This window comes from Neolamprologus multifasciatus, chromosome 18 (assembly GCF_963576455.1).
Source record: "Neolamprologus multifasciatus chromosome 18, fNeoMul1.2, whole genome shotgun sequence".
Taxonomy (NCBI): Eukaryota; Metazoa; Chordata; class Actinopteri; order Cichliformes; family Cichlidae; genus Neolamprologus; species Neolamprologus multifasciatus.
In genome coordinates, this window is record NC_140456.1 from 16,337,860 (window position 1) to 16,399,024 (window position 61,165).

Consider the following 61,165-nt stretch of genomic DNA (forward strand, 5'->3'; position numbering starts at 1 on the left):
TATATTTCTAACAGTAACCTAGTCAGTGTTAAAGATTAACAATGACTAACATTAGCAGTGTTGTTTTTCTAACACTGAAACATTACTAGCATTTTTAGTTATTTTCCAGTGATAGAAAATCAAAACTGCTCAGTGTTAGTCATTGTTAATCTTTAACACTGTCTAGGTTACTGTTAGAAATATAACACTGTCAAAAGTGTTAATTTAACACTCAAAAGTGTTAATTTCACACTCAAAAGAGTGGACACATATAGACACTTTCTAGTGGCAATTTAACACTGGAGATTTTGCAGTGTTGAGTTAGGTGCCTTTTTTATGCTTGAATGACTCATGGGTCAGCGTTAAGTGGTTTAACAAGCAAAAAGAAAGCAAAAAGAAATTCCTTTGAAAATAGTCAGTTACAAGAACATGACTAAAAATGAGTGTAACAGCCAATGTCCAAAGACCTTCTAAATGCCTGGGGAACTATTGCTCAAGACTGCTTACAACAAAGCCTGGTTCCTTGGAAGCAAAACATAAAGTAATGAGTGGTGGTGCAAGACTTTTGCACAGTACTCTATATTTTCCTGCACGATTCCTTATAACTGCTTTTACCCATAAATTAAATCTTCTAAGATTTGATAGACTGCATTTTAGCTGCACTGTAAAACCGTCCACTGCATTCACTCAAAACATAGTAATGTGTAATTTAATACAATATATTTCATTGATATAATTTTAAAGACGAACACCTCATCTTTCAACAGTAATTTAGAACTCTTCAGGTTCATGTTACATGGCTTGAGCAAACAAACAACTTTGCTTTTGTCACACAACAGTCTAGAAAGAAAAATCAACTGGCTGGAGTAAATTAAACTTTTGTCTTTGGCCATCCAAAAAAAAACTTTTGTAAATCGATCAATTATTCGTGTCAGCAGGTGGATAGCCATGTGGGGGTCTGACCCACAAATGAAAGCGCATGAGATCTCCCTTTGTCAATAGATTTAAAGCAGCCCGAGGCTTCTGCTTACATGGATTTCTTGCACATTTCCTACATTGTTTAAAACTTTAAAATGAGTATCCACCACTGGTTCCCGGGTCTGCCGTCCAACAAGATTCATACAAATATTTGTAACCCCTACCTACATAAAGAGTCTGCTACTTTCTGCATTAAATGTTGGTGTTGGAATTATATCATAGGTGCCAAATTACAAAAAGATACGTGGGCATGTTTCTTGTGTCATTCAGCTGGTCAGGAGGAGAGGGGTGAACGATAAAGACTTGGGGTCAATGTGATTTGAGACTGCAAGGTGCAACCTTCTACCCTTGCTAGCTGCAGCCAAGTAATGGAGCACACACTGACAGCTGCAGCACAGTGTTGAATAAAGTGTATGCAAGGAAACACAGAGAGAAGGAGACAGTTGCTCAACCTGTCGACAGCTTCTCCATAATTCAATAAGTCAAGGTGGAGGACCATTCCTGAGAGGCTACAGCAGCTCCAGAAATAGCTGTCTAGTATGATGGGTGCTTTTTTTTCCATGGTAATCTTGCTTGTCTCTCTCAACAAGACTGCTAAGATAATTGAAAACACACATGTGAAAAAAACACAAGTATCACTGACACCAGGAATGTTTCTTTGTCCTGAATGGTTGTGCTTTGACTGTCCTGTTTTAACATGTTCCAAGAATCTCTGAATCTGTCTACAGGTCAATATATTTGACAATGCAGCCCTTGTTCCATTATCTTTAAAATGAAATTATTCATCACTATTGTCATGCATGATGACAATGTGTCTCATGTTTGCATTGCCAACGAAATACTGGCCTGTCAGTGCGATATAAAGCAAAACATTTGTGTAAGATTTTTGGCGTTGATTGTGAAGTTTTTGCAATTTGTCTTTTCAATAAGTCTGCCTAAAAAATGTACATATACTTCCAAATGGGGCTGGCTGTTTTGTATTTCTGTTGTGAAATATCAAAATATTACTAAAAGCAAATTACAAAGTTTAGTTTAGAAAAATAGTAAATGACTTTTCAAGAAACCTACCACAGACTGTTGCTTCAATTTCCTCTTCAAATTCCCTTTTTTTGTCAAAGAAAAGCAGTATTTCAACTTTCCCACCATCTCCTCTCAATATATCTGCCCCGCTCCAATTGTGACTTAAGTCTCTGTTGGACCCCGGCCAGCATGTTAACTCCAGCTAAATCAGTGGATTAACAGTTTAGTCCAACCTCATCACACACACACACACACACACCTACACACACACACACACACACACACACACACACACACACACACACATACACGCACCTTCAGCACCACCAATACTAATCTTAAGGAGCTGACCTCAGCCAACAAATGACCAAATTCACACAAAATGAAGACCCGCCCCCGTCACCAATGTGGTCTTTCCTTTCTTCTGTCCTTATGAGAGGCTCCTATTGAAGCAGCCAACCACACTTGTTGAGATTGTGGTGACAGATCCTCAAGTGCCTCTCTCTTAAACGAAACCCCACTATCCTTTGGGATTCAATTTAGTTGGCAAATGCTTGTCACAAAAACAGCAAGGGTGGGAATCCAACTAAAGCAAACTATCTTGCATTTATAGACGGGATTACTATCTCCTTTGCTCATATTCCCACACCAAATTTGTCATTTGTGGCATAACAGTTGAGGCTATGACTGAATGAATGAGCGGCCTTTCAATATGCCTCGCGCTTTTACCCTATTTGTGCTACTCCGTCTTAATTTGTATCCAATAGCAGTGGTTCCTCCTGTTAGCAGGCTACGCTGATTGTGACCCATGAGGTCAGCGTTACTGTTGAACCCGTGCCACAGGGTCTGGTACAGTCAAGCGGGCAATGTGCAGCTGTGTAGGACTCTGGGCTGGAGAGCCACTCACACACACCATGCTGTCACACTGTTTGTCATTCCACATGTCTGTCATACTGAGGTCTCTGAAGCCAACAGGAACACATTTTAGCAAGATGATGCAAAAGGAGAAGCACTGAGTCTTCCTGTGTCTGCATCAGTGTTTCCCATAGGCAAATACTCCAAGACCTACCCTAATGACACAAAATACATGCAGTTGGTTAGGCTTTTTAATAAATAAACAAATAAGCAATTATAGCACACGTAAAATGCATGCTATAGCACACAGTCACTGATCACTTTATTAGGTACACTTAGGTGATAGAAAAGCAACAGTAGCTCAAATAAAGAATTATTACAACTGAGGTCTGCTATAATTAACCTGAAGTAGTGCTGTAATTGGTACACATTAGTAGCAATTAAGCTACTAATGGCTTGAACAACCAATTGCTTGAACATGTAGGCTTGAACTCCACAGCCTACCTGAGTATTATATACCTAAGTCTGTTTATAACCAAAGCGTACCCATCTTCTTATGGCTGCTTCCAACAGGACAACATACCATGTGGCAAAGGTAAAATCAACTCAAAGTTGTTTCTTTAACATGACAGTAAGTACACTGCACTCATGTGACTAGGGATGGGTACCGGTATCCGGTGCCATTATGGCACCTGTTCTGACATAAACAGTAGTAGCCAGACCAAAAAGCAGCGCACATTTCGGTGCTTTATTTCGGTGCTTTTTTTTTTCTGAGATGTGATACACTTTGGATTCTAGCCAATCATTTTACCTTTGCAGGGATAGTAGGCGGGCCCAGGTAGGTACGTTCTTTTAGAGCAGAGCTACAGATTAAAAATGCCCAAGGCGAAGCGGTCAGAAGTCTGGCTGTACTTCACAGCAAAAGATGCAAACTCAGCAGCCTGCAACAAGTGCTTTAAGGTGATACTGTGCAAAGGAGGTAACACCTCGAATCTGACGACGAACCTGGCGACGTATATCGTTTTGTTAAAAGCCAAGAAATGCAACGTATTTGATAGCTTGCTGTGAGACCTCACACCGGCACATCTACTGCAGGTGTGGTGCCTGTTATTGGACCCGGAGTTAGCAACATCCCCCAAGAACCTGAAGAGTCCTGGCCCCTAGCCCTGCCAGTGTAGCAGAAATGATGACAGATGATGATGGCGGCAGCAGCCGTTCTTCTCTGGGCGAGTAGCTTAATGTTGTTCGTGTGTAATTTACATTGAGTACGCTAACCACGTTATTAAATTTACGCATGTAAGGTGAACTAGCAAACACCGTCGTAGTTACATGCGGCTGTCTTCTTGTTTGATGGCAGATACTCCCTTCACCCTGGCCAAAAGTGCTAAAATGACCAAAGAAAAAGTGGAAAACAGTTAAACATGAGAGGTTTTTGGACAAAGTTTGTGTTCTCCATTCTTTAAGCACCGGTTCGAGCACCGTTTAAGCACCAGCACCGTTTCAAAAGTACCGGTTTGGCACCGGTATCGGATAAAACCTAAACGATACCCATCCCTACATATGACCTCCAGTCATCTGATTTCAATCCAATGGGATGTGGTGGAACAGGAGAGTCTTATCATGGATGTGCAGCTGACAAATCAGTAGCAACTGTGTGACACTATCATGTAATTATGGAACAAAATCTCTGAGGGATGTTTCCAACACCTTGTTGAAACTGTGCCTTAAAGAATTAAGGCAGTTCTGCAGCCAAAAGGGGGTCCAACCCATTATAGCAAGGTGCTTTAAATCCTTTAAGCCCTACAATATCACAGAGAAACCCCCAACAATCAGTCGATCGCCTATGAGGTAGCACCTGGCAACAGTGGGAATCAAGAACTCTCTTTTAACAGGAAGAGACTTGAAATTAAATGAAAGCAAACACTGAGTGCTAAAACCTTAAGTCATGTTTGTTTTGCCATCACCACTATGCCTCCTGGGTTGGTTGTTTTCTGTCTTTTGAAGTGGAAACCTTTCCATAAGTCATTTCAGGAATACTATTATTACTGGTTATTTAAGACGACAGGTACATATGACCCGAAAAAATGGAGGCCTGATTGTGTTTTGGAAGTAAGCAAGTAAAATGAAGAAAGATGGGGGCAGCATGCAATGTAAGTCATCAGAATCCAACTGCTGACTTTGCAGTTATCCAGGATCAGCATTATGCACTGGGTTATCAGGAAACCTTTGTTTTTATCATCATCACTCAATCCTTCTGGTAATTTAGCACATGTTCGTGTTGTGTTGCAATGGTGCAATATCTAAGCCTTTAATACCTAAAGGTAGCAACAAACCCATGTTTTACGTTGGATGTTTTTGGCCTCCACAGCATCACCCGTCCATCCTTTTTCCTCCCATCTCATCTCATTCTGCATTCTCCGGGTCAGAGGCGCCTGGTCTAGCCACGGTGCCATGTATCCTAATCACATAAGCGCACAGGCTAATCCTTAGGACAGCTGGGGAATCTTTACTGCACAATTGAAGCATGAGCTGGACAGCAGCTTCATGGCCCATCTCTGTAAACCCCCACGCTTTCATCGACCTGCCATTTTAACCCTCCATCCACCAACACACACATAGTCACCGCAACTACACCTAATTTCCCTAACATCGCCCCACACACACACGCACAAATGAGTGTTTCGAAGGTCAGCACAGCTGCTGATAGAAACTTCCAGGTCTTTTTCAAATTGCAGTTGTACAACTTTCCCTTATGTGCTTATATAACATCAACATTTTTTGGGGAAAAACTAAACAGAATTTGTCCCAGTTGTTAATATTTCATACATCCCTGATGCAAAAAACAGGTGGTGACCTGGTTAAAGGAAATTTCTCCTTCACAATTGTAAATGACTGTTCTATTCTGACATTTAATGTTATGTAGTTATGGTATTGAATATCCATTCACTGATCTCCAAAGTACTTACTGTCTAGGTGAATTGATGGACTGAGGAGTATATATCCATCGCATACATCCTACTGGTAATACATCAGAACACTGTCCTGTCTAGGATATCTACTTTGATGAACTGTTTTCCTGAAAACAGTCTCTGTTAGAGCAGTTAGCGCATCCATCTCCTCCGAGATTATGATGAATAATGGAGTAATAGGAGGAATTTCCTCAAGAATAAAATGTTTCTAACCCTGCACCTCTCCTGGCTAGCAAAACAATTCTCCTGGTGCAACCTCAAGCAAGAAAGATGGCCAACCCCCCCCCCCCCCCCCCCCTCCCAAAAAAAAAAAAAAAAACCAGGCATCTCAACAGATCTATGTTTATCCCATCCCCCTAGAAACCCTGCTATGGGGTCTCTGGGGCTTTCCCTGGTCTTCAAGTATGTTTGCCAATGTAAGAAACATATGTTCGATTATTATTTATAGAACTATTTGTTTGTTTAGTATTCTATTTTTTCCAGAAGGTGAATGTCAACTCAGGTCTGCTCACTTTTTCTTTTTTCTTTTTTTTTTATTATTTACAATTTATGTGCCATATTGAATTCTTCATTTGTGCAGAGGTAGGAGTGGAGCATGTTATAACAGAAGGAGTGTTTTTTGACAAATGAGCTTAGTCATGTGAAGCTGACATTTTTATGATTGTGAGCAAGTGTTGAAAACCTCCCGAGCCAGTTATCATCATTATCCATCGCAGTTTGTGGAGAGGCCTCAGTCATGGTCTATGAGCTTTCCCCCTACTCAGAGGTTTGAAAAAAAAAAAGCATGGGGACCTCCAGTACAGAGTGATTCATTCCAGTGAAAAAAACAACACTGATAGTTTTTACAGCAAATAGTATCACAAGACATATTAAAGATATATTACATGTCAGCGGTCATGATGGTGCTTAGTCATTTGTGCAGCCGGTTCATTTTCAGTGGGTTTTTTTTTTAAATGTTTATCTGAATCTGAGTCACAGCTGCTTCCGGAGGGGATACTGAGGTGGTCCCAGGCCAGCAGAGCGATATCTGCAGCGTGTCTGTCCGGGGTCTATTCCGGTTGGTCCTGCCCTAAAAACCATACGATGAAGCTTCACAGACAGATACCCAAACTATCTCACCTGGCTCCTGGATGCGGAAAGGCAGGAGCACTACTTTTGGTTCCTCCCAAATACCTAATCCCAAATCCTCACCCTGTCTCCAAGGTTTAGGCCAGACACCCTTCAGAGAAAACTAATTTCTGCAGCTTGTATCCACAGTCCTACTCTTTCAGTGTTTCAGCTTACGGCCACAGGTGAAGGTAGGAACATAAATCCATGGGTAAAATAAAAGCTTCACCTTCAAGGTCACGTCTGCACCACAACAGAGCAGTGTTGCACTCTCGTGCAGGATTTGAATTCCTCCACTTCAGGCAAGAACTCATCCCTTACTCCGGTAGCAAATCCACAGTTTCATGACTTGACAACCTCATAGTTTAGATTGATTTTAAAACTAATTTGGCTACAGTTTTTACTGTAGAGCTCAGATCTGTGTTTTTTTTTTTAAACCTTTTGTATGACTGACCTCAACTTCCAGTGAAGAAAATTTTCCTGTGCAACTGTTAACTGTTTGTTAAATGTACTGCTGATTGTAAAGGCTGAGGTGAAATCTTTTATCAGACTTGGTTCATTTTATATGGAGTGTTAATCTTTATGTAAGCTGCCTTGCTTGAGGACACAGCCTCTCTAAACCTTTTCACTTGTCTCAACTGAAATTCTTCAAGCAATTCAACCAAAATCATCCTTGTACAAACAACAGATCTACACCACAAGATGTTCAGTACACATTATACTGAGTATTTTTCCATATTATGGTGCTTTTTTAAAAAAAAAAAGAAAAAAAGCCCATGTTTTGAGAGATTCTGAGCTCACATGTTTTTCCAGCATGAGGAACAAGCAGGAGCTTTGACAGGTACTTAACAACAATCAAAAACAGTTATAAACAGGGTATGCTATTGGGCAGGGTGCAGGAAGAAGGCAAGAGGCACAAACTCTTTCGACCCCTATCACACTTTCCAGAGAGGAACTCGCTTTTTCCCAACTTACTGAAAAAAAAAAAAACAGAAATCTGTGAGTTGCTCAGACCGGAGCTATGAGCTAAGGTGTTTTCACAGTGCTCAGCACATATGTTAAAGCAATGTTTTGATGTTTATAAAGCTAATACTTGAAGATTAATTAATTATAGTAAATCTCATATTCCTTTATGCACTGATTTCGAGTGCCTTTACCTTTTAAAGTACAATGAAACTGTTCAGAGTATGACTTTGTAGCCAATGCAGTTGACCCTTGTCTAAGGGTCAAACACTTTAATAATATTTTAACGTCAACTTAAAATTAACTATTAAAAAAATTAAAAAATTTTAAAAATTAATGTACTTGGTGTTGCAAATTAGTTGCATATGGATACAACTTTGTGGAGAACGGGCTCTTAATATTGTGACTAAGGGTCACTATTGATGTCAATACTATTTACATCCAAATCTCAACAGTATTGATGTCAACGCTGTTATTGGTATTGGATTGATACATCACTATAGGATTGTTACTTTGTTTCTATCCTGAAGTTCAGTATGTAGCCTACTGAATTTGTTTTAAATGGGGGGATTAGAATATATACCTCAAACATCCACTATAAAAAATGTCTGAAACCTTTTTTTTTTTATTTATAGCCTATATCACATTTAAACAACAGAGGTTGACCCAAAGTACTTTAGAGGCAGGCGTATTTATATTTAAGGTCTCTAAAAACCCAGTTTTAAAATACATAAAGAGCTGAAAGGTGTTTTTTGTTGCATTAACTAATTATTGTGGAAAGTAAAATGGAAAGTGGAAAGTAGAATTTGCAAACTGATGAAGAGAAGTGTTCTCTCCCTTATAAAAGTTGCCCTTATAGATTGTTGGCAATACTGGCTCTGTACTTATTTGGTATTGGATCAATACCAAAATTTGCATTATCACACATCACTTATTTGTGACGTTCGTATTTATTTATCCTATTTCTTTATCCATTAAAACCACTCCACAATCAACACCTTTTAGTTAAGCCCCTTCAAGGCAGCATAAATGCACCGTGTGCAGAGAGGTGATGCTGGAAAAACAACTCATCTGCCACTTTCAGCAGGTCAAAAATAGTCTCTGCCTTTCTGCTAGACAGCCACAACCAGAGCAGGCTAGGAGGATGACAGTGGGAATGGTAGGTTGTCAGGAGGAGGTGGAGAATGACGCTCTTTTCTACTTTTTTTTCCACCTTGTGCTTTAGTTGCACCCTCTTCCTTCATGCTAACAGCTGTCAAAACGTTTTTTTATTACAGCAGACCGCAGAGTTGCAGTTCATATTAGAGGCTGGTACAGGGCAGGAAGTTTGGAGGAGTCCAGCAAGCGGGGCACATTAAAGCTTCCTAGTTTCTCAAAGCAAAGCAGCTAGGACCCAGGGGACAAATTGCTAACACCAAGAAGGTGCTGCTCCCACGCAGCTAATTTAGGTACACATGTCAGACATGTCAAAGGCTTTTGCGCTGATGTTTTAGGTGTTAGAGCAGATACTCTGGTAATTGTGTTTTGTTTTCACTACTGTATGTGAAGCTTCTATTAGCCTAAGATCACAGAACCACTTTCCTCTTGGATTAATTGAGCTTTAAGACTTACATGATGAGGCCTCCACATATTTGAAAGATTGTTGAAAGAGAAAACTCTGAAATCTCCACTCTGCTCGGGGGATAGAGCCTGTTGAAATAATATGAGTTCGACACGGTGATTCCCCAGCTCATAGCAAATGTCCGAACACGGTAAATCCAAAACAGAAATGTTTATGTCTTGCATTCAATAGTTTTAATGGTTACATTGTTTGGAGTTGATGTAAAAACATCAGTGTTACGGTAATATACAGTGTAATATGTCAGAGGCTTTTATAATCAGTTTACACTAAATCAATATAAATTGTCATAGCAAAGGGGGAGCGGGGGATACAGCATGAAACAGTGACGATCCGGCAAGGTTTGTATCAGGTTCCCCAAAACACCTAACCTCAACCGTGACGTCTTATTACGTAGCAAATGCACTTTTCCTATTTAAAAGGTTGGTCTCAGGGATTTTATTTTCCCAACAGTTCCCAGATGGAGACCTTCTGGGTCTCACATGTTATTTGCTGTTGTAGAACAGAGGAAAAGCTCTCAATACCGGCTTGATTTTGACTACTCACAGATAATAATTATACCAAAAAAAAGGGAAACAATTTATTGAATCTTTATTTCTTTTTTCTGTTTTTTCTCCATTTTTGGAAATTTAAGCCAATACCATTCATTTAAAGAAATCTTTATTGAAATTGCTACAATTTAATGCCCGAGAAAAGCCACCCACTCAAATGTAACTGAACATTTAAAATTAAAAATTGCACCCACCTTCCTAGGCAATGAGAACTGCCTTAATTCTTTGCGTCATAACATCAGTGAGGTACTAGAAACATTGCGCAGAGATATTAAATGTGTGTGTAAAATATATACCATACCATTACACCATCAGCAGCAGCCTGAAAGGAGACAGAAGGCAGGATAGATCCATGTGTTCACTTTATTTATGCCATATCTTAACACTACCATCTAAATGGCATAGAAGGAATTGAGGCTTATCAGAAAAAGCAATGTTTTTTCAATCTTCTATTGTTAAATGTTGGTGATTGTGTGCAAATTGTAGCTTAAGTTTCCTGTCCCTAGCTTACAAGAGTAGCACCCAGTGTGGTCTTCTGCTGCTGTAGACAGGCTTCAAAGTTCGACATGTTTTGACATGCATTCACAGGTGCTGTTCTGTAATAAGTGGTTATTTGGGTTAGTACTGGCTTTCTACTGCCATTCTCCTTTGACCTCTGGAGGACTGCTGATCATGATCAACTACAGGAAGTTTTCTCTATTTTGAATTATCCATCCTTATCAAGGTCGTGCAGGGCTGGAGCCTGACCCGGCTACCATAAAGCAAGAGGTGGGTTACACCCTGGACAGCCAACGCAGAGAGACAGACAACCATGTAGGCAATTTAGAATAACCAATTAACTTAACCCCACTAACTGCATGTCTTTGAACTGCGCGAGGAAGTGGGGTACCTGAAGAGAACCCACACAGACAAGGGGAGAACATGCAAACTCTACTGCTAGATGGTGGATTTGAACCCAGGTCTATTTTGGGCCATTCTCTGTAAACCCTAGAGATGGTTGTGTGGGTAAATCCCAGTTAATCAGCAGTTTATGAAATAGTCAGACCAGCCGGTCTGGCACCATGTCACAACCATGTCACACTCAAAGTCACCTTTCTTCCCCAGGTTTCAACTTCAGCACATTGTCTTGACTTGTTACATGCCTAAATGCATTGAGCTGCTGCCATGTGATTGGCTGGTTACATATTTGCATTCATGAGCAGTTGAACAGGTGTACCTAAGAAAGGAGCCAGGAGTGAACATATTAATTTCATATTTTCAGAGGCTGAATCCAGCAAATATATATTTGTGTATATGTATAATAATATATGTATAAATATGCATGTGACAAATAAAGAACCATGAACCTTGAAATATGTGCCATCAATAATGGAAGAACTTTAAATTCAAGGTATGATATACTAATTAAACTTCAATGCTACCAAATAATGCAAATACATATTAAATAATTTAAAAATCCATTTATTATTTCAGATTTTTTCCGCCTTTGTTATACAAAGATGTTAAATAACTTAAATACATTCTTACCAGTCATTTGTGATCTGTTTAAACCTACAAGCTATACACATGAGGTAGAGGAAAATAATTTAGAGTTCCCATAAGACATGAATAAGTGAACATGGACAAAGCTTTGTTGGTGTAATATTATCACAAAGGACAATACATAGCTGGTGTATTTTATCTTTGTTTTACAAGCACAGCACAAATCCTAACAAAAAGTACATGTACATGTAAAGTGACCCAAAGGTGAACAAGTCCATACTGATCATCAGTCCTTTCACAACACCGCTGATTATACAAGATTAAGTTCTATAAAATATTCTTGATAACTGTGATTTTCTTTGCATGCTTTCAGAAACTGCATTACCGCGAGTGAATTAAACCAACTAAAAGTGAGCTGATTTGAATTTTGTTAGGATTTGTTAGTGCTTAGATAACAATCTTGAGATATAAAATGAAATATGTTGATAGTATACACTGCTTCTCGAAGCCTCCACCCCAAAAGGAACAAACACCCAAAAAGAAAACAGAGTAAAAAATACAGGATATAAAATCAATTTAGACTTTGAAGTTATTTACACTAAACACATGCTCATAATATATTTAAAAAATAATTTATCTTTCTTTTCTCTACAACATAGAATTTTGTACATGATCCACTGATGACTAAACAGTGCAGAGTTTTGGATTTGAGAGCGTGGATGACTGTGACATCTAAAAACCCAGCGGACTGCTGCATCATGCTCCTCTTTTCTGGAATAAATTTCTACGCCTATGTACAATCTATAAACAAACAAAAATGCAATCTGTTTGCATTTCCTGTCGTGTCTGTTTTGAATCCGTTCAATAGTAGAGAACCTCACCGTGTTTGGGCCGAGGCAGAGTGTGTGGCGCAAACACACACCAGAAGCTGTGGCGAGCAGGCATTTGTGCTTTGCGTCTCTGCATAGCTATTATGGTTTCCATGTAGCGTGCAAAGTTCTATGTATATGTTTTGACCAGTCTTTATTTGGCATGCCATCTCATATCAAAATGCTTGGAATTCATCTCCTTTAGACAAACAAGCCATGCACGGTTCTCTTCTTATCAGAGGGAGCTTTGATTTAAAACACTGTGAAACTCCTTTTTTAAAAATGCACTGTGCAGCATTGATGATTGAAATCTGTAACCATCTCGTTTCAGCAGCTGTATGCCGTTTCAGCAAATGCTTCACCATTTATTTAATTTCAATTTGTGTTTCAGATGCTTGTGAGAGTTGAACATGTGCCTCACTTTTGTCTCTATACCACAGGAGAAGAAACCTTTGCTATTTACATTTTTTAATAAAAAACAAGAAGAAAAAAAGATTCTGCACTGCACTGTATCCATAAATACAGATCTTTAAATACTTTAAAGGGCTTTTGGGCTTCAGTGCGTGAATGGTGCTATAATACAAAGCTGGGTCCCTCACTCAGTAGTTAATTCACACCAATCTAAAATATGGCCTATAAGGTCCTGTGTTTGATAAAATATAATGTTTCTAAGCACTAAGTGCTGAGAATATGACAAAAGTTTGTCTGCATTGTTTGTGTGCACAGAGGCATTTCTCATAAAACTGTAATGGAAACAATTTGCATGTTCTTCTTGGTCACGAGAAGAGAAACTAAAGTTATCAGTCAGCTAGTTAGCTTTGCATAAACGCCGCAAACTTGGACACAGCGAGACTGAAATGTGCCTGAAGGTATCAAAAGCCACCTTTCAGTACCTTTAAGGTTCACTGATTAACAAGTTACATCCTGTCTGTTTAATATGTACAAAAAAGCGTAACAAAGACGAGGCGTGGTTTAACTTCCTGGATTAAACAAACAAGATATAGGAGGCCAAACAGTGAGTTTAGAGGTGCTGATGGGCTAATTTTGTTAAAAGTAGCAGTTTCCTCTGTTTCTTTATGATAGGCTAAGAAAAAGCCAGACTGAAGTTTATTATTTCATACCACGCAGTACTTCCTGCAGTGTCAAACCGTCACTCTTGTATGGTGGGGTCAGCATGCTGCGTTGTGTTAACTGTGTCAAAAGGTGCTCAGCAACAAGATGAAAAGGTAAAGTTAACTTATAAAAACAACTTCACTGACTTCAGAAAGAAGACAGCCGATTAGTAAAACGTAGACATAAATTTGCGGAACAATTACACAAATATTAGTTTTATAATAGATCTTTATATTAGCTAAGAGGCTTATGCTTTCATCTTCACTTGAACAAAAAGTCAGTCGCCCCATACTGTTTGAACTTCCACTGTACACACTGCGTGTCAATGTATTTCATATGGCTCAATCAAATTTGAGGAAGCAGAAGAGGAAGGAAGAATACGAAATGACAGGGAGTTAAATTCCTCCAGTTCTCCACAGTTTTCTTTTGAACTTCAAAGTAGATTTAAGCTTCACAAAGCTCTACAATTTTTGATCCGAGTCTCACGTGGGCCTTCTGCTGATCGAGAGATCACCTGTTGCTATGCTTTTGACTGTAATAACAAGGCCGCTGTCATCGCCACCTTGGATTCGGATGTTCTTTCTGGTTTAGTCAAACACATATAGTGGTTTAAGTTATTCCCTGAACACTGGCCGAGAATAGCCTAAACTGACTGGTTTAGTTATCTTCTGTTAATGTATGTACTAACAGCTTCATAAAACAATATTACAAAAAAAGAAAAAAATTAAAGATATTTTTGTTCCTCCTCATGAAGGAGTAGTCCCAAAGGATCTATAAATTATCCACAGAAAGATGTCAGACACAAGTGTGCTGCTTTCCAAAGGGCCTTGTCAACATGAATCAAAAAGAAAACTGAGCAAGAGCACACAAACAACAAAACATTTGTGTGGTTAGTGGTTTGTTTTAACATAGTTAGATAAGTGGCTTATATAATATCATTACAATATAACTGAATTTATGTACATATATATGCAAACACACAATGTGTGTGAGTGTAAATATGTGCGTGTAGAGCAATTCTTACACCCTGTCTTTTTCCTTTTTTTTTCAGTTTCCGTATATGGTTTTGAATCGCCATAAAAAGTCGTCACTTAATTTTTCTGCTCCCCCCCCCCCCCCCCCCCGCTATCTACCTCATGTTCACATGCTTACAAATACTGTACACACGTAAAAATTGACAAACACACACACACACACACCATTCCTCTTTGGGCAAAGCCCCAGAAATCAGTCTGTTGGTGTAACTGTCCTTGTGTTGTATCCTCATTAACTGGGCATTAATCGGTTTTCTTGTGAATTGATGACAAAGATTTTTGTTTTTCTTAAAGGAAAGTGAAAGCGTCTCTCTTCAAGGTAACGCTGTGATAAAGAGCTTGAGATGTTGACCCAGTTGTCTGAGAAAGTTTTTATTCTGCAGGACCTCTGAAACCCAACCCACAGAAATCCCTCAAAGTGCTTATTGCTTCTTGGCTCGCTCCTTTTTTGCTTGCAGAACGCTGCTCCGACACCGAAAGCAAAACTCTGCATGAGAAAAAAAAATGCTCCTCTTCAACACAACCACCTTCCTCTGACTGAAAGGGCTGAACGGTGCCCCGTTTACCCCTTGCAGGTGTAGACCTCCTCTCTCTGTGTGCACTGCTTGCATTCAACGTAGCAGCACCAGCGCACCTGGCATTGGCAAGGCCTGGTCACCTCCCTGCTTTGAGTGTTGTGGCCTCGCCCGCAACAGATAGCATCACAGTTTTTGTCCTTGTAGCATTTGCGGGCTGCAGTGCCCGGTGAATATTTGGTGGGTCTACAGAAACTGGGTGAGTCCTCGATGTGGAGCAAGTCCATAGTGCGGGGGATTTGATCGTTCAGGCCGGGCAGGGGCTGTTGTTGTTGTTGCTGCTGCTGCTGCTGCTGGTTGCGGCCCGTGGAGATCTCCCCCTCCCCGGTGGCCTCGTTGGTGGAGCTGCCGACCTTGACGGAGGTCTCGTAACGCTGCTTCAGCTGCTTGCCGATCTCATGGAAGGGCTGGAGCTGCCTCCAACAGGTCTGGACGGTGCAGGAGCCAGAGACGCCATGGCATTTGCAAGTGGTCTCCACTCCAGCCTTGATTACCTGGACCAGACACAGAGCAATACTGTTAGCCACTGAGAACCTGTGAAGGCACACAATGAAAGGTATGCAATTTAACAAGCTTTTGTTTAGCAAACAGAACTTGAAAGAGCCAATTCATTAAAGTATTCTCACAACTAGATGAACTGGGTGGAGTACGGCGGCTTGGGAAGGTTATAGACATATATTTTACATTCATTGCTCTCTTTAATATCATAATTAAAGGGGAAAAACTTCACTTATTGCTTGTGAACTAAAGGAGAACAATGGCGTCTGAGGCTTCTTGTATAAAAGAAAAAGTGAATTATAGTTTGTGGGAGGATTGATTTTGTTATAATAACCACAGATGAAACTTTGATTAAACAGTTGTGGTTATTATGATAAGTGAGGGGAGGTTATGGGTAAGAAGAAGCCACAAAACAATCCATTCAGTCAACTATGGGAACGCTTCATACCTCCCCCTATACTGGGTACTTTACTAAAATGTGTTTTTTAAGCTCAGAGTTGATCAACCCAGCGCTATAGCGCGGTAATTTTGGCATAACCCAGAGCAAAGTCACGCAAACGTTTGGGAAGAGAAGGAATACCGAAGAAACCGTTTTTTGTCTTACACAAAATCACACATAATTGCAAGTGAAACAGAGGAATTATCAGCTAAAGAGACCACGACACGTTACTTTAATATCACTTGACCCCCTAGCAGTCAGCCAGAGTTCATTTCTGCATCCACCACAATGTGTAAAGCAGAGCGTGTCCACGAGAATCAATGACAATAACATATTGTCTTATACAGGGTTTGGAAACAATTTTCAAATCTTTTCTCAGACTGTGAGAGAGATCGGGGAGCAGGAAGTGCATATTCATCACACCAGCAGGTCAAGAAAATTTGATAGGTCAGCCTTTAAAATGTCAGGGGGATGCAGAGGCTCGAACATTCCAATATTGTCCTCGGCGTGGGAATTCATCCTGAGCGAATGCGATACACCTCGCTACACGTGCAAATTACGAAAAGAAAAAAACAAAGAAAGAGCCAAAACAATGTTGTAAATCTTTTATCACAAATAAAATCTCCAAGGAGACTGGATTTAGGAGAGCCAAGTTGAAAAGGAAGAGCTCGCATTCGTTTGGGGGAGAGTTTTATATCTGTTAATATTTGGGAAGTGTGCTTTAGCTGTAATTCATTTTGAAACCAAAATGAAAAAGGCCACAAGAGGCACAAAGCACAGTAAAAGAAATATATTCCAGACCATTAGTTTGCTTTGGCTTGACATATTAGGAGCATTTATTCTGCTATTAAAAACACTTCCAAGATGAAAAACCCGTATTTGCTCACCACAAATTCTACCAGAGCACAAATGAGACTCTTAGCCTATCTAATCTGAGAGAGAAAACCAAATATTGACTAATGAACACTTTCAGATTTCACTAAAATTTACAGCAGCATTACTCTGGGTTTCTTTTAAACTTGTGTGTTGGATTTTTGAAACACTTCACAATTTTCAATTGATTTTGCTCTCCCAAAATGCCCCAGTTAACATCATCCAGGTGTAGGGAAGTTCAGGTCCCATCTGGTGATCCTAATTACATATTTGGAGACAGTTAAGATGGAGCCCTTTGAGTCAAACAGCAGTGCTGTAATGTTTAAACTCCAGTACAAAAGCAAAAGCCAAGATATGGAAATGCAGTGTATCCAGGATATGGCGCAAAATGAATCGGTACTTCACATTGATGTTTGCCGACAAAAAGAACTCAGAGTATATTGTATTAATGCTATTTTCCCATCGTTTAAATGATTCATACAAGCAATTAGCAAACCTTTCTGTTTACATAATGTCTGTCTCGCCATATGAACTCTGACCCTCTTCAAACTTTAGTGTGTTTCCTAGTTAGATTCATGTGTATGGAATAACTCAAAGTCTGTAGAAATTGCAGCGTTAATAAAAGGCGAGTGAAGCTGACACTTTGGGTGAATATACTGCTATGAAATTAGAGTTTGATAAATCTTTCTTTTTCTTTGACTGTTACTCCTTAAAAGTTTTCCAACATCGCTGACATGTAGATGAATAACTGTCACAAATTAATATGAAGTCGAATTTAATGTTTTCAATAAATTATTAGCTAATATTGTTGCTGTCACAGATCATCATACACCTCTAAGAGGCAACAATGTCGTAGAAGGAGTTGGAGATCTGAGATCAAAGCAGCAGATGTTGAGATATTTGCTTTTGTTGCGTCGGCTGACTTTTGGCTCGAAGCACGGGTCAAGCTCCAGAATGAATGAATCCCCCATTTCCCATGGTGCAGCTAGATCGTGTCTTTGGTTAGACCAAGTAAGTAAATAGTGCTATCGGTCGGTACGTCATGACCATTTGACGCACTTACCTTCATGCCCACGTTCGTATTGTGCATGTCCACACGTGCACGTAGATCCTTGTTCGAGCGTTTGCCCAGGAAGTCCTTGACAAACTTGTTTGCGTATTTGAGGTTGTCTCCGCAGCCTCCCCACTGCCACGCCTTACGGTTCTCCAGGTCGGGGGCCTCGTCGCATGTACAGCGCTCCATGCGTCCTGCGCTGCAAGCTTTGGCCATGGCATGAGTTAGACCCGCTGAGGAGATGGCGTACAAGAAGGCCGTCTCTTTAAATCCTAGAGAAGCCCGATGGAGAGTGGCAATTGGGAGACAGGAAAATAAAGGGTTTTCTAAAGAGTTGGCTCACTCACACATTAGGTTTTAAGTGCACAAGAATAAAATGCATATTCAAATGGGAAGAAAAGTAGTAATAATCACCTCTTTTTAATATGTTGGCTCGGTGGCGCCCCTCTAAGGTGCAGTTCCACCTCTCAAAGCGGAATTGGTACTGGCATTCTAGGGCGCTCATGGTGATGGCCTCTCTTAGAGTCTCCGCCACGCCCGGGTCTCGTCTGCACATCCTGCGCTGCTTCTTTTCTAGTTTGAGCCGGTCACACAGCTTGAAGTGGGCCCTGCCTATGCTCTCCTCTGGTAAAGAGTTCAGTGGCAGGACAGACAACGGTTCATTACCTGTCAACCTGGAAGAAAACATCACAAGCCATTTGGAAACAGAAAGGTACTGGGATTGTCTTGATAAAGTATTCAGACAGAACAACAGGATACTGACCTTCCTGAACAAACAAAAGTAGCAAAGCTATACTGCATAAACAGCACAGGAAGCACAGCTGCTCACATAATGCTCAAAAGTTTGGTTAATGTTCAAATGAATTCAGCTGTTCAGTGGTTAATGTTCTGGGGAATTCAACATTTGCTGGAGATTGAGATCAACTCTCGGTGGAGGTGTGTCTGAGTAAAGAGCAAATTCTCTGCAGTGGTGGAAAAGTCAGGTTTACCATGTAATTCTTTTGAATTTTGGATACCTAAAAATCCTGTTGTAGAACAATGGAGTTATAATTAGCTTTTGTTTTAAAGCAAAGGAGAAACAAATTATGCTGTTAGCATTTTTGTGAGTAGTTTTTATCCACGGGGAAATTCAAAAGAAACGGGGCACTTAATGTAAGAGTGCCTTTGGAGTACTTTCAAAAAAGAAAATGTACTCAGTAACTTTAGGTTATTTCAGAAGCAGGTAAATCAATATCTCTGCCCCTTACAATGTAAGTACACAGTATTATTAGTGGTGTGGGCTGTATTATAGATCAGACCTCCTTTATTTAAAAATACCTGTAGTTGTAATTAGTTTCTCCTCTCCTTTAAAACTAAAAAAAGGTTACTTACTATGTTATTTTACTGTAGTGACATTTTAAGTACCAGTAGGAACACAAGTCTTTGTACTGAAAATTGCAACCTATTCACAAAGATTTACATGGGCAACTGGACCGTAGCTTATGGGCTGTATATTGAAGTTCTACCAAAAGTTCCTGAAATCAATTTTTTTTCCATTTTACAGCAATAAACTTCCAGCATCAGCTGCATACTGACCACTTTAATACTGCAGTACGAGGTTAGATTGTGCAGATAACAAGGCATTCAGTTAGTGTGGGGACATTTTAAACATTTCTATTCTGTGATCATGTCTGTCGTGTTACAGTAAAACAGTAGCCAGCAAATGGTTGGTTAAATATTTATACCAGATCCTTCAGATGGGTGGCAGGTTGTACCTCGCTGTACAGATTTAAACATGGCACACAGTATTGCTGCTGTCATTATAAATAGTCTTATATATTGTATAAAAGTCTTTACATCTGAAAATCTAGACTTTCTGTAGGGGACATAAAACGTGGTGATCTTTTTAGTTCTGTGTTTCTGTCCCACCTCACTCTGGGCTAAACTCTCATTTATGATGTCATCAAGGGGTTTCGCTTAGGGCCAGACTGGAACAGCAATTTGACTCCATCCCACGCCACTCTGTTCATGCAAATTGTAATCGGGTACTACCTGGTGATCAGGCTTTTTACTACATAATTATTATGTCAAAAGATTATTGGACATCCACTTTGGAAACTGGAAAGAATGTTGGTGGTGAAAGTGTCGGTATCTACAAAGAAAAAAATGAAATAAAATAAACTCCACAAAAGAACAACTAGTTAATTCATGTGCTCTTTTATTATGTGATGTTGACATAATATTGTTATCTGATTTGACATAATGCCACAGTTATCATTAATTATGGTATGTAGCTAAACCCCCGTCACTGAAACTGGCCCACTTATCTGAAATAAATGTTAACAACATTATAAACACAATGGGACCAACCAGCCAATCTCAACACTGAGGTTTTCAGGTATGCTAACAGTGCTCTCAAAATGCCCACAAAGAAAACCTTGAACTCTGCAGCTTTATTTTTTGACAAACAAAAGTATCAAACAAAATCCCCCGAAACTGAACTTAAGATACACCACCACAAGAAATGTGTGTGTTTAAGCTACAGTCCACCCAGACCCAGACCCTTTTTTTAACCTTTTATATTGGATGGTCTTCTTCTTAACAGGTGTTACCTTCTTAACAGGTGTTACCTGTTAAGAAGCACTCCCTTGCAGAAAGCGAGAATGAGCAGATTCAAGTGCACATCTGTGCAAGTCTTTGGGGTGTGAACTCTGATGCTAAGCATGCTGTGGAGATGCATGCAGTCTGCGGGAGTCAAGGGTGTCTGAGAGGTCTGTCAACTCACTCCTGTTTGCTACATATAATGTAGCAAACAGTCAAGATGACTGTTCACAGTAGCCCAAAGTGGCCCTTAGGCTACTGGGAAATGACACGGTGCTCCAGACAGCCAATAGTTAAAGTTAATCCCAGCGCTCTTGATGAAGCGAGTACAAGTTAGAAATTATATTTTTAAATAATGCTTAAACAAAATTTGTTGTTTATTATTACGCTCAGCAACATTTATGAATCAAACAAAGGCAGACCATCAGGAATGAGCTTAAGACTCTAAGAACAACTGCATAAACAAGGCACCTGTATTCATCCTACGGCTGCAAAGTACTTTAAATACAGCAAGCAAGAATTTCGATTCTAAACATGGTATGGAGAACATGTGGCAGACTTGCACTCCTTTCGTCAGTTTATTTAGGGGATGCATATATAAAACACACAAAGCGGGGACTGCCACATAGCTGGCAAAACCTATAACCAGCGTTCTGAGGTTGTGATGGAGAGCGCAGGGCATTACTTTCATAAACACACACGGGGGACATGACTGTCAGCCTGTGACCATTTTGGTCACACCAACTGACAGACTGGCACCCTAGTTGTTCATTATGTGTAATTTCTGGCCTCCTTTACACTGTTAAAGTGAAACTGAAGAATAAATGGATTTACTGAACTCACAAAATGCACAAGCTCTCTGGCCTGTGTGCTTTTTGCAGCTGGACTTCAGACTTTTGAAGGATACTTGTGCAAGGAGCGACACCGTATTTATCAATGAGATTATTTATCAATGATCTGGACTCCTGGCATTCAGTGTAGGCTGAATTTTCCAGTGCACTAAGGATTACAGCTTGCACATGTCAACACCAAGGCACAACATCTGAAAAAGCGTACTTGAGAGACAGTGAAGAATTATTTTAATTTGAAAAGAGAGCAATCGGAACTGCATTTGCTTTTTGGGCCAATGTTTGCTGCTTTCAGCTGTGATGACAAAACACATTTAGCAAGATTTTAAGATTAACACTTTAATCCTTCATATTTCCACTATCACAGCACTAATATACCAACAGTCATAAATTGTTGTCCATCCGTTCCTGGTTGCTAAAAGTATGCATACAGCCAAACCAATTAAAAGAAGTCCAACTTTATAACTGTGAAGTGTAACCGCAGCAAATGGGAACGTTGCCTCACAGTTTACTACAGCCAAGCAGTCTGAAAAGAAGATGGAAATAAATTCTGCAATATTTTTGTAAAGGTGCAGAGCACCTGCTCACTGTCTACACCTGGTTAGTTAATGTACCAGAAGCGATGAGCGTTGATTCGCATTACTCACATTTTAGACTTCTTCATTATTTTTCAGAGAATATTCTGTCACCACTCATGATCACTTGAGTCACGAACAGAAGGTCACAGGATTTATTCAACACAAGATTTGTTTTATTAAGTCCAATAACCGACTGAAATGTTTCCCCTCGAGTGCTCAATTTAATATCAGTGAACTTAATAGTTCACAGATGTTATTTGATATTTTTCTTTACAATAAATTCATAGTCTGGTTGAGAATCCGTGTAGTCAAATCAAAAAAGGAGTCCTCGGGGTTTGCTTTCAGAATGGCTCGAACGGTTTTCTTTTTGCAAAGTGTGTTTGCCTCTTCTTAACTTGTCTGACAGCAAGTTCAAATGGAAACCTGGCAAGCTGTGTCTTGACAGAGATCGCCCTCCCAACACACTTGGAGAATAAGAAAAATGTATGGTTTGAGGCGTACGCAGCGAGGCAAAGGGTGTCTTTCTCTGAACAACTGACATTTTCCTCTAAATTGTTTCACGCTTTGTTAAGACACTCTGATTGCAATGTCAAGGAAACAAACATAAAGTCTCTAAACAAACAAATCCAACAGGCCCGGCGTGTCGCGTACGATTGCCAACCTTTCCTCAGCACTTCTTTTGCAAGCGAATGTCAGGGATTGAATAACGCTGCGGAGCAAAGAACCTGTCATGTTAAAGAACATTTTAGACTTTTTTTTTTGAATGCACACAACATTTTGCTCATGCAAATGTCTGGAAATGAACACAGAGACATCGATTAAGTGTACTGCTTTGGAAAGGCTGCTAATGGTAGCTGAAATATACAAATACCAATATGCTGTGGACATTCCTCAGAAAGACATGCACAGTAACACGTATCAGCTCAGACCTTCCCAAACCCCTACATGCCTGCAAGTATTAGAACGACAGGCCTCAGATGCCTCGGTAACGTCTACTTGTCTGAGACAAAAACGATGGTAAGCGTGAAGCTGGAGGGAAGCCAAAGATGACACGACACTGATCTCAGCACCGCTGTCTCTTTTTCAAAGAAAGGTGGGGGGTTTTCTAGCTAGTTGCAAAGAAAGCCTGAGGGTAAAGCGAGGAGGAGATGGACATACGTGCAGAGAAATACTTCTTCACATCTCTGGAGAAGAAACTACTGGCCAAAGCTCACTCTTGTGCAATGTTTCCACTCTGTGGCAGACGAGAATGCAGTCAAATAGTATCGCAGATGTACCGTGCTTTATTTTCTTCTATATTTAAAAAAAAATGTTTACAAATGGATGCACTTTTTAATACTTGAGGAGAGGAGTTGTTCATTTTAATCCGATTCAAATTCGCTGGATTCAAGATAATATTTTCCCTGGATGAAGGACAGTGAGCCCTGCTATCACCCTGCTATCACACATTCCAATAAGATGATCTGAGAAAATAAATAAATAAATAAATCACACTGCTGTTTGCTGAAGAATGAACTCATTCAACTCGCTAAGAGGAAAAGAATTGGATAAGAGTTAGCCTGGGTCAATCATAAAGTCGACTCTGAGACTCGGACAAAAAGGAGTAACTGGAGACTTCCTGCAACGGTGACAACAATCGCTCGCTCCATGAGAGCGTTTCTTAAAAAATATGGGACCACTTTTTCTAGAATAAATGTAATTCACAGAAAAGGTCAAAGGTGAACGACGCAAAGACAACTGCTAATATACCGTGTAGATATCCAATTTTTTAAAGTTACCTATAATTAACCTTGTCTGATTCGTGTTCACATCAACACATCCAACAGTTTTCACTCCTACATGTCGTTTATATCACGTCCATTAAAAGCATCCATCCTGAATCCACGTGATTATCACGAAACGTGCGCGCTTCAAAGCAACGCGCACGCATCTTCGCAGTATCTTCTCCACAGTGAATAAGAAAGCACGAACATGTGTTTTCACATCACGGCCCATTTTCTGTCGTGTTTTTGTTTGAGGTGTTGGCACAGCAACACCAATTACACACAGAATATAACACCAACATATAAAACTCATTATTATCCCATGTGAGGTGGGATTCCTGCTGATGTTTGCTCAGCTTTGCTTTTTCCATTCACACTCTTGCCTCTACACACTGTGCAGACATCACTGACCTACTCTCACGCTGCACCTCCTCCACTGTCTTTCACTTGGTAACAGTGCAGTTTGTTTAGTCCTTTCTCTCCACCTGTCAGCACCTCCCATTGCCCGTGACATTTACTTTATATACATTTTCCAATGCAGCGGGTTCAGCGAAAATGGCTCATTTCACGCGGCGGAGCACGACAGTCAATCCTTCAAGGAAATCATTGACTAACTCTAAACTTTGCCATCATCACTCGCTCTCTGACTTTTCATTGCACTCCTGGAAGTGACCCTCAGCTGGTAATTCTGCTCTTTCTTTATTAGTAAGGTATGTAGACAGCTAAGGATACCTACTATCTGTCATAGTCAGAAAAAAATCCTATTACTTAAATGTGCTAGGCCTAAACAAATTCTTTCTCAGACTACAAACGCAGCTTGTTAATTACTCGTGGTGCTCATGTGCCCACAGAGACATATATTAACAGTCTCTGTATAGACATTAATCTCGAGAGTCTAAAGTTGAAAACCTTAGAAAAAGTAAATCTAAATCAAGCAAACACGCCAAACATCTGGTTGTTAAATAAGAGGTTATTTTCTCCTTTTTGTTAATGTATGTTTGCATTTTGAACAGTTGGCGGTCAAACAGAAATTTTTGCTGACGATACATAAGAAGGGATGAGTCTTAAAGAATTAAGAGAATGTACAGGGCTGCGGCTCTGTATGGATGCTTTCTATGTTAGGATCTGCAGCCTCTGTAGAAGATATCCATATTCAGTAAACGTGATATTACAGATTGCTGACCTAGTGTGTAATCACCCCCTGGAGATAAGAAAACCACCTGCTGAGCAATATCATTGAAAATATGTTTTCTTAATTAAAACAACAAGTTAATACAGTAAAACAAACAAAAAAAACTTTCAGTTTTTTGGGGAAAGAATTCACGCAGCTACACGCATGGATCTATGTGCACACGCACGTGGAGTCTTACAAGCTTAAGTCAACACCTACAAGTTGTGGCTAAATGCGCCCAGACAGGAAAAAAAAAAAAAAAAGCACAAAAGCCACAATTTCTCCATCAGCCTCAACTTGCAGGTTGTGTGGTCTACTGTCTCCTAGATCACAACCAACCCCCCTCCTTCTTCTCCTCCTTTTTTCCCCTTTTCTCCAAACTTCCCCTATTCCCACTGGTCAGTTACTCTAAACGAATGTCAATCATTCCAACCCAGCTGTTGGCTCAAAACAAAACGGTCTCTAGACAAAACTATTGCCGTCTACGACCTTAACCTACACAAGACAATGATAGACGTGAACATGTGTCCTGGAAAAGTTTAACTGTGATGAAGACAAACTGCCGTGCTCACCTGATATTAATATGTGCAACGTAAGAAAACATATTACTCTGAAACTCTGAGTTTTTGCAGTAAATTAGGCTTACCATCGGAGATCCCTTTTTTCTTTTCCTTTCACTTTTTCCTGCTGCCATAACAGCATTTAAAAATGCTCCTTTTGGGGGGGGGGAGAGAAAGTTGTGTGCTTTTCTCAGAAATGTTGGATGAACTTCAGACCACCCTGCCCAAGTCCCATCTGGTGTATCCCAGGCCATGCCAGAGGTAGTAGGAATGTGAGCGTGTGTAGTGTTTTCCCACTGGCCCTCTCTAACCATTGCTGACAATGTGCTCCACAGCTTAGACATGAATAATTGGAGAAACCATGTATCAGTGTCGAATGACTCTCTGGTTGCTGTTGTCCACCTCCAAGAAGAAGTGTAAGAGAAGAAATCCTACACTGACCTCAGGCATTTTCTCCATGGTGAAAGAAACTGTTAATTCCCTGAATCATTAAAACAAAAACAAAAAATGGGGGAAAGAGTAAACGATTGTGTATATGGCTAAGATAAGATAAGTCCCTAGTTGAAAGCGCTGGGTGTTGTGATTGCTTCTAACAAGCTGTGACTGACACAGTGCAGTAACACGACAAAACAAAGTGGTACTGGCCTGGGACTTAAGTAAGTCATTATTAGTTGAGTAATGAGCCTTTCTGCGTAGTGGGAATGTCGTGCAATGTCTAGAAGTACTGCTGTTCACAAAGCTAGGGGGGAAGTCCGCTATCTTGTATGACTTAACAGGATATGACCCAAAGTTATGTCATCTGCTGTCGTTTCTGGTCCTTTACAACCCACAGAGGGTATGTCAGACTACTCCCATAAAGTATCTGAAGGAGACAGGACTCTGATATTTTAAATGTATATGATACTACGCATGGGTAATAAGTTTCACTAGAAAATACTTTTGTTTTACAGGTCAAAAAAGTAGGAAAAGGGGAGAAAAAAATCGAGTGTCCAGCCTAACTTTTTAATCCACGACTGTGAATGTGGAAACTGGTAGCCGAGTGGCAGCACTATAGGATCTGGCCCTGGGAATGGGAGTGCGGGGCATGGTAAGAGGTTTAACTGCTATGTGAGAACTCGAGGCTTCTAAGGTCAGCAGCTCAGTTATAGTCACTGTGTGACTGGCACAGATTGGGCGTGCAGCAGTGTCCGCATGACTCCCCAGTTCTAGCCCACACCATGGCACAGAGTAGCCCTGTACCAGCGCACCGACACACCAAACACACTCAGGCACACATACTGTACTCGGCTCTCACCGATTCCACATGCTGAACCACACTGTGGCTATTTGGTGAGACTTTAAGGTCAGAGAAATTCAGCAAAGCAGATACAAACACAGTACTTTTTTTCTCACATATAACATGTTATTCCTTTAAATCTCATTTAAAATATTAAAGCCCAAATACCTTTTGTCACAGCACTTTTCAAAGTTAAAGACGCGAAGTGTCGATTGACCGCGTCTGATAAAGATTTTTTCGGCTGTTTTTGTGCTCACTCGTGACTCGTATATCAACGGGAGTGAGAAAAGTTTGACTCTTGACAAGTGCTTGATGATTAAAAAAAGCAGCTGAACGTCATGCAAATGGGTCACTTTCAACGTGAAATGAAATCTGCCCCAGGGTGAATCGCAGAACGTCTTCCGTGCCTTGGCCTGTTCACGTCAGTGTGTGTCTCACTGTGTCCATTCTCAAACTAATATTCTGGCTTTATGGATAAATAAGCCTTTTGGGAGAATCTTAGAGTATATAAGCACACCCATCCCAGTGAAGCATCTGAGTGCACATCAGCTTAGTCTTCGATATGATCGTGTTTATGCAAGATAAACTCAGGTTACCCTGCAAACAGGTGGATGATACTGAAAAAAGGGTTTTATGCTGACTGCTGCAGAAATAATCTGTTTGATTTTTTTTTTTTTAAAGACACTAAATGTATCAAAATCTATTTTTCTTGGATGTGATAAAAGCAGATATTCTCTGGAAGGCCAAAGTTTTAAGTGAGGGTTTTGACAGTCTGCTAATCTTGGCACGTGTGAGGTGCCATGTCTCTTCTATCCCCACAAACTACGCAGAGAAAACTCGCCTGTGGTCAAGGATGGAAAACACAGGACATAGTGGTCACACTAACTAGCATCATCTCATCAATGCCTGACCACTAAAAGTATCTTGAGTCTATATTAGTTTTCCTGTTTTGCAAATTGCCCATGTCTCCAGCTCCATCTGCAAAGATCATCATATGTTTGCATTTTAACCAAGAAGATTTTCCTCTCCGTATCTTCAAGCTATCCATCAATGAAATGTACGCCTGGACCTGCTGCCCTTTTATAATCAAGCATCTCTTAATTGTGGTCTGTTTGGCATCCTGATGACACGAGAACTGTACCTCCTTCAAATGTGAGCACGCCAAACGCATTTTAAAAGCCTCTCCAAACCATTCAATCTTCAAAAATATCCATCACAACCATGTTATTACACAGTATGAGCCCCATAACAGCCCACATCAGGGGCCACCGAGCTCTTCTTAACAAAGGTGAGTACCAAGCTCTGTAATTACTGACGGTTCAACCCATTGAATCAGCAGCTACACTATGCATCTTCCAGTTTAAAGACATGTAAATTTGTGCAAAAAAGAAAAGTACAGCTTTGCTCTATAAGCTTAAGTTCAAAGACATTTTGAACCCATCATGCAGGATGACCACAAGTGGGCATAAGCCAAGTAAATTTTGCACTACATTTACATTTAATGTTTTCACGTTTTGTCTCCTATTTATACACAAGAAAGAGCTGATGGAAGACCATCCTGCACTCTCAGACAGTACTGCACCACCATGTGGTACCCACTAACATAGCAGGACTCCAGAAGGATGTAACAGGGTACAGAGCTCAAAGCAAAGCCTGGCTTAGCTCAAATCTGGATGTATCAAACAAAAATATAAAGAAAACAAAACTCTCTTTTAAGAGGGACAAGCGGTCAGCTATCTAAGCTTCCAGGTTCGCGTGATCTCACTACACTACACTGTCAAGAGAATCCTATCTTCTTGGCTCATGCTAAAGTGATACCCTTTGAGGTGTGGCTATAGCCACAGGATATCCTATGTAGTTGGGAAATCCCTCTATCAACGGTGCTCCCCGCCCTGCTGCACGTCAGGGCTAATCAGTCCTTAAGGCCTGGTAATGAGACGCTTGCCACCACTGTCTGCCAGGCAACGCCAGCCTGAGCCCGCACTAACTCTGCTCCTTCTAATGAGTGGTAATCACCCAGAAGCTCCCCACAAACCACTGCAGGGATGCCAGCACGCACATAAGGCAGGCAAGCCAGAAGACAGGAGGGATGGGGGGGAGGAGGGAACCAAAGGAAATGGTTAGATGGAGCTGCTTAAAAAACAATTTTTAACATTTTTGCACTGTGCTCAAGAAGTAAGGCTCCTTTGAAACTTAAAAAAAAAATGTCGTTTGATACATGCCAGGAACTAAGTCAGCAAAATGATAAAATCCTCAGACGGGCTGCACACTGAAGAAAAAAGAAAAGAAACATCACTCCTCCTCAATAAATTTACACACATCCCATTTGCTATCCTGTTGCTCTTGGCTTACTGCCTCACTTAATGGAGCGCTGAAAACAATAATTGCATCTGAAAGGAGCTCTGCTCTTCAGGATCAAACCGATGATAGAGATTTTAAGGATATTGCAGCAATTAAATAGCAACCGCCATATTTGCTTCTTCCGGATGCTGCGGCGCGTCTGTGATTAGTAAATCCCAGTTGCATGACTGTGGGCAGCCTTCCTGTATATGTCGCATGTGTGCTAAAGAAAAACAAACCCTTGACTCAGTGTAAGGACTCACATCCAGCACAGTTTACAAGACCGCAGAATGACAAGCCTTTTACCAAAACTTCAATTTAGACCAACAGAGTCGTCTCAGAGAGCACTCTAAGCCCTCACGGGGTCACCTGAGCAAACAAATCATCCCCTTTGCTGACAGTTAACGCCATATCTGATCAAGGTGCTGTAACCTTAAGGTAAGTAAGGCAAGCTCAGTGAGCATCTCCAATTCAAGCTCTAATGATAACGGATTTAGCAGAACCAGCACCTGCCACAACAGGCTGAGGGAAAGAAAATGAGTGTTCACATTCTTGTGGCAAAGGATGACAATTTAAGCGGGTGCTTGGCTACGCCAGGAATCCCACCCCACCCTCAGCTAAAGCAGACTAGAGGCAGGAGAGATTGTGTTTATGTTACACTTATGCTCCACCGCACTTTGGAAATTGGGTATGCAACATTGACCCTCTATTTTGAGTAAATCCGTACCCAGGGGGCCCTAAGATGCCTCGTGCTCATGGAATATTTATTTGAACAGGTTTGTGTTAGCATGTCCCCCGGTCAAAGCTGAGCAAGACTGTGCTGGAGTGTCATCGGTGTCGAGTTTCTGGGAAGCCGGCCACAGGGCAGTCACATTTTGTATCTGTGTCACCTGCGCAGGCTCTTTCAGTATGTTTCATGTTCCTCAGCAGCAAGGCTAAATCATTCACTGACACTCATTCATATTCCCTTCTCCCTGGGCCACAGAATAATAAATCTGGAGTATTGTAATACCACATGTCTCTCTGCACTACACATGCCACAGATAGAGAACAGACTGACATAGGTAATTGAAAGCAAGTGCTAACTGAATAAGTAAATATGCATTACCATTAGAGCCATTAGGGCTGATTTTGGTGCCAATTTGGCACGTCATCTTTAATACAAGTGCCTGCCAAAGGGCGACACTGCAACAGGAGGGGAGACAGAAACAGAGAGCAGTGATACATTTGTCCTTCTAATGCAATTTTAGAAATGAATTGAAACCAAAGACCAAGAGGCAGAGAGAGAAACTACTTGATACGTGCATGAGTATTAGACATGATGATGCTTTGCTCAGAAGGGGCTGAGATATTTCCATCACACGGAACTACTGCAGGTGTCACAACTTGCTTGCATCACCCAGTTTCCAAAATTAGTGCCAACACTTTGTGCAACACTCCACCCCCACCCCCCAACAAAGAAAAAAATATTACCCAGACATCTGAAAAACAGTTACTGTGAGATACATAGCGTTTTACTACTTCCAAAACTTATTTTTGCCTTGACTCAATAGCGAATACATACTATTCAGATAACATTTGCCTCCAGGAGAATGTAAAACCCACTTCAACAGGTCGGCAGGTCTGACATACTAGGCTAATGGGCCCTTAGGGGACAGTTCTTGTGCTCTCTTGCAGATTCACATCAGTTCCCAGATCGCCTAACACTCCTGGATCCTGCACAACACCCATACCTACCATAAATTTGACTCTGCTGGCAAAGCTTCAAGTGTCATCACTCTGCAGTCTACAACCGTTTGTCTCTGTGTGTCTGTGTGTGTGTCTACCCTGTAGGGGAGCACTAACAGCACCCATCAACAGAGATATTTGTAGATAATACAGAAAAGCACCAAGATCTTAAATGTGTTTAATGTGCATTTCCACTTGCACAGGTACATTCCAGTCTGTGGGTTTCTTTTCGGATTAAAGCTCTCCAGCTCCAGGTGAAATATGGCTGCGGTCCCACCTGACATGCTGACCTCATTTGAATGACCTTGGCTTCCCAGCACTGTTAATGTTCTTCTGTAACTAAGACAGAATAGGAAGCTGAGAGTGCAGAGCGTACGAGCAAGCAAAGTGCAGCATGAGTAGCCACTCTGAAGTGGAGGTCATAGTGGGCTACACCTAAAATCCAAGGCGTTCCCTGGGAATGACTTACTTTGAAATATACACCCGTGTGCGCTTTCTAAATGAAACAATGTTAAGTGCGGGACACGATTCACGAAACGCGAAATTTTTCAGATTAATTTCCTGACACGTGTTCCAGCTGTTTTCGTTTCTCCTTTTATCTGATGGAGGTAGCAGAAGAAGAAGAAAAAAAAAACTGCCAGAGTTGTGTGATGTTTTTGCTGGATGGGGGGATTTTTTCTGTGCAAGCTGAGCAGACGTTTCGGCCACCAGTTCAGTCAGTCAGATCGCTTTATTGTTACCAGCTGTTGAGTCTGAGGCATATACACTCACCTTTCGGCTCCACGGCTGTTTTCAGAGTCGACTAAGGATATGATTTTACAAGTGTTTCAGCAAAATAACCCCTTGACCGCTACCTGCCACTCAAACGTGCCGCGCTCACTGTACAGTGGGCGCTGGCTCAATTGTCAGGGAAAGAATGGAGGGGAGGGGGCTCTCACCGGTCAAAATCATACATACTTCCACCTATATTATATTAGATTATATTTGATTTAATGTCATTCTAAGATAACCCCCACACTGCTACTTTTTTTTTAATTAGAAGCACCTTCACTGAGGCAAATTCTTGAGCAGACAACCGGCTGCACACACCAGCTGTGAGGCCTCCAGGTGATACCTCGCTGACCCGAAATCAGTGCTTTAAAAAAATAAACTTCCTTATTCCACTTTCTAAACTCACTAAAGAGTTTTCAGTGACTTACGACGTTTAAAAAAAAATACCTGCTTTGAACCAATCAAATCAATGAAAAGTAGCATCATGGACTTAACAGTGCGTCTGTCATCTCTTACCCGAAATATGCTATGGTGGGTCCAGGCAAGTTGAGAAGATACACTATAACTGTGAACGATAACCATCCCAGGAGTAGGTGTCCATCCAGCATTTTGCTGCGGCTCCAGGGCAGATCATTTCGTTTCTCCTGAGTAGCTGTGTAAAATCCCTTGTTGAACGTTCAACACTTCTTATACAGAGAGGAGCTGCTCTGCGCTCCTCCCATCAGCAGAGAGAGAGGGGGGGGGAGAGAGAGAGAGGGAGCAGCACCGCGATACATACAACCCAACTGATTCACAATTCCCCTCTCATGTTTCAGAAAGATTATTCATCTCAGTGCGTCTTAATTTATGATTGGTGTGACAGCTTCTCCTCTGTGGGCGTTTTAAGAACCACGCAGTCGGTGTTTGTGCAGATTGAAGTCGCTCTGAGCCGGACTGGACGGTGTGATAAAATACCTGCACTCAGTGACTGTTTATTTCCAGAATGGCAAACCAAGAATTGGTTTGAGTGCAGCACAAGCAGCACTGAAATATCGCAGCAGTGTTATTGTAGTCTATACACTGCCCTACATAGAAGTCCAGGTGTGTTTTTGTTTTGGGTTTAGTGTTTTAAAATGTCTTACATGTGCACGTGTTGGAAACTAGCTGAGGGTTATTGTTACAAGTACTCTACTCAGATACTCAAATACTATAAGTATACTTAAGTATGCACAGCTGATGAAAAACCCTTACCCTTACTGACTACAGAGGAAGATCATGTGATTTTACTGAAAGCACCAGAGCAGCTTCTGGAGTAGTGTTATTATTATTATTATTATTATTATTATTATTATTATTATTATTATTATTATTATTATTATTATTATTATTATTATTATTATTACAAGTGTATTTTTCATGGTAATTGTGTTATAAACTTATGTTTGATTTGTTTAGGTTAGAAGTTTTATATTGTTGTTATGGGCAATTCGTCGTAATGCATCAGCATTCACAGTCACTCACACTCATTTCTGATACTTTACAAGTATAATTTCACTCAGATTACTACTTACAATAACAATCAATTATACTACTGTTGTTGTTGTTGTTGTTTTGTTCTTTTTTGTATAAGAAAAAGATTGTGTGCATCCCTCTGTAGACATTTTTATCTTCCAAAGTTTGTCATACCTTGGTTCTGGAATCAGGATTTTGGGGTAGTTCACACCTATACAGCTTCCTGTTTTGTAGATCTTGGCTAAAGAGTGTCTACTGAAGTTAAATATACGTCAGGTCTTGCCTTTTTGCAAGACGCGGTGATCAGTTCTCCTAAACCAGCTGCGCTGAGGTGAGTTCACCCGCAGTTCACAATGAAGTAAATTTGTCCACAAATATAACTGTAGGCGATTTCACAAGAAATCTGAAAGCAGAAGATGAAACCTTTAATCGCTTTGCAAAATATCATATTGAGCATCATAAATCAATTGGCAAGCTATCAATCGTTCAAGGAAGTAATGTGAACCTTTTGGCAGGCCTGCTCCTGAAAAATATTTACTCTTCCTACGCACTGATTGCTCAAGATTTTGAGATTACCAAAAATTTTGGTTATTGTCACAGAATGCCTTCTTTAACATGCGATCCCCCCTGCCTCACCGGTGTTTGAAACATGCATGCTTGTAGAACATATATGGTCCATGAACATATACAATTGCAAAGCTTTATTTAATGAATGCACATTTTATCTCTCTGATGATACACAATTAGGTTGTTATTTATTTTTCCCAGAAACACACAGCTGGTAAGACAACAGCGTTCATAGATTTCTACACAATCAGTGCAATTACAGTGGGAGTGAGAAGCAGCACTGGTTGACATAGCTGACCTCTTGATTTGTAAATAATATCCACTTACTGTTTGCCAGCTGAGAATGTCTTTAGGCAGGGACAACCCTTCTTAACTCCTGTGTAAACACCTTTCAATCGCTCAGCTACCAACTAACATCTTTTGTGTCCACACACACCTTGATTTTTGGCACGTAAACAGAGAGAGGGATCTGAACTTGGGACGAGTCCAGGTTTTGCTCAGCTACACCTGGGGAGCACTCCTGCCAGGATTCAAGATGAAGTCTATTCATTCCCAATCTCAAACAATATCCAGCGCATTCAGCGCAGATGGGCCAAGTGACTTCACCGGGCCAACTTTCTACTTACTGTGTGTAAACACAACAGCACCTCAAATTAAAGATTAAAGCCAGCAAGTTTTAAAATTATCATTGCATGCTCTGGGTGATATTGGATCTGTGCTGATCACTCCCCAAAAAGACACATCAGCAGTTATTAATCTTTCAAATTTTTTGCGTAATTAATCTTTCGTTCAGAGGTTTTAAGCACTGACTGAACTAGTGTGGAAAAGTATTTATGAGCAGAACTTTGGTATTTTGGGTTAAATGCTTATTAGCTTTCTAGGAGAATATGCAGCTGGTTACCTTAGCTGAACAGAATACAAGCTTAGCTTACATTTGGCTGACAAAAGGTAAAAAAATAAAAATAAAAAAAAATCTTAAATCCACCTAACAGCACCTCTAAATATCACATATTGGTTTAACAATCCATAGAAAAATCAAGGTAGTTTGACATTTTACATTGATTTATGTGTTGGAAGAACACCACCACAGTCCACATTAAAACTGTGTGTTGATGTTTTTACACTCTAGTTTTTCTAATCAGCTAAAGCTTCAGAAAGAGAAGGAGATTGTGTTGTATTTAAAATATACTTCCCTGTTTCCACCCTTTTTATTTAGGCGATGCTGAATATAAAGATTTTTTTTTAAAAAGCGTGGAGCATTGATCTTCTCATCTTACTGCCCATCAGAATGCATATTTCTAGTCACTTTGTCAAAGCAGGTTAATCAAGACAGCTCAACCTGTAGTTCTTGCAAGTTTATTTTTTGCATGATTTCCCTTTCAGTTTGGACAGTGCTCAATATAATCTGAAAATTCACACAGGTGAGCACATGAAAGCACAGGAATGCGCTTTTTTTTTCATCATTATAAGCTTGTCAGTCCTTCCTAAAGGGCAGTTATTGAAAAGCCTATAGGCCCCCTGTAAGGACCTTGCTTCTTAATAACACCTGGTGTTAAGGAGATCAGCGGGAGGGTTTGTCAGTACATGACAAGAATGGACACTAATCCCAAGCAATACCCACTGGTCCTGCATGTCTCTTGAGTGGGATAATTGATTCCCACACCCTTCTTAAAACATGCTCGCCCCCTCTTCTCAGACCGAGCAACCAAGAAAACAGAGCTTGTTTCATTCTGGCGTCGAGGGAACACCGCCATGAGGACAAAAGCGTGTGCTTTTTTTTTTCTTTTTCTTTCTTACTTTCTTTTTTTCCCCTAAAGCTCCTATGAGAGTTGAACTGAAGGCTGTCATAAGTGTTGTAGGTGGTAGTAGAAATTTGTTTGGTAATAGACCCTAATCTCTTCAGGTTGTCTGGAATATTCCTCTCTTTGCTGTTGCAGATCCTGTAGCTAGGCCTCATCCTGCTTCACAGACCTTCTCTCAGAGAAAAACATGCATATAAGGGAACTAAATGCATTTTTTAAATAGATTAAGACAAGTAATACAATGCAGAAAAAGAAACAAAAGCACACAAAAAAATTCCGTCAACTTTGTTTCAGCTCCAAGTGTGACCAGAATACTCATTTCAGATTAGAGTGTTAGACTGCATTGTTACATTTCTTTGCAATTACAATAAGGTTCCCTTTGGGCTTTGAGGTTAGTCTGACTATTGAAATGAGTTGGAATGTAGTGTAGGATGTAAATCGAGTCTGGGGTATTTCCTTGAGAAGGCGAATGCATTCAAAACATCTCAGTGTTACGGCACATATTTTAAGAAACAGGGTATACAAGGCAAATTAGACAATAGGAGGTGATCTAGAAAGATGTAGGCAATTAGCTTAATTCAAGGCAGATTACATCTCGTAAAAGGTATGCACAGTTCACGCAGAAATATGGTTTTGCATTCTATATAAAATGTCATTTTGAGTAAAGAGCAAAGATTAGATTCCTCCTCCCTCTCCTCGGAGACTTGTGTATTAGCCTTGGTCTGACCTTGTCTTGATATCACATCCCTGGAGAGGAATGTAAATCGTATCCGTCCAATCCCAACCCAGTTACCACCAAACTCCTCGTTCTCACCACCTCTACTCCGCTGCAGGGCCACATGATCTTTTCCATGTACCAGACATAATTTGTGGCTTAGGTTTGGAGGCTGACGGTGCGTCTGCGCCACTCTGCTGTTTCAGGCAACCAGCGCACCATCTGCAGCAGTTCTCAGCATTCAGGATACATACAGGAAGAGTCCGTCCGTCTCTGGAAACCTCCAATCGCATCCGAGACAGCAACAGTTTGGGGATTACTGATCAATACATTTAACATGTGTTTCTTCCACTAGGAAGATTTTTTTTTTTTTTTTTTTTTGCAAGTTAAAAAATAAAGGAGCAAAAAGCCCCACTAAAAAACACGCCGCTCTTAATTTAGGAGACACCATGATTGTTGTCTAATTCTAACTCTTGGATTTCTTGTGCAAAAACAAAACAGTAGCTGCTCTCTCTGTTGTGGAACTTAATCCCGGTCCTTCATTTGTGGCAGTTAACCTATCATCCATGCACATTTTCTAGTGAAGTGTTATGACACACCTGAACCAAATTGTATGCGAGCATGTTGTGGCCTGTCCTCTCCTGAAAATGTTTAAGTATGCACATCTAAGCCACTGCTGCCATGCAACTGCATAATGGATACTTTCCTTCCAAAAGGCATATTTTGGATTGTTTCATTGTATAACAAATTTGTTATGTAACAGCTGTATTAAAACAGTTTTGCTCACGCAAGCCTACATTATGCTTTCTTGTAAACAATGACATTAATATCAGACCGCAGGCTGCTATTGCCCAAGCAGCTTGAAACAATCCACCTCATGGTTTTCCAGCCACATGTGAAACACCCAGCCTGAGAGGTGTTTGCAGAATTGCACTTTTCTATTTGCCCTTGAACAAGCATTGCTATTCATCTAGGTTGACTTCATTCGACTGAAGAGAGCACCTAGAATGACACAAAGCAGTCTCAACAGTAAAAGCCAAGACATGTCAGCAGTTCTGTGCCAGGAAACTACAGGTTGCTGTACATAGACAGACGGGATGGTAAATGTATAGTGAATGGGTCGCGGTCCTGACCGGCAGGTGTTGTTGATGGAACGGTATGATCTGCTTTGCTTAGCATTAATGAAACAAGACAGAGTCCAGCCGAGCAGCTGCAGCCGGCGCAAGTCTCCCCCTCTGCTGATTGCAACCTGGGATGACCCCAGGAAAAAGTGTCAATGTGTGAGAAAAGATGAGTGAAGAAGATCAAGAAGACAGAGGAGAAATGAAGACTTTGTCGTTTTCTCAGCAGCTGATAAAAAACACTGCTCCCTGATATGACATGCACGGCTGTTCCTGTAACGAAAGCTGTTTTGTCTCTTCGTGCTTTCTGGCCCCCAGACCTTCATCTTACTGCCCTAATGTGTGACTTCACCACAAAGACAATTATCTGAGTCACTCTGAGGAAAAATCTTATGACCAAAGACCTCCACCAAAGACTGTTTTAGACTTGCTTTGACCCACACAGAGAGACAATCATCTATTTGGTTCTCAAGGTTTCAGATCGTGACCTCCTAGGGAGTTGTTTTATTACATTTAGATCTCATTCAGTTCGACTTTAACTCTATGTCTACATATGTGTGTAACAGAACGCTGTATATCCTCTAGTACCCCTTTCACCGATGTGTTTTTGTCTTTTATTATTCTGGCAATTTTAATCTAGTATCTCAGAAAGTATTAGATATGTTTCCCTTTTATGCTAATACTTCTCAAAAGGACTTCTCTTTGAAGCTCTAATAATGTCTTTTAGATAAACTAAGCAGTTAGTTTTAGATTTGTGATGCTACACTCAGTCAAAATCCTCAAACTTTGCTGCATGAACTTTCTGGGTGACATCTGATAACTAGAGTGATTTTAATTAATTTGAAGGTACTTGTCCAATTTTTCTCCAATTTGCAAAGCAGATTCCTCCCTCACTATATTTAAACTGGCTTCTAGGTTGAGATCTGGTGACTGAAGGCTATAACACACAGTATTCTAACTCATGTTTGCTTCTATTAGTTTATCCTTTCAAAAATGTCTTTAATCTTTTCGTTACATCTGCTTGGCCCTCCATTCTGCTGATCGGCTAAGATGCCATATTACAATAAATGACGTGCTTTAGGTGTGTAGTTAAACACAGCAAATGTGACGTCTACGTGAGTTTGAAGTTCCTGATTTCCCTTATCAGGAGACTTTTTACACCCTGTATTGCCAAGAGGCAAGCGGGGCAGATAGAAACGTCAACGCCTGTGGTAATGCCCATCCTGAAGATAAAGTCAAAGCAGGGGCAGAGCCTTAGCTTTGTTTCCCATGTCTGGAAATCGTCAGAGAAGCACAAGGGAAAGTGATGAGTTGTTTCCAGGTGTGAGCTCGTGGGGCGTGTCACATCTTATTGAGGCAGCACACAGCAAACATGTGGTATTGTTTTTAATGATCATTTACAGGAAAGAGCATTTGTGGTTGCAACACAGCAGAACAGATGAGGACGCAGATGATGATGAGAGAGATCAGTGCAGGCCGTCCCAAATGCTCAGCTTACATCTGTTTTGTTTGTTTTCTTCTGTGCTCGCCAGAACAATCAGAAAACATTATCAAAGTGAACCACCACAGATCAAGTCTGATTTGATAGAAATATTCAATAATGTCAACAACGCAGCTACATAGCTCATTATTTCCTGACGTTTGACATGTATTTGTTATCTGTTACTACATTTCCAACCAATTGGGTTTTTTTTTTTTATCTAACTTTATTGAATAGTTTTATCTTTGATTTTATCTTCTTTTATATTGCTTGACATCAGCCTCCCTTCCTTAGAGATATAAAAGTGCTCGCCTTTTTTAAATTTCAGATCTTTACAAAAGCAACCAAAATGTGTGCATACACGCTTCAAATTTATTTATTTTTTCTATTAAAAGCTCAGCAGTGATAGAAGAACGGATCACAATTCCACTACAGCGGTGACATCTAGTGGTGCTTTTGCATTTTCACGTAGCACAGACCTAGTTGAGTGCAGTAGCTGCTTTAAATCCTTAAAATCCTTAAAATCCTTGTTGTATATTTGTTACATCTTATGTAGACACTTTAGTGTAAGAATTAGCATCAACAGCTTCATGTTACACCAGGAAAATATTTGTGGAATGAAGTAATGAAAATGTGATTAGTTCAGATATTTTTCTATGGCATGATGTTAGCGTGGCTGTGTTTTGTCAAACAGGGGGAGGCCGATGATGCAGAGCAATGACAAGACTCACTTGTCAGACACAACTCCCTGCTAAGGGTGCTTTTCTAAATGTCATCACCATCAGAGTGAGGTCACCATGGGCACACAGAGGTGCCCTGATGTCTTTCTGCTCGCTCCGGGGGAAAACCTGACTAGATGGGCTGCAGGGAATGAAGTAGAGCTGTGAAAGATGGAGAAAAGAAACTAAACACAAGCTCATTTACATTTTGTTAGTGAGCCGGTTATTATAAGAAGACATGTTGATCGTGTGACTAGTTATATGTAGAAATAACAACATGTTTGCACTCAAATCTTTAAGGAGCTATTTCCACTTCCTGGTAAGTCTTCTACAAAGTATATTCAGGTGCCATAAGCTTAGCAGGCATCACATTTTTCTCATGTATTTAACATTCACTGGCTTGGCCTCAGTACCAGTGCTGACAGCTACTGACTCAGTCCATAACTGCTCCAAATTCCAGATTTCCACCTCTGCGGTTGCCTAAAACTCACTGACTTTACTGTGCATTTCTCATTTTTATTTAGTTTTTGGTTTTATTTATTTATTAGCAAACAATTTATCTTTATGGTAATAGTAGATGAGTTATTTAAAGCAGCAACAACGACAGTAGGATCCGCAACATTTATCCGACAGTTTGCCATCGTTTTGCTTTAAGAACTGCTGTAATTCTTCATGGCATAGATTCAATAAGGTGCTGCAAACATACCTCAGAGATGTTCTATATTGATGTGATGACATCACACAGTTGCTACAGACTGTTGGCTGCACATCCATGACATGAATTTCATTTTCCACCACTTCCCAGAGGTGCTTTATTGGACTGACATCTGGAGACTGGGGAGGTCATTTGAGGCTGTGGTGTTTAAACTGTGTTCACTTTGTACTAAGGGGCTCAAAGTTTGCCAAGAAAATATCCTAAAGACCATTGCACCGCCACCACCAGTCTGAACCCTTGATACAAGGCTGGATTTACCTGTGCTGTCTTGTTGTTTATGCCAACTGTGTTTATGAAAAATCCCAGTAGATCACCAGTTTCAGAAATACTGAAACCAGACAGCCTGGCAACAACAACGATGCAATGTTCAAAATCAGTAAAATCACCTTTCTTCACCATTTTGATGCTAGGTTTGATCTTCAGCAGGTCAACTTGCCCGTGTCTACATGCACAGAGTTGCTTGCAAAGTTGCATTAATGAATGGTTGAACATAACAAAGTGACTAGTGAACACATACTGTAGACTAATGCTGCTACTATTATGACTAATGATACATAATAACAACATGATAATAGTAATAATCCGATTTGATTAATGTCCAAAGAAATACCAATCTTCAGTTACTGTGGTGAAATATATCCTCTGCTCTTGTTTGAGATTTTTACTTAACATGAGAAAGTTCTCCTGTAGTACATGTGTTGTAAGCAAGTACATGCGGTACTTAAAATAACAAAAACATAATAAATAAATTAAAAAACTACTTCTTCTGCAGCATCATTCCTGTTTTAACTTTGTTATTAAATGTTATATTTCAGCATATTACTAAAAATGAATACATTTGAGCAGCGTGTTTACATTAAATGATATCTTGGAGACAGGTCAGTATAACAAAATGACCTTACTTTGTTTTGTTTAGTAATTTTCAATTTGCTTTTATTTAACCTTTATTTTAACCAGGAAAATAAAACTGTTAAGATAAAAATCAGTTTTCAAGAGAGCCCTGGCCAAGAAGGACAGCTGTACATTCAGATGTTGCTTACAAAATAGCACATATGCATACAAATCCATACACCAGTTAAGTCCAGGCCATGCGTTAAAAAAAAAAAAAAAAAAACCCAAAACGCAGAAACTGTATAAACTTCAGTATCAGTAAAGAATGAATACTTTAGTAAAAGTAATTGTCTAATGATCATATTCAGGCAAAACATTTACAGACTTAACTGCATTCAAGTCATTTAAAGCTGCCTTACATTCATCAAGTGAGACTAGCTCCTTTAGTTTTAGATGATTCCAGGAGGAAGGAGCTGCAAATCTTAAGTGATAATGGTATTGCAGTAGATGTTGTAAAGTTAGTTTTATTTGAAAAGATGTGATTATCCTTTGCTTGACTTGCAATGTACAACGATGTCAACTAGATGGCGGTAACATCTAGTCTTCGACCCCATTAAAGGTGTTTTTTTCGTTCTGCGCTGGCCTTCAGCCTTCTGCGCCTTCGGTTTGCCAGCAACGTGAGGAAATTAGAAAATAATGGCAGGCAAAGCTGAGTGGCCACTGTGTAGCCAATTAACGAGTCACTGAACCGGCCAGGGAACGGCAAAATGAACGCACCGGGTATACTTATTTTGCAGCAGACCAAGTATGACGGTGTGGAGACCGTAAGAACGTGTGCAAGACGCACATGGAGCAGCTGCATTTCTGCAGTAAAGCAAATAAAACCTTCACTTTGTGCAAGAGTATTTTCTGTACAAGGTAGTCACAGCTATCAAACAATCCATGGCTGGGCATGTGTTGATGCTGCTGCAGCTGAAGCTGCCGTACATTAATCCAGTTTTTTAATTTTTCCTGTTGTTGAACAAATTCCCCCCAAATTCCAAAAACAAGCAATAATAATCATGTGGATGTTTACTGAAACTGAACTCACTACTCTCGTAGTTACGATCATCTTCATAGCAACGACAGGTGCTGACTAAAACACTGAAGTGACTGAACTTAACTAAAACTTGAAGTAGTGAATTTGTTCCCCCCTCTGTATCGCGTCACCAGTCTCTGATATTGCACAACAGGCAGCTTTTTCCTTTCTTCCTTTTTTAACTCCAACGACAAGCATCACTGCCTATAGATAAAGGACCGGTCCACCTCATATCAGCTATCAACAGCCACTTGACACTGAGAAGGGAAAAACCTACAGTCAGCTTTTTAGAGTCAGTGTTGCGGCCAATTTCATCGGATATTTTCGTTGGAATGGCAATCTGACAGCTCATCATACAGATAGTAATATTCTTAAGTGTGTAGCATTAGAAGTGGATGAGGTAATACCTTTTGAGAATAAAAGAAAACTTTGCTAATCAGTGGCTTTTAAACGCCAATGTGCGCCTAATTTATCGGCTGATGAAGAAAATAATAAAATTAGAGCATCGTTTTCACATTTTACAATTTCAGAAACTATAGGCTGCTGACAGAAATCCTGAGGTTTTATATATTTTTCAGATTTTAAACTATATAAAAAGATATTAGCTGTTTATTTGTAGGGAATTTAAATAAAAAATGTTTTTGCTATTATTATTATTATTTTATTATGACCAGATTTGTTAAATTAAGCCAACCCTTCAGCTTGTTAGAAGCACTTCCAAACCTCTAATTTTACATTCATGACAAAGAGGCGCACATAAAGGACTGGAGAGGCTTAATTATGGTCTGAAGCAATTCACACATATTTATTTCTGCATTTTAGAAGCTTCAAGCCAGGGAGTGAAATCCGGACAGGTTGTTATAGCTACGCAATCCACAGGGGTTCCGATGTCTATTTAAAAACCTTCAGACCCTCCCTCTCTCCTTTAAACAACATTATATATCACACACACGCTGCATGCTAATGCCGAGCAATTCTCAGTGAGCACTAAAACACATCTTAAAATTAGCTCATTCTGGTGTTTGAGTTCAAGCTGCCTGACAAGGCAACAGAGGGAACATATCATCAGAATTCCCCCTTTGGCAATACCTGCTGATTGGGTCCTAAAAAAAAAAAAAAAAAAAAAAAAAAAAAAATGCAAGCGGCTTTTAACTTTTAATATTTGGCTCTGAGAGTTCTGCCACGAGCACTCGCGAAAGAGAGAGTTGCCTCTGATTTTTTTCTTCTTTCTTTTTTTTTCTTTTGGAGAAGAGAAATAAAAAAAATTGCCAGTGCAGCTTCGTTTTCGTCTTTTGTTTTTCTTTTTTTTTTCTTAGCACTTCGGTTAAAATCCGTACGCGGATGAGTGCGCATGTAGGCATTCTGCTTGAGATGTTGTACGAAACTTTAAGGATGATATACCTTGGATGTTTCCTGTTGCTCTGTGGGCTTACGCATGTCATGGCAAGCTATCCTATCTGGTGGTAAGTTTAATTTTCATTATTTCCCGGACAAATAGTGACACATTAAAAAACACGCGGGGATTGTGGATGACCTGTAATTTTGAGTTGTTATAGTTGTGACTGCTTGTCTGTCAGCTGCAGAGCTTTAAGGTGTGGTGACGGTGATCTTTTAACGTTACTTTTTATAATATTATAAGACACGCACAGTGTGACTTTCTAATCAGGTCATTAAAATGACATTTAGTAACCCATGGAAACCGAAAGTATACATGCGAAAGGATGGGCTGAATTGTAAACGCAAGAGATGAATGAAACGTGCAACTTTGCAAATCGGGAGCAATTTTGATCTCCAGAATGCAGCAGGTGCAAACTTTATGTGCTTGCAAGCGTGTGTCTATGTGTGCTTGTGCGTCCAGTGTGTGTGTGTGTGTGTGCGTGTGCGTGGTGATGGTGATGTTGTCATTGTATGTTGCCATGTGTTGTCATTTTTGCACTTACCTCCCGACTTCGTTTTTTCAGTCTTTCTGCCATGTAAATGCCAAAAAGAACCAATGCGTGACGTTGACATTAATGAAGCAGAGCAGAGCTGCGTTAAAATTATGATAGTGTAATTAGTTTAAAAAAAAACTACAGGATAATCGTATTTTGGTATGTTGTGCTCTTTTGTAATATTTCAGCTTCATCCATCAGTCTTAGCTGTTATCAAAGCACTTATATATATATATATATATATATATATATATATATATATATATATATATATATATATATATATATATATATATTTCTGCCTGATTTCTAATAAATCATTCAATATTTGGAGGACGCTTAATCTACTTTTCTTAATGGGTCCCCTGGTGGTAAGACTGATGAGAAACTAATTACATGCTCAGCTGGAAGGAAATCCAGATATAAAAGTGGGCCCTTGGGATGGAGAGATGAGGTGGGGGGGCTGGACAAACTACATTTTTATTAATTTTCTTTTAATGTTTGGTTTACTTTATTTATTTGATGCCAGTGCAAGATAAGGTTTTGCTTTTTTTTTTTTTCTTGGTACTTTGGCAAACACAACCAGGGAAAACCTTGAAATTCACCCTTCATAAGAGTTTTCTTTCTTCTTTTTTTGTGGAGCTTGTTATGAATGACACAATGGAAGAACAGTTTTCCATTTTGTCATAGCTGAAACCCTGCAGCAAGCCCAGAGCTAACTTCTGTGTTGATTGTTTGATTTTGGAGGGTGCCAGTGATTGAAGGGTCTAACAACAGGGGTAAACATAAAGGAAGCAAATTTTGCTGCATCACTCCCGCCTATACAAATAATGTCTAAGTGCAAAAGTAACTCATGAAATCACTTTTCAGTTCTTTCATTCCTGACACAATGCTGAACTTTTTTTTTAACTTGAAAGATTACTTGAGTGATTTTTCTGTCTCATGGCAACTCATCCCAAGTCAAATAATGTGGTTCCTTTGGGATTGCACTTAGTATGCCTGCATTGTCTTTCCGTTTGCTAACAGCATGCCAGCCATCTATGATCTAGACCTTCTGTGAAAAGCAGCTTACGATGTTTTGCTGACAGAAGCTTGCCTTCAAGCAGCCATGGGAGCTGCATCACTCTCAACCCCTGCACCGCAGTCGTTCTTGGGGATACGGCTCTGCACTAGGACAGGTTCATGTCTGTCTATTCTCGACCTGCCATGACATAGCCTGGCTGCACCCGCCACCCCACCACCTTCTTCACTGGTCCACCCCACCTTAGAAGATAAATACCTGGAGGTGAAAGCTTGCCGCACATTCCTTTTCCCAAACATATTCTCTTGATGTCAAAGTCGGCTCCAAGGCCTCAGGGCCCACAAGTAAAGTGGTAATTCTAAGGCACCCTGCTTGGGCTTGCTGAAATATGCATTAAACCTGTACTGGATAAACTTAGATGAGTGGGGGAAACTTTGTACTGAGGCAAAAAGTCATATACATCGTATATATTTTGCTTAAGCATTTATCTGTAACAGTCATCACTAAGGTGCTCCTTTGAAAACAATAGCCTTAAGAGCATGAGTGAATCCTGTGTTTCCTCATTAGTTGTACTAAACATCACATGTGCAACATCTTTGCAAAGCAGGAGAAAATCAGTGGATTTCTTTTTTTTTTTAGAAAGAATTAAAGAGATTAAAGTTGCCAAGACTCAATAAATACCTAAAATCTAAATAATACAGCAGGTATTTTAAAATAGTTGTTGGAATTAGTATCCAACAACACAGTCTTTTGTGCAATAACTTCTTAAAAAATCATAAATCATCCATGGTGAAACATGCCCCGCCGCCTCTCACGGGCCATTTCCTAACACAGAAAAGAGGTGGCAGGGATTACTAAGCCCCAAAGAGACAGGCATGGAGACTCTTGAGCCGAGCAGCCTAAGCACACTGACTCACATTGAGCTTGTGGGGTACAGTTCAAGACAGTGACAGGGCAGAAATACCTCTGCTGACCCTCATAGGTGTGAGTACAAGGACCCTTAAAGTTGCTGGTTTTCCCAAGATGATATTGCCACTGACCTTCATGATTACCTGCTGTTGAGATGCACACTTGCCAAAAATATTTGAATGCAGGTTCAAGAAGAGACAGAGAAAGAACTACAACTGACAACTCCCTTCATATCCATTAGAAAAAGACTGCTCTGCTCCTAACCCGAACATCTGTACCAGTTCTTTTTGGCTGATGAACTTTCACCAGTAAAAAGGGGTCAATTGTAGTAGGAAACTGCCTTATGTATTGTTGTTTGTAGCAGACAAAAAGCAGATAAATGCGATATGTTCTGAAGCATGCCATTGCTCACTTACTGGCTGTCTCATTTATGATGAATTAGACTGGTCTAGTCTGTAGAAATTAGGCAAGAAATTCTGTTGAAACCAATGTGACTCATTGCTTTCATGTTTTCTTGGGAGAAATTACAGGAGTAACTCATTGGGTCAGTTCATGGCTCAGGAGCACCTTTGACACCTGGCAGACATCCTTAATAATTACAGAGAGCTGAAAATCAACCTTTGAATGTAAAACCTAATTGAGGTATTAAAGGTTGGTACGATGAAAGCCATCAGAAACCGTCAACATGTGGGGTCATTTGACTGTGAGGCTCTTTCTTTTCTTCAGGTTAAAAAAAACCCTGCCTGAGGGCCAAAGTCAGGAATTTGGTAATCTTGTTTTGATCAGCGATTAGTCCTTGAACAGCAGTGAACAGGTCAGCAGATAGTGAGCTAACTGCAAAGCAAAACACTGCACACCTGCTCTTAAGCTGCATTTATAGAGAATCTACATTAACCATTATGACTCCAGCATCGCCCAGGGGATGACAAACTGAACACTCCTTCCAGCGTTCAGTCCTTAATAGACAGTTGATGTAAATTAAGGGCTTGTCTTGATTGCCAGCAAGCTACTTTGTAGCTACTCCAAAAGGTATTTGCCAAAGATAACAGGAACTGTGCTATTCAATAATTTGGCTGTTCTGTGCCATTATGAAAGACTCAAAGTGCTGATTTGATAATTTACCATAGAAGACAATTACTGCAGGCCAGTTATTCATGCATTAAAAGAAAAAATGTCATTTTCATCCATCTGTTTTCCATCCATGCTTCTATCCAGCTTATCCCGGCTGACTTCTGCACCAAGCTGCGACCAATTTATTAATTTTTATAGATATATATATATATATAATCAAATGTATTTAAATGGAGAGTTCACAATCCAAATTCAAACCTGTTAACTGCTTTTATATTGGTAGAAGAGAAGAATTATAAGCCAGAAGTAAATATTTGATTTGCTTTGGAAATCTGTTTTTTAAGTCACTGAGGGCCAGAGCTTTGCTGTTTTTAGGCTAAAGACAAATCAAATCAGCCTCCCACACTTTTTGCACTGCTTGATTAGAATCCTAAGAAAAGTATATACAACTTTAAACAAAATGGCATAAATCAGTATGCCTTTTGTGCAATGTGGAAATTCCAAAACATGGCCATACAAGCACCCTGCAGCGTCTTTTTAAGTCCTTCTTAAAAATGGGTCATTCATAAAATGGATATCCAATATCTGTGATTACTACCTGCTAAAAGTCTTAATTGAGAGGACACAGAAAATAAAGACAAAGAGAAAGCAATACAGGCACAAAGAGAGCAAGAGAGAGAGAGAGAGAGAGAGATGTAATCAGTGAACCAAGTTTGCACTTGTTGTATCCCAGAATACCTTCCTCAAAAGAAAAAAGGAGGGGAGGTTCAGCGTTACTCTTAATACACTCTCTGAAGTTTCAGCGTAGGGTTTGCACTCTTATTACCCTAAGCTGAAGGCCTGTTAAGTGTGCGGACAGTTAATAACAAGGTGCAGTTTTCCAAGTTGTCAGCTTAAGGTCTATGAAGACCTCTGGATGCATAACGGACTTTCATCTTAAACAGAAACACTGCCTGCTTCTGAGACTGCAGGGCTGCAATTTCAATACACACAAAGGCCAGGTGCCTGCAGAGAGGGTAGTTGAAGGGATAAAGAATGGACGTTTAATGGTAGCATCTGATACAGAAAAATAAACACACACAATCAAACGTACTCAGACGTAAAATTACCCTGCACCAGGAGGGAAATTAGTCCCCCACTTGAGTGGTGTTATATCAGTAGATAAAGATGCAGACAGATAGGTAGATAAGATATAATTATCCAAATGCACTGACAACATGACTTCCTTTCTGCTTGTAGGTCACTAGCAGTCGGCCACCAGTACTCATCACTGGGCACTCAACCTATCCTTTGTGGCAGCATACCAGGCCTGGTGCCCAAGCAGCTGCGTTTCTGCCGGAACTATGTGGAAATCATGCCGAGTGTGGCTGAGGGGGTGAAGATTGGCATCCAGGAGTGTCAGCACCAGTTCAGAGGCCGACGCTGGAACTGCACCACGATCAATGACAGTCTGGCCATTTTTGGTCCAGTGTTAGATAAAGGTAATGTTACAAATCACAGAGAGTTTTCTTTCCTGCTACTTTTCTGTCAAAAACAACAATTTGTAGAGTCCTTAAGTCTATAAAGATATTTTCTTGAAGAAATGCCACTTATCAGTAAAAAGAAGGCAACACTTTTTGCAGAAAGAAAACCAAACTATGCCTTTCTTTGACAGGAAAAGATGACCAGAGTAAAGTAGTATTATTAGCTTATGATGACTCCACTGTCAATAAAAGTGACTTATTATGTCTCTCTGCTGATTAACTCTCCCATTAACAATTCTATATTCCCTTTGTCTTATATTTGCATTAGAAGAGCTGCACTCCCAGCATGCATCATTCATTATGCTGATTCAAATCCTTGTTTAAATAGACTTTAGACTGAACAAGTCTCGGGGGTCTGCGTGCATGCAACGATGTACACGATTAGCCTAAGTCGAGTGAGTTCTGTCTTGTTGGAGTTTTCTTTAGGAGGGGATCCCCTGTGATTGCTGGTATTTTCTTCTGATGTACTTTACCCAAGAGATGAACTGAACTGAAGCATAGAGGTTTTCCAAAATACATTTTAGCTTATGCAGTGATAATTTTCAGGCATGTGTCTAATTGTGAGCTCAGGCAAGAGAAATCCCCATTGCCCAGAAAACTAGCCATAAAACCAAGAAAGAAAGAAAGATGATATATGTGTATATTTAATAGTTAATGCAGTTGATCATAATAAAAATGATAAAGAGTGAAATATTTCTTAGTAATTAATGAGGGGCTAGTGCAATATTTAGTGTGCAGACATAAGTGTGATCTTTTTACTTTATTCCATCTCCCAGCAGGAAAGCAAATGAGACTGTTTCCCAAAACATCAGATTCACACTTTGATTGGATAGTTGAATTCTTCTTCCTGATTTCTGAAATGAGTTAAAATCAAGAATGCATGCAGGCCCCAGTGGCTGAGGGTCGTGATCCAAACTCGTCATCTAGTTTACGGAAGACTGATGTAAACACAAGGGGGCCGGGGGTCACGTAGGGCAATTGCTTTTAATAAACTCTTGAGCCAGTTGATAGAGGAGGCTGGAGTTGAAGTAGGTGGCTAACGATAGGGGTTCTCAATCCCACTGCTATTGTGGTGCAAAATGCCACCACGTCTTTCCCTTTGCATCCCCTCCCAGGCCTAAATTGCAGGGGTACTGACTGGAAAGAGAAGGCGGCTACTGGGCTCTAGTAAATCATTTTGATTGGATTAAGGTCACTCAGGCCCTTAATAATGTGAGAGGTCAAAGTGGCTGGATTAAGTGCCTTTGTCAAAGGCTGAGGAGACTAGCTCAGGGGCTCACAGGCCTTTGATAGGACTTAGTAGGAGAGAGCTTCCATTTCATTGGATTTGATTGATGCTAGTGTTTGTCCATGCAACCAGGCCATTGTCCTCACTGGTGTCAGTTTGTCTGAAATTCAGATTCTTGTTAGTCAGTTTCCTCCTTCCTTTTTGTTGCCAGATTTGAAAGGAAGAGTAGGCACCTTTATTTGCTACAGAGGCTTAGTTACTGTCAGTTCAGTGCATCACTGCCTGTGTCCACTTCAACTCCACTGAGAACATTAGAAGTTTGTTTTAAAGAAGTGGATTAAGAGGGACTAAAGGAGTAAAGCCTTTACAAAAAAGAAGGCAATGTAGTAAATGGAGTTGAATTACAACTAAAAAATCAATTGAAATGAACAGGTTGTGCATTTTGAAGATAAGTTTAATGGGTTACATTATATGCACATAAAAATGCTCTTACTCAGTGTGAACATACATTAGTTGACCACACAAACACTCATCTAAGAGTATTATTACTTTAGAAAAAGGCATATCTTATATCATGTTCTCTCCTTACACATGGTCTAAACCTCTTTTTTTCTCCACACCCCTGCCTCCAGGCTATGTCTGCGTCAGTGCTCATTAATTTACATTAACTAAAGTGTCAAAACATGCACCACTGGAATCTGCCTGTGATGAAAGGTAATAGAAAGCTGCACAGGTGTTCCTCAGTCTGCAGAGCCGATCCCAGAGCTATTTCGGCATTCTTGGTATTTACAGATAACCTGACTGCTATATGGGTATAATCAGTCTCCAGTTTATGACTCATGTGATGGGATTAGGTTTCTTTGCTATAAAAAGTGGACAGTCACAGTTTCACAAGTCTTAACACCCGTACAGGAAGTCAATGCACCGTCATTTTTCTTTTTGAAGATAATGAAGTTTACTGGAAATTCCTATTATGTAATTTGTTAGCAATACTGAAAAGTTTGACACTATTGTAGTTTTAGCTTGTCTTCATTCACTGTGGGCACGTTTGCACTGGCCAGGTTGCTTTGTTTGCCAGGAAATACAGATACCTAAATTGATCTAAATTATTAAGTTCCGTCTAAACTAACCAGGAAAAGGCCAGGGGATGTGGGTTGTGACCTATGACCTGAGGATGAGAAAGAGTAACTATTTAGGATGAGCCAAAAGGTCCCTGCATTTCATGAGACGTATGTCTCTCCATGCTGGGGGAGGGAAGCTGGCTCACCAGTATATCATTAACTCTGTGCAAGAAAGAAAGAAGGGATGTGGTAAATGGAGTTGATGGGGGGACCTTAGCCCCACTCCCTGCTGGGCACTGCTCAGAGCACAATATCTTCGCAACCATGAGATTAAGCAGGAGAAAAAGTGCTTTTCCCCATTCACACGCCCTTTAGATTGTTTTATTAAACCATTTGAATAGGGATTTCCCTGTCTGCCGACAAGCAGGGTCCAGCCAATGCATAGTTCTCTGTTGCTATGACTTAACTTGGTCCCCACTAATCACTAGCCAGGGCAAATTTCATATAAAATATCTGGGGCTATTGTGGGACTAACACAGCGTGACAGTGGCAACACAATAGGGGATTCAACCCCCCAGCAGGTTGTAGGGACCGCTTGGCCTGCCAGAGTCTGGCAAAGTTTGGTGGAAAAGCATTGTCTGAGAAGAAATACCACAAATTGGTCATAAAACTAAGGAAAAGCAGTGGAGCTAATGTCACAGGTGGAGTTTCCAGGTACAGTGAATGCTGTCAGAGGTGGATTTAAATCCAAATGAAAACATGCGTTTAAAAAAATGGGTTATTGTTCTGATTAAGTTTTCATTAGTACCTTCCAGTGAGTTTTTACTGTCGTGTATAAATGGGCCACACACAAACCGTGATACCATACCATCGAAACTAAATTCAGAATGTAAGACAATTTTGTGAAAGGTGTTGTATGTTTATAGTCAATATCAACAAAAAAGGTAATCTGATGAATCAGAAGCTTGCAGGTGGGGCAAATGGGGGAAATTTTCAGCAAAGCTCTTCAAAATTTTTGAGATATTTCCATTTTCTTGAATGCATTTTCATTTGATAACACCAGGCTTTGTGAAGATCTTGTAAAGCAGCTTGTGAAAAATTGTAGACACTATATAAGAAATCTATTATTTCACACAGAAATGCCAGGATAATTTTCGTGTGCTTCAATCCTTCTCCACTGACTATTTCACACAACATTTCACTCCACTCACATAATTAAGTTCACAGAATATCTATGCTGATGACTGTGCGCTTTTTTTAGTAGCACAGAAGTATGTTCAAAGATATTTTCAGACACAAATGTTAGTTCCAAAATCCTTTTTTGGCATTTGAAATTAAATCTGTTTTCTAAGTCACTTCAGATGTAATGTAAGCCAAACACCTTAGATATTCACTCAAACTGAAAACACAAAGGTCATGCTCAGTCAGCTTTAGATGAAGCATGGTGATGTGTAATTAATCACTGTAGACAGTTCCTTCATGGCGCAGTCTTTGGCTACTTTGACTTTTCACGAAAATGAAACAACACCAAATAAAAAGAAACGTGTTGGATTCACAAAGTGGGATTTGAGGAAGGAGAGCATTAGTTCAAATGTATTTGAACATTAGTAACCTTGTGTGTATACAGTAGTGGTAATGAAATGGGTGGTGAGGGATGCCAGTAGACCTTTTCTCTTGCATCATTGTTTCTAATGCCCTTTAGTCCTGGAACTGGTTGGAACCTGCTGTAAGGGAGGAGCTCGTTCTCCCCTCAGCTTTATATGCCTTTACTTTTTTTCTTTTCTTTCTTTCTTTATCATTTTTTCTTCTTCAGACAGAAACGTGCACTGTTTCTATCAAACACATACTCAAACACATCTCACACAGACAGTGCAAGATTTCAATATTGATCTTAAACCATTTCTTTTACTCTTTTTTTATATTTAGTGTGTTCAGTTCATGTTTACTAGTGAAGTTTCCACTTCATCCCGTCTCTTTTCTTTCTTTGTCTTTGCTTGTGTTTTTGCAAGACCATACAAGTACATATATTCAAAGCAACCACTCCGTCTTAATGATTCATGTTAAAGCAGCTGACAAGGAAAGGATAGAAGGAAAGTCTTTCCCTTTTTGGAATGGTATATCTGTTCGCTAAAGACCCATCTCCATGTTGTGTCTATGAGCTGTCCCCTCAGTGTGAGGCTGTTTCCTAACCTTTCAAAAGCTTAATTGAGTCTCTTAATTATAGGCCTGTCAGGCCCGTCTCTTCCTCTCATCTCTCTGGAAGATCCTGATCCCTCTGACTCATCAGTTAGCTATGTCAGACAGAGACGCAGAGGCCTTGCTGGCCTTATTTAGAGACAGGACGATTGATGTCTGGTTAAATTAACCCACACACTGTTGCGATATAGTAGATACAACCCAAATACAAGCAGCAGACAGGAGTAAAGGTCTACTTAGTTTGTTTGATGCTTTCTTGTTTTGTTTGGTTGAAGATGTTTGCTGCCAGCATATCTTACATATTATTAAATTTGCACATTGTATATATTATATATTATGTATTAAAGCTATATCTTTCTTATTATTTTTTATTGAAATTTAATATAAATTTAATTCTGGAAATACTCTGAGGATGTAAGAGATACATTATCCAAGTGATCCTTGTCTGTCTTTGTCTTTCCAGCCACTCGAGAGTCAGCTTTTGTTCACGCTATTGCCTCGGCGGGAGTGGCGTTTGCGGTGACCCGTGCCTGCGCCGAGGGTTCAGCCAACATCTGTGGATGTGATACACGTCACAAAGGGCCCCCTGGTGAGGGCTGGAAGTGGGGTGGCTGCAGTGAGGATTTGGAGTTTGGAAGCATGGTGTCCCGGGAGTTTGCTGATGCAAGAGAGAATCGACCTGACGCCCGCTCAGCAATGAACCGCCATAACAATGAAGCAGGGAGAATGGTTAGTTCTCTTATTTGTGTTTTTGCTATGTCTGTGGTAGCAGTTCTTCTGCTTTTAAAAGTTATATTAACGAAACTTTTTTTTTTTTTTTAAATCTGTAGTCTCTCAACGACAACATGTTTCTGAAGTGTAAGTGCCATGGACTCTCTGGCAGCTGCGAGGTCAAGACATGCTGGTGGTCTCAGCCTGACTTCCGAGTTGTTGGGGACTACATGAAGGACAAGTATGACAGCGCTTCTGAGATGGTGGTTGAGAAACATAAGGAGTCCCGTGGATGGGTGGAGACCCTGAGACCCAAGTACAACTACTTCAAACCCCCTACAGAGCGCGACCTGGTTTATTATGAAAGTTCACCCAATTTCTGTGACCCCAATCCTGAGACCGGCTCCTTTGGCACTCGGGATCGCATCTGCAACCTGACGTCCCACGGCATAGACGGCTGTGACCTCTTGTGCTGCGGCAGAGGTCACAACACGAGGACTGAGAAAAGAAAGGAGAAGTGTCACTGTATTTTCCACTGGTGCTGCTATGTCAGCTGTCAAGAGTGCGTGAGGGTGTACGATGTGCACACCTGCAAATAGAGAGGTTTTCGTCTTTTCTCACCAAAACATAATGACTTCACTGGGTTGAAGAACAAATGCAGATTCCCACCTGCAAGACCAGAGAGACTGTAAAGCTCTGTGACATGTGCGCGGACAAAAACACAACTGCCTCGTGTTTTTGTTTTGATGCTACAAAGAGTGAGTCTCTGCCTAAATTAACTGAAACAGCTGAGTAGGTGTCAAAGTCCACGAACATCACCCTGATGGATGGATAGTTGTGATGATGGCAATAATGTTGATATCCGCACCGAGCATGAAAAAGGTGTCCTGATGTAGGAAAGGAGAACTTGACAAACACCATATTGGTGATTTTTTCCCAGTGTAGTTAATTTTAATCAAGAATAGTCCAGCACTGCCAATGCTTTCAAATCTGCAAGGCAAAAAAAAAAAACCATTAAAAAAAGGCATTTCGTTGAAAGTGAACGTTTCCTTCAATGTTTAATCATCGCTTGTTTTTGCAGTGAAAGGTAACAAGAGTTGTGAGCAGGTCACATGATCAGACACTCAACACCATGTTTTCTCCTCCTCGACATGACTACTTTATTTGCGTATTTTTGAACACTAACACGATCATTGTGTGCGTGAGTGTTTCTTTTACAAAGTGTTATATGTTACTGATGTTTGGGTAAGAATGCACTTGCACCTGAGTGAATGTAGTTGTTTGCTGTGATGTGTTTACATTCTCAATCTCTTAAGCTAACCAGTTAATATCTGCTTTAAACCACTAATTTTATTCGCGAGTAGAAAGGAAGCCACATCCAACAAGCGTCGGCAAAACGAGAATATAGCACGCAGTCTGCACATGTCCTGAAAGGCCAGAGAACACCTGGATCAAAAAAAACCCATCAAGAGTTATGACCAAAGACCAGAAAAGAGCCTCCCCATCCACCGATTGAGGCTGTGATAGTCAGTACCATTGATGAATATGAAGCATGTTCTCCTTATTCTTAACAGTATTAGTGATGTGCCACGTGACTCGGTGTGGAGAAAGCTGTTATTTATTAAAGGTGTATTCCCATATACACATATAATATTCCTTTCCTTTGATATTTAATCAAATAGAAGCGTACTCCCTGGTAAACACAGCACATATGGTAATTTAAGAAAAGCAAAAAAAGAAAGCAGACAAAGCTGTATTTTATAAGCTCTCAATATTGCAGTGTAATTTGCAGTCGCTGTAATGTGATGACCAAAACGTGTGTATGCGATCATCCTCAGCCGTGGCTTTTTGTTCCCAAACTAAACAACAAGCAGCATCACTGAAACTATCAATACTTCCTTTGTTTTAATGCTGCTACGATAATATGTGTACGTGTTTAGGTCCTTACACACAGTTTGTCCTCGTCTGTCTGTCTGTTTAATATGTGTATTCTTGGCATGTATTGATTCTTTCTGTGAAAGAAATCTATTATAAGTAGTTTGGGTTAAAAAAAAATGTGAAGTTTTACTAATTTTTGCATACAGTTTAACCAAATAGACCAGAATAGAGTTTAATATGTTATTTTAGTCATCTGTTACCTTGTAGTCATGCTAAAACATCAGGGCAAAGATGAAACACGTTGTGCTCTCTTAATTTGAGAAGAAATACAAAATAAAAATTCTTTTTTTACTTATGTGGAAAATATAAAACTACTGAAAGCTGAGACAGAAAGTTACATAAAGTTTATGAAAAGTGCGTTTCACTGATTGCCTCCACTGTGGAGGAGTGTGTAGAGTTTCTCATTAATGTTTACAGCTAATGTAATGCTACGTCTCAGGCGTGCGCGTTTAGTTCAAAACCACCCAGGATTCAATGACGTCACGACTGAAAATATCAATAAAACAGCCATAACCAGTTTCACATTTTAGATCATTTTTAGCAAACTACGCAGCAACCAGCATTCATACTAAAAGAGCTGTTACAGTACACTTTTTCTGTGAGTGATCGCCTGTATGGATAATTTGGTTCGTTCTAATTTGTTTTTGTTAAGTCTTTAAATCCAAAGTTTTGTACAAACTAGTTCTTGTGTTTTTATGAATTTCTAAAAGCTGATGTTTTTTTATAATTATTTATTTTATGCTATGTACATATTAGTAATTAAAAGTATATATTTGCGGAAATACATGTTTTGAAATGGTGTTGTGTGACTTGTAACTTGTAGCCTTTTTACCTCATCTCTGTTGTTCCACTGACTGGATACAGGTGTTTGTCCTACTGCCTGTAGTAGATTTCTAAACGTTAACTCTGTAACACCAAAATAAAAAAAATATTTTAAAAAAAGTGGTTGAAGATTTTTATTACAGTTTTTCTCCATTGGTTTGGCTCATTTCTTTAAACAGAAATTACATTCTCAAAACTCTAAGATCATTTGGCAAAACACTCTTACAGTTTAGCACAACACTATAGCTCACCTGCAAAAGCTCATATCTCTTCCAAAACTGTTCACTCAGGCTTCAATCTAAATCCCTTTCTCATTTAAACAGTCAGTGTCTCCAAAATGGCAAAGATTCTTCTCAATAGCTTTGGCTCATTTCTCGACACAGATCGGACATTCTCATCATTCTTGGTGCTTTTGTCAAAATAAACCTGGATGGTTGATCACAACAACATGGTCCACCTGCAAAAGCTCATATCTCCCCTAAAACAGTTCACTCATGTGTCAAAACTACATTTCTTTCTAATCTGAATAGTCAGTGCCCCCAAAATGCATCATCCCTTTGGCATTGTGTGAGTACTGCCATACAAAATGTTTAGATGTTTTGTCACTATGGCAGAGGACCAACAATATACCACAGAAAAGAGTAGCCTCCAAGGTTTGACATCACAGATTGCACTCACACTACCAAGGAAATGATAACCATTTTTTATTCACACGCAAAGAAAGTTTTATACATATGTAAAAAGAAAATGTACATTACAGTAGTAAATTGTATGAACACAAAATCAAAAAACAAGGACTTATTCAGTGTTCGCTGTAATCATTCTCCCGCTGCACAGTGACTGGAATACTTCTCTAAACTGTATAAATTATGTAATTCCATAGTTTACAGTAATTTGTTCAATATATTTCTTGTCATATTTAGTATCAAAACATTCCACTAGTCCTCTCCACCTGCTAGTATAGACCTACCACTGTAGGCAGATGCACACAAAATCTCTACAGTAAGTTATACATTTTTTGCCTCACGCACAGTGCCCTGTCCTATACAACATATAATTCCATCATAGATTACATAGAGTACATACCTGTTTTCCCTGCGAAAGGTTTGGATAATGGAGGAGACTGTAGAACGAGGCACATTAGGCTGCACTCGACGACCTGCCCCTGCCATTGTGAGGCCATGGTTTATGACATGGTCTATAATTGTGGCCCGAATTTCATTTGGGACAGCACAGCACCTATTCCTCTCAGTCCTCCTCTTCTTCTTCTTCTTCCTCCTCTTCCTTAAGGAAGAACTTCCCCTTGTCCGTTTGCTTTGCCTTGTCTATCCATGTTCAGAGATCGGACTGGCTCTGGTCAAGCTCTATATATCTGTGTTTGGCAGCACACAATCATGGAACACACCTGTGTGTGACACCTAGTTTCACCTGACTGTCAATGACTGTCATCAATTTATCAAATATTCAAAGAAATTCATATTTGGTATTCATGGTATTATGTTCTTGACCAATTTTGACAATTGAACAGACGGTTGTGCATGCGAGTACTTATACAATGAAATCATGCTGACATGTTTTGGAGGGAATGATCATTAGACTGAGAATCAACTAATCACTTTAGATCTACAAGATCTATTCATTTGGAAAATGTGCTAAATGTGGGCTAACTGTATAACTGTAGGCTACTTGTACTTAATCATTTGCAAAGATGCACTGAGACAATTGAGACATGTACTAAGGCATTTGCCATTTGATAAAATGAATGAGAAATGCCATTCTGTTGTGAACATTTGCCAAGAGGTTTGGAGGTTTGTCCATGTTATTTTGAGAATGTAATTTCTGTTTCAAGAAATGAGCCAAACCAATGGAGAAAAACTGTAATATATTTTAATGTCAACATTGATCTGTCACGAGAGCTGAGAAATTACTGAATCAATGGCCATGAGTGCTCAGTTTTGACTTACCTGAAGAGAGGCCAGTGGTCACTGAGGACAGTATAATGCATGAAATATTGCTCTTGTCTGGTATTTATTCTTGCTGTCCATGCACTTATATTTTAAAAATGTGCACAACAGGTGTGGAGCACCCTGAATTACGTTGTACATGTACAACTACAATAAAGGCTATTCTATTCTAAAACAGGGGCAGCCAATTCATTTCCCCAAAGGGTCAGATTGGGACTGGGACTCTCTAGATTAATTTTATCTCTTCATAGACTTATTGGTGCATGTGCTCATTTTGGCCCTTGGGAAAATGCCCACCCATTATCAAAGATAAAAGTGAAAAGTAGATAGATAGATAGATAGATAGATAGATAGATAGATAGATAGATAGATAGATAGATAGATAGATAGATAGATAGATAGATAGATAGATAGATAGATAGATAGATAGATAGATAGATAGATAGATAGATAGATTTATCTTTTAAGCAGAAGTATGGTATGTCGAGTTAGTCATAAACACCAATAGATTCAGATCCTAATGCCCAACCACAGGCTTTGGATTTGTCGTGGGACAAAAGAAGAAAAAATAAGGCTGGACTCATAATTTGATTCCTTTGAGAAACTGCAGAGGCCAGCTGTGCTTTTTGAGAAACAATAATGGCAAAAAAAAATCTTAGTAATGAGAGTTTAGAATAAGATGGAGCTTTGTTGAGGAGAAAGACCTTATCTCAAGATAGATTAGGAGTTGGGTGTGAATAGAGCCCACCAGTGTTCCAGCTCAGCTGCTGGACCCCTGATAGTCTTTGAGCCCGGCAACAATGTCACCACCAGAGGCCAGGTCTCAGTGCTATCTAACCCTATTATCACACAGAAAGATTGATACACACCCCCTCCAGAGTGGAAGCACCACAAAAAAGTGATACCCTTCCGTTGTCATTCATGTGAATTCACTAGTGTGCTCATCTCCACATCGAGCTATATTTTAAGCTTTCTGTCCCAGTTTAACTCATTACGCGGGTGCACTCAGACACTCATTAGAGTGCTGCAGCTTCTAAACCCCTCCCCATGACTGAAAATAAATAAAGACACGTTGAAAACTCTGTTGTGTATGAACCTGGGAGCCAGCCAGGTTCAGGAGTTATCTAACGGCCTGGAGGGTGTCGGCAGCTCATTCCACAATGCAACCTTTGACATTTTTCACACCAGCTCAATGGGTGAATGAGTAGAGAACATGAAACACATCACAGGATGAACAGAAACTCAGGCCCTGCAGCAACAGTGTGCTTTCGTTTAAGGAAATAGCCCCTTCGGTCAGACCCTCCTTGCTGCTTTGTCACACAAGTGAGATGAACATTGTTAGCAGATAGTTGCCAGAGGAGGCTGCAGAAGCTGCACTGAGTGAGATGGCATCCTGACTGTGAGAACTTTGACGCGACCAGACCACCCAATAACCATATAAATGGAAGACAATGGACCTAATTGCAATCAGTGTTCTCTTTTTAGTTTTTGTCCTTAGTTTCACCCTGGCATCCAGTCGAGACCGCTGCATGCATCTCAATAAAGCCACGTTGTTGTGAGGAGACCAGAGCGACATATATGCAGCGGAGCGGCGCAAAGGCCCACACTCTCATGACACAATGCAAATACTCCCACAGAAGTCACACTTTGGTTACAGCCAGTTTCAGTTTTCCTCATTCTGCATCTGTTTGATCTTTATTCCAACACAAGAATCACAAATGCTCAGCTGTAAATCGGGATTATCACTCCTTATTGTGATACGCTCAATCTGATCTTTGATCTGTCTTGAAATATATTTAAAGGTAGATTTAAATCTTAGAAACTTAGCAAATCAGAATTTGAACCTGAAATGTTCTGGGGCAAAGCTTGTCGCTTTAAAGAATGATTCTCAAAGCTGTCCTTTGTAGGCCGTACACAGCAGAGGTGACAGACCAAAATTGAGCTACAGAGAAGAGTGAAGTGTGTGGGTGCTTCATTATGTAACTGACTTTGAAGCCGGTCTTTTGATGTCTGGGTGTTCTCCTCTCTGGATTCAGATCACTCCCTTGGATTCACGCATTTAACATAGCAGCGCGTCCGGATATAAAACAGACGTTAAACTATTTTATATGTATGGATATTAGAAACATTTGTGGTGTACTGCTACAGGGCCTGACAGTCAATGAATGAATTTAAGACACACATCATAAGTCTCGTCTTGATATCACAGGCTATTAAAATGTATATTAAGTAATGTATTCATATGCCCTGGAGGTGATAATGGCTCTCACTTCTGTTTTCTAAATAAATAAACCCTGACAGCACTCACACCTCACCCAACACCTCACCCACTAAATTCTAAATAAAGATTTAACGTGTTGCGTATCACACAATGGCAGTCACTTTTTTGCCACTTTTGGATAAACGTTCGAATCACGAGAAGAGAAAAATCATCTTTTACAGAAAAAAAAATGTGTTTTTGTTCCCATGCTGAAACATCCTAACATCAACACCCGAAGGGGAATGCGTGTCACCTGCATTCGATGAGGATGATGGCTTATCTGAGAGATTTCTAAAGAGGGCAGCCTTCACGAGAAGAGATGTGACAGCTGTAAAGCAGCCTCATCCCCTTTTGAAGTGCCTGTTTGTATTGTTGAAGCTCACAAAGGAATTTTGTCACCTCTGTTCTTACAAGAGAAC

General features: G+C 40.1%; 2 protein-coding genes across 2 annotated transcripts; one reads left to right on the plus strand and one right to left on the minus strand.

Moving 5' to 3' along the window:
* Positions 1-11,478: 11,478 nt before the first annotated feature.
* Positions 11,479-32,374, minus strand: wnt9a (wingless-type MMTV integration site family, member 9A). Its single transcript, XM_085141559.1, has 4 exons — positions 32,109-32,374; positions 18,392-18,651; positions 17,987-18,249; positions 11,479-15,607 (listed from the first exon to the last, which is right to left on the minus strand). The coding sequence occupies exons 1-4, from the start codon at positions 32,198-32,200 to the stop codon at positions 15,101-15,103; spliced, it is 1,122 nt and encodes a 373-aa protein (XP_084997685.1). The 5' UTR covers positions 32,201-32,374; the 3' UTR covers positions 11,479-15,100.
* A 9,841-nt stretch (positions 32,375-42,215) lies between these two features.
* Positions 42,216-56,636, plus strand: wnt3a (wingless-type MMTV integration site family, member 3A). Its single transcript, XM_085141664.1, has 4 exons — positions 42,216-43,574; positions 48,283-48,524; positions 53,515-53,780; positions 53,882-56,636. The coding sequence occupies exons 1-4, from the start codon at positions 43,453-43,455 to the stop codon at positions 54,359-54,361; spliced, it is 1,110 nt and encodes a 369-aa protein (XP_084997790.1). The 5' UTR covers positions 42,216-43,452; the 3' UTR covers positions 54,362-56,636.
* The last annotated feature ends 4,529 nt before the right edge of the window (positions 56,637-61,165 follow it).

Bases quoted from the DNA above. Each gene is read 5' to 3' on its own strand.
- wnt9a (XM_085141559.1), bottom strand. From the start codon at position 32,200: ATGCTGGATGGACACCTACTCCTGGGATGGTTATCGTTCACAGTTATA. The intron at 18,250-18,391 runs GTGATTATTACT...GGGCTTCTCTAG, and splicing joins AGCCAACATATTAAAAAGAG to GATTTAAAGAGACGGCCTTC. The intron at 15,608-17,986 runs GTAAGTGCGTCA...TGTCTGGTCCAG, and splicing joins ATACGAACGTGGGCATGAAG to GTAATCAAGGCTGGAGTGGA.
- wnt3a (XM_085141664.1), top strand. From the start codon at position 43,453: ATGAGTGCGCATGTAGGCATTCTGCTTGAGATGTTGTACGAAACTTTA. The intron at 43,575-48,282 runs GTAAGTTTAATT...TTCTGCTTGTAG, and splicing joins GCAAGCTATCCTATCTGGTG to GTCACTAGCAGTCGGCCACC. The intron at 48,525-53,514 runs GTAATGTTACAA...TTGTCTTTCCAG, and splicing joins TGGTCCAGTGTTAGATAAAG to CCACTCGAGAGTCAGCTTTT.